At 43.4% G+C, this 72,089-nt stretch overlaps 1 protein-coding gene across 1 annotated transcript; it reads right to left on the reverse strand.

Moving 5' to 3' along the window:
- Positions 1 to 26,136: 26,136 nt before the first annotated feature.
- Positions 26,137 to 27,063, reverse strand: LOC122929422 (olfactory receptor 11L1-like). Its single transcript, XM_044282981.1, has one exon. The coding sequence runs from the start codon at positions 27,061 to 27,063 to the stop codon at positions 26,137 to 26,139; it is 927 nt and encodes a 308-aa protein (XP_044138916.1).
- Positions 27,064 to 72,089: the final 45,026 nt, after the last annotated feature.

Consider the following 72,089-nt stretch of genomic DNA (forward strand, 5'->3'; position numbering starts at 1 on the left):
CACCCCAGAAAAAAGTGACTGACAAACGGTCTGGGCAGCCTAAAAACAGTGAGCAATTGAGGATCAGCAGCTCAATGATCCACAGCTGCAGATCGATCAGTTAATCAAGTCCTTTGGAGGAGTTAATCTGCCTAATCTCGCCCTACTGTCGCAGCCGCAACCTCTCCCTACGCTAATCAGAGCAGAGTGACGGGCGGTGCTATGTGACTCCAGCTTAAATAGAGGCTGGGTCACATGGTGCTCTGGCCAATCACAGCCATGCCAATAGTAGGCATGGCTGTGATGGCCTCTTGGGGCAAGTAGTATGACGCTTGTTGATTGGCTGCTTTGCAGTCTTTCAAAAAGCGCCAAGAAAGCGTCACAAAAGCGCCAAGAAAGCGACGAACACCGAACCCGAACCCGGACTTTTACGAAAATGTCCGGGTTCGGGTCCGTGTCACGGACACCCCAAAATTCGGTACGAACCCGAACTATACAGTTCGAGTTCGCTCATCCCTAATTAAAAACACTTTTCTTTTATTGGTCGGATGAAATATGCTAATTTTTTGAGATAGGAAATTTGGGTTTTCTTGAGCTGTATGCCAAAATCATCAATATTAAAACAATAAAAGGCTTGAACTACTTCAGTTGGTGTGTAATAAATCTAAAATATATGAAAGTCTAATGTTTATCAGTACATTACAGAAAATAATGAACTTTATCACAATATGCTAATTTTTTTAGAAGGACCTGTATTTGCGATTGCGCTAATCAGCAGTGATTAGAATATTTTTTTGCACTACGGGCAACTTCACATTTTAGCAGGTCTAACTACAGATTACTGATTGGTGCACTAAGTATTTTTGTGAACTTGACATTGCTTCCTTCTCATTGGCCCACAAGCAAGAAGCAGAGAGGAATCATGTGTTCAGATGGAAAAAAATTGCAAGTGGCAGTGTGCGCCCCCCTTTCCCCCCCCCCCCCCATCATTGGTGGCAGCGGAGTTCCGATCGGAGTCCCAGTTTAATTGCTGGGGCTCCGATCGGTAACCATGGCAACCAGGAAGCTACTGCAGCCCTGGTTGCCATGGTTACTTAGCAATAGTACAACAGTAGAAGATTCATACTTTCCTGCTTGCTGCTGCGATGTCTGTGAACGGCCGGGAGCTCCTCCTACTGGTAAGTGACAGTTCTTTAGCAATGCGCCGCACAGACCTTTCACACTGTGCCACCAACGATTTCTAACATTAGAGGGAGAAAGAGGGGGCCCGATGGGGGGCGCACACTGTGCCACCAACGATATTCAAACTGGGGAGGGGGGGGGGGGGTCTGCCCCCTGCTGCCTGGCAGCCCTGATCTCTTACAGGGGAATATGATAGTACAATTAACCCCTTTAGGTGCCGCACCTGAAGGGGTTAATTGTGCTATCATATCCCCCTGTAAGAGATCGGGTGCTGCCAGGCAGCAGGGGGCAGTCTTGTACAAAGTTTGTAGTGTATTCTAACTAGAAGCGTCCCCATCACCATGGGAACACCTCTGTGTTAGAATATACTGTCGGATCTGAGTTTCACGAAGTAGCTCATATCCGACAGTATATTCTAACATAGAGGCGTTCCCATGGTGATGGGGACGCTTCAAGTTAAAATATACCATCGGATTGGAGAAAACTCCAATCCGATGGTATAAAAGAACTCCAGACTTTACATTGAAAGTCAATGGGGACGGATCCGTTTGAAATGGCACCATATTGTGTCAACATCAAACGGATCCGTCCCCATTGACTTGCATTGTAATTCAGGACGGATCCGTTTGGCTCCGCACGGCCAGGCGGACACCAAAACGACTTTTTTTTCATGTCCGTGGATCCTCCAAAAATCAAGGAAGACCCACGGACGAAAAAACGGTCACGGATCACGGACCCACGGACCCCGTTTTTGCCGGACCGTGAAAAAAAACTGTCGTGTGCATGAGGCCGAAGGAGGTGGAACGCTTCCAAAAACATATTTATACAATAAATTGGTTCTTTGGTAACCCATAAAACTAAGAATTACAGTAATTGAAATGGTGAAAGGTGAAACAGAAGGTTCTTATCAGTCCAGCTTCTACTTACTACTGTATATTTATTACTGAGACTCTTGTAAAGTACAGGGTGGGCCAGTTATATGGATACACCTTAATAAAATGGGAATGGTTGGTGATATTAACTTCCTGTTTGTGGCACATTAGTATATTTGAGGGGGGAAACTTTTCAAGATGGGTGGTGACCATGGCGGCCATTTTGAAGTCGGACATTTTGAATCCAACTTTTGTTTTTTCAATAGGAAGAGCGTCATGTGACACATCAAACTTATTGGGAATTTCACAAGAAAAACAATGGTGTGCTTGATTTATACAATGTGTTCAATGTGCTGCCCATTGTGTTGGATTGTCAATGCAACCCTCTTCTCCCACTCTTCACACACTGATAGCAACACCGCAGGAGAAATGCTAGCACAGGCTTCCAGTATCCGTTGTTTCAGGTGCTGCATATGCTGCGAAGATACGAGATGTGCAGCACCTGAAACTACGGATACTGGAAGCCTGTGCTAGCATTTCTCCTGCAGTGTTGCTATCAGTGTGTGAAGAGCGGGAGAAGAGGGTTGCATTGACAATCCAACACAATGGGCAGCACATTGAACATTTTCCCCCCTCACATATACTAATGTGCCACAAACAGGAAGTTAATATCACCAACCATTCCCATTTTATTAAGGTGTATCCATATAAATGGCCCACCATGTAAATTTGAGGTTTGGCCACTAGTGCTCCCAGGTTCATAACTAGAGATGACAAAAGTTTCGAAAAATTTGATTCTGCAGCTTCGTCAAACTTCAACAATAAATTCACTTCATTACAAATTATTTAGTCACGAATCACTATGTTTAAACCCCATTCAGCCTATCAATCAATGAGACCATTTTTAATGGCCTCTTATACAAAAGTGCATCTGTCTACTACTGGCCGTTAAAAGCAGTAATACTGTAGTGCAATATGGCCTTTTGGGTTAAAAATAAATTAATAAATCACTCACCTCATCCACTTGCTTTCAGGGCAGAATCAGTCCGCTCCTATCTTCATTGAAAAAGACCTGCCGAAGGACCTGTGCTCAGCGTGATGATGTCACAGCACACTCCTAGAGCGATCACGTGGTGACATCACCAAGTGATCATGCTGGGAGCGTGCGATGACGTCATCACGCTAAGTGCAGATCTTTTTTAATCAAGAGAGGAGTGGACTGCCTCTGCGCGAGCAAGTGGATGAGCTATATATTTTTTTAGTTCTTTCTAAGACAACTTTAGCCACCATTTTAGGAAAAATGATTTGTTACCACAATGGTTTGATCTCTTCTAAAAAATGTCAGAGTCTAGCAAGTATGAGCATGATTTTTTTGTTAGGGGAGTAAGTACTTTCTTTGGCAAAATTGCTGGTGGGGAAAGGGTCGAATCAGTTGACCCAACGGTTGGGCGATCTGGAGGATTTTGAATTTACGTTCACTGGTGATGGCTCATTGAGCCGAAATGCATCACATAACTAAGATAATGTGGCAATAAATTGCACAATGTATCATCTACAAGTGAGTGCCGGTCTTTTCTTCACACTGTTGGGGCAAAAGGATGGACCGTTTGTGTTGAGAAGGCATAAAGGATTGTAGATGTTTGTGTGACAAACTCTGGAGAGACAAGATGAGAAATTGTCAAGATGGTCTGGTCTGATTGAAGATGAGGAAAGGGAACATGTAACTCATGCTACTGGATGCCATAGGTATATAATGTTGTATTGTCCTATATGTTTGGTAGTGCTAAAAGACCAGGCAGCATGCTGAAGTTAGGGCTGGTTCAGTGATGTGGTCCATGTCTAACCCTGGCAGCCCCCTCAATATCCTAATTAGAGACAAGTGGATGAGGAAGACAGAATGTGGCTGCTGGTGCTGCCTATTGCAGAGGGGCAGCTTCGGGGAGGTATTTTGTTCTGCTGGGACAGTGTTTTGTGCTACAGTGCAGTATTTTGTACTGCTGGGGTAGTATCTTGTGCTGCACTATGGTATTGCTGACTCCATCTGCATCCATCTGCGTTTCAGGGTTATCTCCTCTCATAACTGCAGAGCAGAAAGAACTGGCATGAGAACAGTTTAAACTGGGAACCCAATGGATACTATTTGTCCCTGTAGAGATTGCCTAGAAGACATAAAGAGTCTTACAGGACAGGGCAATTATCCTGAGACAGCTGTCTGCAGGTGCGATATTGGGTTATGTATCAAGGTTATGTATCAAGGCCTGTTTGACAAGGTCAAGCACCGACTTATAGGATAGCAACTAAAGAAACAAATGGGATTCATTACGAATTTCACCAAAAATTGTCAGTGAAACAAATCCTAATATTTTTTATTTGTTTGTAATGAATGACGTAAAAATAGTGTCCACAGCCAATATATTGTGAATATCAGGGGGATAACCACAAGGGAGGATCACATGACACTGGGAGGAAATAGGGTGAAGGGCTTGCCCTGATTGGCTGACAGCTCATTCAGCCAATCAGGGACAGATTTCAGGAAGGTGCTTTGCTGAGAATGTCATACAACACGATTCATCTTCTGACCTGGAAGGGTGCTATGTGGCAGTATCTGACAAAAAAAAAAAATATTACATACACAAGCCTCTTATATAGTGTGATAGAGTAACTATACAGGTGTATAATTAGGTAGATTTTAGGAAGGTTGATGAGGGAAAGCATTAGGAAAGCTTTGAGGGAGTGAAGGACTGGTAACCAGTTGTGTGTAGTACAGATGCTGGCTGGCAGCTAGTTCTACTTTACAAAACTCCCTGCAAAAAAAAGAAACTAATTTTCTCTGTACATGAGTACAGTTTCTACACCTCATAGGCTTATTGATAACACCGCAACAGCAATCTGCTGTAAATGCTGACCAATTGCAATTTTTTTTTTCTTCTAAAAATAATTTCAGGTGAATTGTAGCAAATACATTTTACGGCAATCAATAACGTCAATAACGTCAATAACATCAATTATACCAGTGTTATTAAACGTGTTGCATATTACTACACAATAATGGGTAGTTATTGCAAAAAACATTTTACGACAATCAATAGCACCATTGTTAAAATAGTTTTATTAAACACATAGCATTGCAGCAAAAGCATTTTACTGAAATAAGTTAATTTTTATACCCATATTATTAAATGCATATTTCAGACATTTCAGCGCAAAGATTGCATTTTCATACCTGTGTTATTGAACACTAGCAATGAGCGGCAGGGGTTATATTCGAATTTGCAATATTTTGTAGAATATTCGTTGAATATTCGTTATATTCTACGATTATTTTACTCGAGAAATCAGCAAGGTAATGATCGTGAAATATGCAAATTTTCATAATGCAAATTTTTATTGCAAATTTTTCAACTTACAACTATTAGACAAAGAAGATTATAGCACTATATTAGCTATATTGCTCTATTTTCTTTATTTTTTCAAATATTCGCTATATTGCTATAACTTGGTTTTTTCGAATATTCACAATATTCTAAAACAAAAATATATAGCAATATAGCGAATATTTGAAAAAATGAATAGAGCAATTTAGCTAATATAGTGCTATAATCTTTTTTTTATAGTTATTGATTTATATGAATTTCAGATGAGAAAAAAATGACAACTATTAGAAAAAGAAGATTATAGCACTATATTAGCTGAAATTGCTCTATATTCTTTTTTCTTTCAAATATTCGCTATATTGCTATATATTCTTGTTTTAGAATATTACGAATATTTGAAAGAAAAAAGAATATAGAGCAATTTCAGCTAATATAGTGCTATAATCTTCTTTTTCTAATAGTTGTCATTTTTTTCTCATCTGAAATTCATATAAATCAATAACTATAAAAAAAAAGATTATAGCACTATATTAGCTAAATTGCTCTATTCATTTTTTCAAATATTCGCTATATTGCTATATATTCTTGTTTTAGAATATTACGAATATTAAAAAAAACCAAGTTATAGCAATATAGCGAATATTTGGAAAAAAACTAATATAGAGCGATTTAGCATTCGAAATTACGAATATATATCACTATATTCAAAATATTAGCGAATTTTCTAAGTACCTATATTCGCGATAAAAGTTTAAAATTCAAATATTCATGATCAACACTATTGAATGCATCACTGCATCAGACTGTGAAGTTCAGACATTTTACAACATAAACTGCATTGTTATAATATACTCCTGTTAGTGAACACATAGGGTGACATTTATCATGTATGTATTATGCATTTTGATTGCCTCCTTTGCTGGCTTGATTCATTTTTATATCACAATTTACACTGCAACCACTTTGAATAGAAGCGTGGGTCCTAAATGTCGCAGAAATGTCACAGAAAACTCAGCAATTGACATGTATTGTGACATTTTTTCACCAAAAACCAGATGTGTCTGGTTTGATAAATGTCCACCATAGTTCAAAAATAGTTTACCATAAAAAAAAATTACCCATGTTATTGAATGCATAGACATTTCACTTCAAAAATTGCATTGTTATACCCATGTTATTGAACCCAGAGTTCAACGACATTTTACCACAAGCATTTAATTATTACCAAAGTAAATTGTCAATACCAGTGTGTAGTGTGTTTGTAGAAGAGACATGATATTTAGTTATCCCTTTTTAAATTACAAAAAACAAACATTAGATAACCTAAATACCAAACCATTGACTTTTCTTTTATGAGCTTCATAATAAAATGTCTAGAAAACAGAAGAGTGGAAAATAAAAGACCCTAGCCTCACTATCCAAGATTCAGAATGTGGGTAGTAACATCAAAAGCAGCACCAACTACTAGTATTAGTATGACACAGTTCTCCCTGTATTCTCATAGTTGTCACATTATTTTGGGGAACTGCATAAGATTGTGGACTGGATGGCTCACTCCTCGTCACTCTCAGAGCAGGATCATATGGATATCATCTCTGAATCTTACATGGTGCCATGGAGCCAGGTATCACAGCAACCATGAGTGTTGTGATCAGGGAAGTGGTAGCAACAGTGGCACTCGGGGCAAATACAGAGCAGGGAATCGGGAGTGGGGCGAAGGAGTACAAAATCACATATAACATGATCTCAGGTGGATATAAAATGGAGGTGACATGTCTTGTGTCCCCTCGCCAATCAGATTTGTCAGCATCGCCCCAGGACATGAAGGAATGGGATGACATCATTCATCCCTAATTCTGCCGACTGACAAATAAAGTGGCGTCCTCAAAGAGCCTGAGCAAATGGCACGTGTTACTCTTACTGTAAAGAATCCTTCTCAAAGGGCCTGAGCAAATGGCACGTGTCACTCTTACTGTAAAGAATCCTTCTCAAAGGGCCTGAGCAAATGGCACGTGTCACTCTTACTGTAAAGAATCCTCTTCTATGTTTTTGCACAAACCTTCTTTCCTTTAGACACAGAGGATATTCCCTCGTCACAGTTCTGGTAATAAATAGATGATGGGAATGATCTCTGTATTGACCCCTGATACATTTATATATGGTTAAAAGATCTCCCCTCAGTTGTCTGTTTTCTAAACTGAATAACCCTAATTTTGATCATCTTTCGGACCCTACAGTCTCCCTATGCTCTCCCTATGTTCTCCTTACAATGTGTACAAACTTTCCCTACAATCTCCATGCACATTATCCTGTAGCCCATGTGTCAGTGTGTCATTATCCTGTACCCCAAGTGTCAGTGTCACTATCCTGTACCTCAAGTGTGTGTCATTATCCTGTATCCCAAGTGTCAGTGTCATTACCATGTACCCCAAGTTTCAGTGTGTCACTATCCTGTTCCCCAAGTGTCAGTGTCATCATTGTGTACACCAAGTGTCAGTGTCATTATCCTGTACACCAAGTGTCAGTGTCATTATCCTGTACACCAAGTGTCAGTGTCATTATCCTGTACACCAAGTGTCAGTGTCATTATCCTGTACACCAAGTGTCAGTGTCATTATCCTGTACACCAAGTGTCAGTGTCATTATCCTGTACACCAAGTGTCAGTGTCATTATCCTGTACACCAAGTGTCAGTGTCATTATCCTGTAACCCAAGTGTCAGTGTCATTATCCTGTTGTCACGGCTGAGGATGGGGGAAATCCTCAGCCGTGCGATGATGTAAGATGTCCGGTCGCTACTAGGCCAGGACCACAGAATTAGGGAGCAGGTCACCTCCTAATGCATCCCTAACGCTGACCCTGTCTCCTGTCTGCATGAGCCGACCTTGATGGTAGGAGGGCTCATACGCCGGAACCTCAAAGTCCCTACAAGCCCTCAAGTCGGCCCTGAACTAGAGACAGAGTAAGACAACCCACTCCTCCTAGACACGGAGGAGCAGGAGTCTCACTGGACAAGCAGCATGAAGAAAGGGGACATAAACATGACTATGGACATGACAGGTGAACCCAACAGTTCCTCACTAACCTGCCACAGCCTTGCTGACTGGAACCCGTGCTCAGGAAACGCTGTCCACAGAAACATAAAACAAACAGCACACACATACGAACACTCAGGAACCAGGACATCCATAGCTGCACAAAACCCAAAGACATAGGACACCAACAAAACATCAAGGAAAAGGATTTATGACCGGAAGGGTGGCCCTTACAAGAAGGACGGTTACAGGGTAACAGGAGGACGACTCAAGCAGCATGCCTGGAGTACCCCACCAGAGAACTGAACTGGACTGAGACTTTATAGCCCAGGTAACCACACCCACCAGTCAGACACACCCAGTGACTCACACACACACACTGGGAAGGGAGTTAACCCTTCCAACACCACAGGAAGGGGAAACACACCTTAAAGGAGAAGTGTCCAACAAACATCACACACTGTGGCTGTTGCCGCTGGCAACGACATGGGTGGCAACCGTGTCCTGGGAGTCAGCCCAAAGGCCGGGACACTGCCACCACCTGTACACATCACCAAATGTTGCCACGGACAACCACAGTGCAGGAAAGGTGTCAGTGCACACCACACCATAACAAAGTGCACACAGACAAACCAAACGTGCATCCACACGCACACAACTCCAAGGGAACCGCACACAAGGCTGTTGTCCGCGGCAACCGCACCTGAGGCCAACAACAACAAGCCTCAAGCTGCGGTTGAAACAACTACCCAAATCGCGGGCAACTGTATGCAGCTCCCAAGGAGTCACGACCATAACCGTGGCCGTGACACCTGTACCCCAAGTGTCAGTGTCATTATCCTGTACCCCGAGTGTCAGTGTCATTATCCTGTACCCCAAGTGTCAGTGTCATTATCCTGTACCCCGAGTGTCAGTGTCATTATCCTATACCCTAAGTGTCAGTGTCATTATCCTGTACCCCAAGTGTCAGTGTCACTATCCTGTACCCCGAGTGTCAGCGTCATTATCCTGTACCCCAAGTGTAAGTGTCATTATCCTGTAACCTAAGTATCAGCATAAAGAAAAATCACAAAGCAAGCTGGTTCATTGTGAAGTAGAGCAACAAGTCACAGGGAAATCAGGTAAGCAAGTGAACTCATTAAATTGAGCTGTGCAAACATAGGCACAAAATAAGGGGCTATGCACACAAATGCATTTTGTTTCCGCTTCTGTTCCGTTTTATTTGTGGATAGGATGCGGACCCATTCATTTCAATGGGTCTGCAACAAATGAGCATACTGTGTGCTGCCTGCATCCGTATGTCAGTTGCGTAACCCCGCAAAAAATATAGAACATGTCCTATTCTTGTTCATTTTGCGGACAAGTATGGGCATTGTTATAGTGGATCCACAAAAAAAAAAATATATATATATACAGTACAGACCAAAAGTTTGGACACACCTTCTCATTCAAAGAGTTTTCTTTATTTTCATGACTATGAAAATTGTAGATTCACACTGAAGGCATCAAAACTATGAATTAACACATTTGGAATTATATACATAACAAAAAAGTGTGAAACAACTGAAAATATGTCATATTCTAGGTTATTCAAAGTAGCCACCTTTTGCTTTGATTACTGCTTTGCACACTCTTGGCATTCTCTTGATGAGCTTCAAGAGGTAGTCACCTGAAATGGTTTTCACTTCACAGGTGGGCCCTGTCAGGTTTAATAAGTGGGATTTCTTGCCTTATAAATGGGGTTGGGACCATCAGTTGCATTGTGGAGAAGTCAGGTGGATACACAGCTGATAGTCCTACTGAATAGACTGTTAGAATTTGTATTATGGCAAGAAAAAAGCAGCTAAGTAAAGAAAAACAAGTGGCCATCAATACTTTAAGAAATAAAGGTCAGTCAGTCCGAAAAATTGGGAAAACTTTGAAAGTGTCCCCAAGTGCAGTCACAAAAACCATCAAGCGCTACTAAGAAACTGGCTCACATGCGGACCGCCCCAGGAAAGGAAGACCAAGAGTCACCTCTGCTGCGGAGGATAAGTTCATCCGAGTCACCAGCCTCAGAAATCGCAGGTTAACAGCAGCTCAGATTAGAGACCAGGTCAATGCCACACAGAGTTCTAGCAGCAGACACATCTCTAGAACAACTGTTAAGAGGAGACTTTGTGAATCAGACCTTCATGGTAGAATATCTGCTAGGAAACCACTGCTAAGGACAGGCAACAAGCAGAAGAGACTTGTTTGGGCTAAAGAACACAAGGAATGGACATTAGACCAGTGGAAATCTGTGCTTTGGTCTGATGAGTCCAAATTTGAGATCTTTGGTTCCAATCACCGTGTCTTTGTGCGACGCAGAAAAGGTGAACGGATGGACTCTACATGCCTGGTTCCCACCATTAAGCATGGAGGAGGAGGTGTGATGGTGTGGGGGTGCTTTGCTGGTGACACTGTCGGGATTTATTCAAAATTGAAAGCATACTGAACCAGCATGGCTACCACAACATCTTGCAGCGGCATGCTATTCCATCCGGTTTGCGTTTAGTTGGACCATCATTTATTTTTCAACAGGACAATGACCCCACACACACCTCCAGGCTGTGTAAGGGCTATTTGTCCATGAAGGAGAGTGATGGGGTGCTGCGCCAGATGACCTGGCCTCCACAGTCACCGGACCTGAACCCAATCGAGATGGTTTGGGGTAAGCTGGACCGCAGAGTGAAGGCAAAAGGGCCAACAAGTGCTAAGCATCTCTGGGAACTCCTTCAAGACTGTTGGAAGACCATATCAGGTGACTACCTCTTGAAGCTCATCAAGAGAATGCCACGAGTGTGCAAAGCAGTAATCAAAGCAAAAGGTGGCTACTTTGAAGAACCTAGAATATGACATATTTTCAGTTGTTTCACACTTTTTTGTTATGTATATAATTCCACATGTGTTAATTCATAGTTTTGATGCCTTCAGTGTGAATCTACAATTTTCATAGTCATGAAGATAAAGAAAACTCTTTGAATGAGAAGGTGTGTCCAAACTTTTGGTCTGTACTGTATATATATATACAATGCTTGTGGTTATGTGCATGAGTCTTAAATCAATGCATCTTGTATGGTAGCAAGAAAACACAGGTGCCTAATCACAAGTAAAGGGAAAGTCACAGAGGCATAGCTGTGCATGATCTCTGTACAGTTTAATACCTCATCTAATGTGCAGTATCTGGGCCCATCCACCAGTAGCAAGGTGATCTCAATAAGGATTGAGACCTAACTCTAATTCCATGCCGTTTGTAGGCTTCATGAGTGATCTCATTAACCCATGCCCCTTCATAGCCTGTTTTAATTAGGTGATGTGCATAGCTAACCATGCGTGTCCAGCTCATGGAAGGTTTGCTGGCACAGAGTGATGCAACAGATCATTTTCTTCTCACTAGAGATGTCCCGAACATAGCTTGTTCGCGTTCGCCGCGGCGGGCGAACATATGCGATGTTCGAGCCGCCCCTATTCGTCATCATTGTGAAAACTTTGACCCTGTACCTCACAGTCAGCAGACACATTCCAGCCAATCAGCAGCAGACCCTCCCTCCCAGACCCTCCCACCTCCTGTACAGCATCCATTTTAGATTCATTTGGAAGCTGCATTCTTAGTGAGAGGAGGGACAGTGTAGCTGCTGCTGCTTTAATAGGGAAATCAATAGCTAGGCAAGTGTATTCAGTGTCCACTGCAGTCCTGAAGGACTCATCTGATCTCTACTGTAAGGACAGCACCCAAAAAGCCCTTTTTTAGGGCTAGAACATCAGTCTGCCCTGCAAGTGCATAGTTTCACCAGTGCAACTCATATCTGGTGTCACATTCGATTCCATTTAATTAAAAACAACAATTTTGACTGAATAAATAGCAGTCAGTTGCACACGTGTTTGTGTGTCTAAGGCCCAGTGGCAGTGCATGATATCACTTCAGCGCCATTCATATCTGGTGTCACAGTGGCTTGCATGCATAGTACAACTAAACTAATCAAAAAAAAAATGACAGACAGAGGCAGGCCACCTTGCAGGGCCGTCGTGGTCGTGGTGCTGTGATTCCCTTTGGCCCTAAAATAATGCCCAGTGTTCAGAGGCCACGTACCCTGAACTCGAAAAGTTCTGAGGACATAGTTGGCTGGCTAACAGAGGACACCCAATCTTCTACAGCTTCCGCTCGGAACCTCGACGCACCATCCTCTTCCAGCTCAGCTTTGGGCACCTCTCAAGTTACCACTCACCCGCCTGCCACCACCACCAACACACTTGATCTGTCAAAGGAGTTATTTACACATCAGTTGGAAGAAATGAGTGATGTGCAACCATTATTGCAAGAGGATGTAGAGTTGGAAGCAGGGGGAAGTCGTCGCAAGGAGCTAGTGGCACAGTCAGACAGCATGTATCGGCACCCGTGGTCAGCCAGACAGCACGCCAATCAACGCATGCTGTTGCCACCACCAGAATGCCGTCATTGCAAAGCTCAGCAGTGTGGCATTTTTTTTCTGTGTCTGCCTCTGATAACAGCGATACTATTTGCAACCTGTGCCAAAAGAAAATGAGTCGTGGGAAGTCCAACACACACCTAGGTACAAATGCTTTGCGAAGGCACATGATCTCACATCACAAACACCTATGGGATCAACACATGAGTAAAAGCAGCACACAAACTCAAATCCATCATCCTCCTCCTGGTCCAGCATCTTCAGCCAAGTCAACCACTGCTGTCCTCCTTGCCCCCTCTCAACCACACGCCACTCCGCCTCTCATCTGCCCACAGTCAGGTGTCTGTCAAGGACATGTTTGAGCGTAAGAAGCCAATGTCACAAAGTCACCCCCTTGCCTTGTCTGACAGCTGGGTTGTCTGAACTCTTAGCCCGCCAACTTTTACCATACAAGCTGGTGGAGTCTGAGGACTTCAAAAAATTTGTAGCTATTGGGACACCGCAGTGGAAGGTACCCGGCTGAAATTTCTTTGCACAAAAGGCAAACCCCAACCTGTACTCTATTGTGCAAAAGGAAGTCATGGCATGTCTAGCACACAGTGTTGGGGCAAGGGTCCATCTGACCACTGATACCTGGTCTGCAAAGCATGGTCAGGGCAGGTATATCACCTACACTGCGCATTGGGTAAACATGCTCACGTCTACCAAGCATGGAATGCGTGGCTCTGCGGAGGAGTTGGTGACACCACCACGACTTGCAGGCAGGCCTGCTGCCACCTCCTCTACTCCTCCTACTCCATCCTCTTCCATAACCTCCTCTGCTGAGTCCTCTTCTGCTGCTGTGTTGTGCTCCACATCAACGGCACCCCCTCAGCTCCGCAGGGGCTATTCCACATCCCGGATACGACAGTGTCACACCGTCTTGGGGTTGACTTGCCTGAAAGCGGACTCATGTCCGTCCTGAACGCACAGGTTGATCAGTGGCTGACTCCGCACCAACTAGAGATCGGCAAAGTGGTGTGTGACAACGGAAGCAATTTGTTGGCGGCATTGAATTTGGGCAAGTTGACACATGTGCTGTGCATGGCACATGTGTGTAATCTGATCGTACAACACTTTGTGCATAAGTACCCAGGCTTACAGGATGTCCTCAAGCAGGCCAGGAAGGTGTGTGGCCATTTCAGGCGTTCCTACACGGCCATGGCGCACTTTTCAGACATTCAGCGCCGAAACAACATGCCAGTGAGGCGCTTGATTTGCGAGTGCCCGACACATTGGAATTCAATACTCCTAATGTTCGACCTCCTGCTCCAACAAGAAAAAGCCATCAACGAGTATTTGTATGACCGGGGTGCTAGGACAGCCTCTGCAGAGCTGGGTATTTTTTTGCCACGTTACTGGACGCTCATGCGCAATGCCTGTAGGCTCATGCGTCCTTTTGAGGAGGTGACAAACCTAGTCAGTCGCACCGAAGGCACCATCAGCGACATCATCCCATTTGTTTTCTTCCTGGAGCGTGCCCTGCAAAGAGTGCTGGATCAGGCCGTAGATGAGCGTGAAGAAGAAGAGGAAAAGTTGTGGTCACCATCACAACCAGAAACAGCCTTATCAGCATTGCTTGCTGGACCTGTGGCAACGCTGCAAGAGGAGTATGAGGAAGAGGAGTCAGAGGAAGAATGTGGCTTTGAGGAGGAGGAAGACTAACCACAGCAGGCATCCCAGGGTGCCCTTTGTCACCTATCTGGTACTCGTGGTGTTGTACGTGGCTGGGGGGAAGAACAGTCCTCGTGAGATCAGTGAGGACGAGGAACGGGACATGAGGAGCTCGGCATCCAACCTTGTGCAAATGGGGTCTTTCATGCTGTCGTGCCTGTTGAGGGACCCTGGTATAAAAAGGCTGAAGGAGAACGACCTGTACTGGGTGGCCACGCTACTAGACCCCATGTATAAGCAGAAAGTGCCTGAAATGTTACCGAATTACCGGAAGTCAGAAAGGATGCAGCAGTTCCAAAATAAATTAAAGGGAACCTGTCACTGGGATTTTGGGTATAGAGCTGAGGACATGGGTTGCTAGATGGCCGCTAGCACATCCGCAATACCCAGTCCATATAGCTCTGTGTGCTTTTATTGTGTAAAAAAAACCTATTTGATACATATGCAAATTAACATAAAAGAGTCATATGTTACTTGTGTGACCGGAGAAGAGTCATATTTTCAAGCTCTGACTCATCTCAGGTTAATTTGCATATGTATACCCTTGACTACTGGGTGTGCAGGCTTGACCTGTGGCCTGAGCTATCCTAATTTGCAATAGAACTTCTGGCCTGCCCCGCTTCAAGTGTCCTGTCAGAAAGGACCTTCAGCGCAGCAGGAGGTATTGTCACTGAGAAGAGACGTCGCCTAGGTTAAAAAATTCTAGATTACCTCACCTTTATTAAGATGAATGAGGAATGGATCCCGAAGGGACTGACAGTGGGCGATACATTCGACTAAAAAAGGCCTGGTGATGAGGTGATCTGCCTTGGGCTAAAAATGGTCCACATGCTGCTATATTTTATCTCTGAATGCTGCGTGACTTATCCGCCACCAACTAGGGTTCAAGCCGCAATGTTTTAGGGCACTTTCTGCCTGGGAAACATAAATTTTTCCGGCTGCTGCTACAGCAGCGGCTGCAACAATACCTAATTTTTCAGGCATGTGTACATGCCTAATTTTTCTGGCCTCTGGTGCTGCACTGTGGCTTCAAAAACCAAACAAAAAAAAAAGGCACATACATGTGTCAATTCCCCTTCATGATCGTTACCTTGTTGTGGTGAAGGGGCTTGCGTATCACAATGAAGCGACCACCTCTATGAGTGTTTTGGCAATGGCAATGTTGGCACACCCCAGATGAAAAGGTCGTTGCTTCATTGTGAACAGACCAAAAGTGATCGGCTGGATAATTTTGCATAGAAAAAAACATTAATTTTCTTTGTGATCATCTAAGGTGATCATTAAAGCCTACTAGGCCAACAATGGGCCCACACTGCAGAATCATTTTTTTGGGGGTCACTTAACTGTCACTGAACTACCTCAGCACGACCATAGGCTTTGAAAAAACCCAATCGCCTGCAATCTCCCAAACGTTCGCACAAGCACAGTCATCACTACACCAAGATTGACGCATAGAGGTATAAAATTTATGTCATGAGTGTGTCAACTATTTACAACTCTTTGCGGTTGTCTAAAATCTATTCCATACACGTTCCCTGACAGGGGACGTAACAGGGATTAAACTGATAAGAATAGTACTACTTAACACACTGCTCATATCTGGTGGCACATTCGATTGCACGCGCAGTGCCCCAAATTTGAAGTAGGAGGACCGACCAAGCATCTTTTTCCATCTCCCGATTCCTAAAATCGATGCCATATACACGTCCTCTGATAGGGGACGTAACAGGGATTAAACTGATAAGAATAGTACTACTTAACACACCTTATAATAATGCAAAGAGAGGCAATGCAGAGAGAGGAGTCTGAAGAACAGGAGTCAGAGGAGGAAGGTGGCTTTTAGGAGGTGGAAGACCAACCACAGCAGGCGTCCCAGAGGCCTTGTTGTCACCTTTTGGGGACCCTTGGTGTTGTACGTGGCTGGGTGGAGGAAGATACCTTCAATGATGTCAGTGAGGACAATGAACGGGACATGGCTAGCTTGGTATCCAACCTTGTGCAAATGGGGAGTTTGCGGTTGTGCAAATGGACTGTTTGTGGTTGTTTGCGGTGCGTTAAACGGGGAGTTTGGTCTGTCAGAGTTTGGTCTGTCACTGTGAAGTTGACAGATGAGTATATATTCAGATATATAGACATATTTGTCAATTCTAGCAATATAACCATTAGGAACTCAGATCTAATTTGTAATCGCAATGCGATTAATACAGGTTATATTAATAACATTTCAAATTCAACTTAGAGCTCGGTTCGTAATGGTTGTATTGCTAGAATATAATGAAGATTGAGAATATGGTGCTATATTCGTCAATTCTAGCAATACAACCATTAGGAACTCGGATCTAAGTTGTAATCGCATTGTGATTAATGCAGGTTATATTAATCGCATTGCGAATTCAACTTACCACACTCTGCGTCAACTACGTAATTTTCCATGGGAGTTTTGCCATGGACCCCCCTCCGGCATGCCACAGTCCAAGTGTTAGTCCCCTTGAAACAACTTTTCCATCACTATTGTGGCCAAAAAGAGTCCCTGTGGGGTTTAAAATTTGCCTGTGTATTAAAGTCTATAGCGGTTCGCCCGGTTCGCCCATTCGCGAACATTTGCGGAAATTCATGTTCGCCGTTCGCGAACGGAAAATTTTATGTTCGCGACATCTCTACTGCTCACCTTAAGAGGTGAAAATGGAAGCAGTCAGTTTGTATGGGTTCAGTGATCCTTGAAAATAGATGCCCACAAATAGCGTAGAAATAGGTTTAGATTTAGGTTCCCATCAGTATCGAGGTCACCTTGCTGTTGGTGGGTGGGCCCAAATACATTTTGATCAAAAATATATCTGTTAGAACATCTGATTGCATATTAGATGAGGTATTAGTTGGTATATAGATCATGCACATTTAGTTTGAGGAATGCTTGTGTGACTTTCTTCTTAATTAGAACTCTGTGAAACTCATCGAAAATACTAACATCAAGTGTAGGTAACAGCAGCTCTGCTCAATGATAGTCCAAACGAACCCCCAAAATTGCAACAGAATAGTCTGAGAAACAGAGGAGTGCAGGATACCATAAAACACTTTATGGTATGAAGGTGTTTTTGAAGGCATTCACCTCTTTCCTCAGATATTGCAAATGAGCAGTGCTGTATCTGAGGAAGGAGGTGGAACACTTCCAAAACCATCTTCATACAATAAATTGATTCTTTGGTAGCCCATAAAACTAAGAATTACATTAATTGAAATGGTGAAAGGAGAAACAGAAGGTTCTTATCAGTCCAGCTTCTACATATTTATTACTGAGACTCTTGTAAAGTAAATTTGAGGTTTGGCCAGTAGTGCTCCAGGATCATAACTAGAGATGACAAAAGTTTTGAAGAATTTGATTCTGTAGCTTCGTCAAACTTCAACAATAAATTCACTTCATTACAAATTAGGGTGGGTTCACATCTGCGTACTGGATTCCGTTATGGCTTTCCGATATAACATGGTTATAATGGAAAATAACGGAATCCATAAGATGGAAGTCGACACAGAAGCCTTTAGAGGCAGTCCGTTTTGACCCATTTTAATAGAAGTCTATGGGGAAGCATAATGGATCAGTCTGGGTCCCGTAATGCAAGACGGAAAACAAAGTCCTGTCAACAGGACTTTTTTCTCTGTTCTGAATAACGGAAACCAGACGGATCCGTTATGCTTCCCCATAGTCATCTATTAGGATGGAAAGCAAAACGGAATGCCTTTTAAAGGCTTCTGTTTTGCATTCTGTCATAATATAAGTCTATGGGCAGCTTCATGGATCCGTCTTTCCATCTTATTGATTTAGTTATTTTCCGTTATAACCATTTTATAACGGAAAGCCATAACGGAATCCAGAACCCAGATGTGAACCCACCCTTATTTAGTCTCGAATCACTATGTTAAAACCCCATTCAGCCTATAAATCAATGAGACCATTTTTAATGGCCTCTTAGACAGAAGTGCATCTGTCTACTACTGGCCGTTAAAAGAAGTAAAAAAAGTAACACTTTAGTGCAATATGGTCTTTTGGGTTGAAAAAATAAATTAATAAATCACTCACCTCATCCACTTGCTTTCAGGGCAGAAGCAGTCCGCTCCTATCTTGATTGAAAAAGACCTGCCGAAGGACCTGTGATCAGCGTGATGATGTCACAGCACACTCCCAGAACATCACCACGTAATCATGCTGGGAGCGTGCAATGACATCTTCACACTGAGAGCAGGTCTTTTTTAATCAAGAGAGGAGAGGACTGCCTCTGCGCGAGCAATTGGATGAGTTTTTTTTGTTTTTTTTTTCCGTTCTTTCTTAGACAACTTCAGCCGCCATTTTAGGAAAAATTATTTGTTATCACAACGGTTTTGATCTCTTCTAAAAAACTGGCTGGCAAGTATGAGCGTATTTTTTTGTTAGGGGAGTAAGTACTTTCTCCAGCAAAATTGCTGGTGGGGAAAGGGTTTAATCAGTTGACCCAACGGTTGGGCGATCTGGAGGATTTTGCATACATTTAAGTTCGCTGGTGATTGTAATATGTCTGAGGAAGGCTCTATGAGCCGAGTGATAGTCTTTTCTTCACACTGTTGGGGCAAAAGGATGGACAGTTTGTGTTGAGAAGGCATGAAGGATGATACAGTATATGTTTGTGTGACAAACTCTGGAGAGACAAGATGAGAAATTGTCAAGAGGGTCTGGTCTGATTGACGATAAGGAAAATGTAAATCATGCTACTGGATGCGATAGGTATATAATGTTCTATTGTCCTATATGTTTGGTAGTGCTGAAAGACCAGGCAGCATGCTGAAGTTAGAGCTGGTTCAGTGATGTGGTCCATGTCTTACCCTGTCAGACCCCTCAATATCTTAATTAGAGACAAGTGGATGAGGAAGACAGAATGTGGCTGCTGGTGCTGCCTATTTCAGAGGGGCAGCTTCGGGGAGGTATTTTGTTCTGCTGGGACAGTGTTTTGTGCTACAGTGCGGTATTTTGTACTGCTGAGGTAGTATCTTGTGCTGCACTATGGTATTGCTGACTCCATTTGCATCCATCTGAGTTTCAGGGTTATCGTTATAATATAGTCCTGTTAGTGAACACATAGGGTGACATGTATCATGTATGTATTATTATTTTATCATGTATGTATTATGCATTGTGATTGTCGATATTGCCTCCTTTGCTGGCTTGATTCACTTGATCACATTATACACTGTGACCACTTTGAAAAGTAGTGTGGGTCCTACATGTCACAGAAATGTCACAGAAAATGCAGCAATTGACATGTGGTGTAACATTTGTACACCAAAAACCAGACATAGTAACATAGTACATAACATAGTACATAAGGCCGAAAAAAGACATTTGTCCATCCAGTTCGGCCTGTTATCCTGCAAGTTGATCCAGAGGAAGGCAAAAAAAAACTGTGAGGTAGAAGTCAATTTTCCCCACTTTAGGGGAATAAAAAATTCCTTCCCGACTCCAATCAGAATAAATCCCTGGATCAGCGACCCCTCTCTAGTAGCTATAGCCTGTAATATTATTACGCTCCAGAAATACATCCAGGCCCCTCTTGAACTCCTTTATTGTACTCACCATCACCACCTCCTCAGGCAGAGAGTCCATAGTCTCACTGCTCTTACCGTAAAGAATCCTCTTCTATGTTTGTGTACAAACCTTCTTTCCTCCAGACGCAGAGGATGTCCCCTCGTCACAGTCACAGTCCTGGGGATAAATAGATGATGGGAGTGATCTCTGTACTGACCCCTGATATATTTATACATAGTATTAGATCTCCCCTCAGTCGTCTTTTTTCTAAAGTGAATAACCCTAATGTTGATAATCTTTCAGGGTACTGTAGTTGCGCCATTCCAGTTATTACTTTAGTTGCCCTCCTCTGGACCTTCTCCAGCTCTGCTATGTCTGCCTTGTTTTCAGGAGCCCAGAACTGTACACAGTACTCCATGTGTGGTCTGACTAGTGATTTGTAAAGTAGTAGGACTATGTTCTTATTACGGGCATCTATGCCCCTTCTGATGCAACCCATTATCTTATTGGCCTTGGCAGCAGCTGCCTGACACTGGTTTTTGCAGCTTAGTTTGCTGTTTATTAAAATTCCTAGATCCTTTTCCATGTCAGTGTTACCGAGTGTTTTACCATTTAGTATGTACGGGTGACTTGCATTATTCCTTCCCATGTGCATAATCTTACATTTGTCAGTGTTAAACCTCATCTGCCACTTATCTGCCCAAGCCTCCAATCTATCCAGATCCCTCTGTAGTAGTATACTGTCCTCTGTAGTATATATACAGTATACTGTCCCCTGTAGTATATATACAGTATACTGTCCTCTGTAGTGTATATACAGTATAGTGTCCTCTGTAGTATATATACAGTATACTGTCCTCTGTAGTATATATATACAGTATACTGTCCTCTTCAGTGTAAATTACTTTACACAGTTTAGTGTCATCTGCGAAAATTTATATTTTACTGTGCAAGCCTTCTACAAGATCATTAAAGGGGTTGTCCCACTTTGCTTTTTCAATCTTCCCAGCAGTAGATGTCCTGATAACTTCCTGGTTTGGCTCCGGCAGTTGAGTGAAGGCCACGCCTCCTCATGACTCACCCTCAGAGCTCAGTCCTTGCTGCTCGTTCATGTGGATGAGTCATCAGTCTGGCAGCCTGCAGAGTATGTAAAGCCCATCCCCCTGCTGGGGAATCACTCAGTGACCACTGACCAATGCTAGTGAACTAATGTAGTAACTTGTGGCTGTCCTGCATTCTAATACACTTACACATAAAACCTGTGTTACAAACCCATTCTGTGCAGCAAAAACAATAAATCACTACAGCCCAAATGCATGTTAGCTAGTAGCCATATGATCTGTGCTAGATATAGATAGATATATTCACTGACTTATTACCCAGCTTTCCCGATGTCTGATATTATCACTGACTTATTACCCAGCTTTCCCGGTATCAGATATTATCACTGACTTCTGACTTATTACCCAGCTTTCCCTGTGTACAATATTATTACAGACTTATTACCCAGCTTTCCCGGTGTACAATATTATCACTGACTTATTACCCAGCTTTCCCGGTGTACAATATTATCACTGACTTATTACCCAGCTTTCCCGGTGTACAATATTATCACTGACTTATTACCCAGCTTTCCTGGTGAACAATATTATCACTGACTTATTACCCAGCTTTCCCGGTGTACAATATTATTACAGACTTATTACCCAGCTTTCCCGGTATCAGATATTATCACTGACTTATTACCCAGCTTTCCCGGTGTACAATATTATTACAGACTTATTACCCAGCTTTCCCGGTGTACAATATTATCACTGACTTATTACCCAGCTTTCCTGGTATCAGATATTATCACTGACTTATTACCCAGCTTTCCCGGTATCAGATATTATCACTGACTTATTACCCAGCTTTGCCGGTGTACAATAATATTGTACACCGGGAAAGCTGGGTAATAAGTCAGTGAAAATATTGTACACCGGGAAAGCTGGGTAATAAGTCAGTGATAATATCTGATACCAGGAAAGCTGAGTAATAAGTCAGTGATAATATCTGATACCGGGAAAGCTGGGTAATAAGTCAGTGATAATATCTGATACCGGGAAAGCTGGGTAATAAGTGAGTGATAATATTGTACACCGGGAAAGCTGGGTAATAAGTCAGTGATAATATTGTATACCGGGAAAGCTGGGTAATAAGTCTGTAATAATATTGTACACCGGGAAAGCTGGGTAATAAGTCTGTAATAATATTGTACACCGGGAAAGCTGGGTAATAAGTCAGAAGTCAGTGATAATATCTGATACCGGGAAAGCTGGGTAATAAGTCAGTGATAATATCTGATACCAGGAAAGCTGGGTAATAAGTCTTATAGACTTATTACCCAGCTTTCCCGGTGTCTGATATTATCACTGACCTATTACCCAGCTTATATGGGGGGGGGGGGCATCTGTGGATGGCACTTATGGGGTGGGGGCATCTGTGGATGGCACTTATGGGGTGGGGGCATCTGTGGATTGCACTTGAGGGGTGGGGGCATCTGTGGATTGCACTTATGGGGTGGGGGCATCTGTGGATGGCACTTATGGGGTGGGGGCATCTGTGGATGGCACTTATGGGGTGGGGGCATCTGTGGATGGCACTTATGTGGTGGGGGCATCTGTGGATGGCACTTATGGGGTGGGGGCATCTGTGGAAGGCACTTATGGGTTGGGGGCATCTGTGGATTGCACTTATGGGGTGGGGGCATCTGTGGATGGCACTTATGGGGTGGGGGCATCTGTGGATTGCACTTATGGGGTGGGGGCATCTGTGGATGGAACTTATGGGGTGGGGGCATCTGTGGATGGCACTTATGGGGTGGGGGCATCTGTGGATGGCACTTATGGGGTGGGGGCATCTGTGGATTGCTGCCTGGACTCCTTCTGGGCGCCGGAGCACACGGCGTCCTCGGTTGCTATGACGCCGTGCGCTCCCTCCTGCTGCCGGAAAACAGTAATACACTGCTATGATCTATAAGATGTATCACTGTATTCCGGCGGCAGGAGGGAGTGCACGGCGTCATAGCAACCGAGGACGCCGTGTGCTCCGGCGCCCAGAAGGAGTCAGCCCGGGACTAATAGGGCCCAGGGGAGCATATCAATCACTAACCTCTGCCACCGTGGTTTTCCAGGGCCCTCCTTCCTCCTCTAGCATCTGCAGGACATCAGCGTGGCAGGCAGACCGTCTCTCTCCCCGGCACTATCTCCAGCATGCAGGACACGGCTGTTTTACAAGCTGGGGAGGCATGCGTGCGCGTTCTCGAGCGGCCGGCTGGGGAGAAGGTAGGACATTGTGCGCAGGTGCGGCACATACAAGCCCCGCAAGTATCTGGCCGTAACCAGGGGATACAGGTAGACAACAGAGGCGCAGATGAAGGCATTTTTCAGGAGAACCGTGCAAGTTAGGAAATAGAAGTTATTTAGAAGATTATTCAAGGACACTTGGGGAAACTGATTAACAGCAATTAATGAAATGGGACAACCCCTTTAATAAATATATTAAAGATAATAGGGCCCAATACTGACCCCTGAGGTACTCCACTAGTGACAGTGACCCAATCTGAGTATTTACCATTAATAACCACATATCTGGTTTGATGAATGTCTGCCATAATTTAAAAACTGTTTACAATAAAAAAGCATTATTTTACCCATGTTATTGAACGCATAGACATTTCACTGTGAAAATTGCATTTTTATGTCTGTGTTATTGAATGCATTACTGCATGAGACAATGTAGTTCAAAGACATTTCACTTCAAAAATTGCATTGTTATACCCATGTTATTGAGTTCAAAGACATTTTACGATAAGCATTTTATTATTACTGAAGTAAATTGTCAATAACAGTGTGTAGTGTGTTTGTAGAAGAGAACGGATATTTAATTATCCCTTTTTAAATTACAGAACCCTTGACTTATGAGCTTCATAATAAAATGTCTGGAAAACAGAAGAGTGGGAAATGGAAGACCCCAGCCTCATCATCCAAGATTCAGAATATGGGTAGCAGAAGCAGCACCAACCACTAGTATTAGGACAACATAGTTCTCCCTGTCTTCTTATAGTTGTCACATTATTTTGGGTAACTGCATAAGATTGTGGACTGAATGGCTCACTCCTCGTCTCTCTCAGAGCAGGTTCATGTGGATATAATCTCTGAGTCTTACATGGTGCCTTGGAGCCAGGCATCACAGCAACCATGATGGTTGTGATCAGGGAAGTGGTAGCAACAGTGGCACTCGGGGAAAATACAGAGCAGGGAATCAGGAGTGGGGCCAAGGAGTCCACAATGACATATAACATGAGCTCAGGTGGATATAAAATGGAGGTGTCATGTCTTGTGCCCCATTCGCCAATCAAATTTGTCAGCATCACCCCCAGAACACGAAGGGATGGGATGACATCATTCATCCCGTAGTTCTGCCGTCTGACAAATAAAGTGGCCTCCTCAAAGAGGCTGAGCAAATAGCACATGCCACTCTTACTGTAAAGAATTCTCCCCAAAGGGCCTGAGCAAATGGCACATGCCACTCTTACTGTTAATAATCCTCTTATATGTTTATACACAAACCTTCTTTCCTCTAGACCTAGAAGATATTCCCTCGTCACAGTCACAGTTATTAGATCTCCCTTAGTTGTCTTTTTTCTAAACTGAATAACCCTAATTTTGATCATCTTTTGGACCCTACAGTCTCCCTATACTCTCCCTATGCTCTCCTTACAGTGTGTACAAACTTTCCCTACGATCTCCATGCACTGTCCCTGCACTATCCATTTTTTTTTATTAAAAGTTTTGTAAAACACTGTTCCTAGCACCTGTCATGTCTCTCCCTATGCACAGATAACTGTAAAATGGTGGAGATCGAAATTGATGAGGCTTTTATAGGCTGTGACATCACAGGAGATGGCCATCTGCTGATTGGCTGTCTGCATGCCATTATGAGTCATATTGAAATTTGGATCACATTCAATTTGTTTAGCTTCCATTCACTCATCTTTATTCACTTCTACTACTACTACTAGCATCCCTAAACGGCTGCACACAATTCTATTGCCTTGTCTATTGCCAATTCTATTTTTCACAGTCGTGAAACTGGATAAACTGAACAAATTCACAAGAAGAAACTGAAGCAAATCTAAGAGAAAATCATCTGAACTCAGATATTACTCGGTTACTAAGTCCTTTCTCTCTCTCTCTCTCTTTTTTGTTTATGATAAATTGAAGGGGGTTGTAGAGTAATGGACAATGATGACCTATTCTCAGGAATGATCATCATTATCAGATTGTCGGGATCCCGAATGCCTGCACCTTTGCCAATCAGCTGTTACAGGGTACTGCAATGCTCATAGTATATATAGTACAAAGGCTATTCTTGGTATTGCCACTCAGCCCCATTCACTTCAGGGGCTGAGCTCTAACTAGGCCAATTGACTGATGTACGGTGATGTCACATGGCCTAGCAGGAGGTCACACCACTCATGGAGCACTGGCCTTTTCTAATAGCTGATCAGTGGGGATCCCGAGTATTGGACAACTACCTATCTGATATTGATGACCATTTCTGAGGATACTGTAGGTCATCAATATTAATTACTGGATAACCCCTTTAAGGAAATGGGAAGAAAAGAAGGAGGCATTTGTTAGAATAGCACTAAATCTGCATATCATGGAAGAAAGATCTGGACCATAGAGGTAGATTTGTGTGTGGTATGTGAGACCAGTAAGGGTCCAAAGTTGCACCCATGAGGAATGCCAAGTGAAAATGGTTGAGGAGTAGAGTAATGTCATGCTTTCATTTCAGCCAACAGTTGTGAGGAAATCCACCAGAATGTGCTACATGTGATATCCATGACATCAGTGGCTGTCTTCCATTATTGTATTTCTATCTTCTAATAGTGCTGCAGTGATTGTTGACCTACACCTTGCCTGTACATTAAACATTGTCACTAGCTGAGAAATGGTTGGATATTTTTCTTAAAAAATACAATTCTAGAAAACTGCCTTTGGATTTCTTGGTTCCTGAAACAATAAATCAGTGGATTTAACAATGGTGTCCCCAACGTGTACAGAAGAGATAGTGTCTTAATGTTTTCAGAGTGGCCGCCTGAAGGAAATAAATATATGCTAAGAAGTGAGCCATAGTAGGTACCTACAACGAGTAGGTGGGAGCTGCAAGTTGAGAAGGTCTTCTTTCTTCCTGTAGATGATGGTATCCCAATAATTGTCCAGAAAATGGATACATAGCTACCTAAGACAGTCAGGAAAGGCAATAGGACTATGACAATGGCAAAGAAAAATGTTTCTAGGACAACAGGTGATACATCTGAGCAAGAAAGCTGAAGCATGGAAATGAAGTCACAATAGAAGTGGTCGATGGTCATGCTACCACAAAAATCCAACTGACAAATTAATAAGACAGTTATCAGGACAAATAGAAAGCCAAGTAACCATGACCATATTGCCAGATGGAGGCACAACTTACTGTTCACTACTATGGTGTAATGTAATGGGACACAGATGGCTACAAATCGGTCAAAAGACATGACAGTAAGCAGATAGCATTCAGTAGCAGTGCATGAAGCAAACATATAGAACTGGATAAGACAAGCAGAAAATGACATGGTGCTGCCACCTTCTAATGTGATGTGCATCATGTTGGGGACAATATTCGAGGAGAACAGGAAATCACAAACTGACAGGTGGCTCAAGAAGAAGTACATGGGGGACTGTGAAAGGTGACTGGAGGACACTAAGGTGACAATTAGAAGGTTTCCACTTACAGTCATGGCATAAATGCTAAGTATGAATATAAAGAAAAGTGTCTTGTAGTTGTCAATGTTCTGGAATCCTGTGAGGAAGAAATATGTGACCATCGTAGAGTTCGTTTGCAACATAATCTGTCAGTAGCAAAAGACATTTGGAATGAGTTAGCCCAGCACTCTTCATCTATCAACAGTTTTATTCGATATATAACCAAGACTTTCGGTGGCATGCGTGAGTAGAGGGAATATGATGTGTCTCCTGATGTTGCTTTTGTTAGGGTGTGAGAACCTCACTCCAATTTACATTAATTCGGGTGCTCATGAGAGGAAAAGTTTCGTAGTTTAGGAATATCCCCATCACTCTAATTTAATTATTTGCAATAACTTTTAATAATAAAGGAAACCTATTTACAATAAGTGGTTTTCCATACAGTGCAGTTATATCCAGGAGAAGAAAATTGATATTAGCCACATAACATACCCCAAACGTTTTGGTCTATCAGGAGTCCTTTTTCAATGGGATCTAGAAATAATATATTTGGTAAATGGTTTTAGACTGAATACACAATGTACAGAATAGGTAGGATTAAGAAGAAGAGGGGAAAAGGGGTGGCCTTCTCATGTCTGGACCTCTTTCCTTCCTAACGATCGGGGAATGTTATGTGGCTAATATAAATTTTCTTATCTTGGATATAACTACACTGTATGGAAAACCACTTATTGTAAATATGTTTCCTTTATTATTAAAAGTAATTGCAAAGAATTAACGTGAAGTGACATTGATATTTCTCAACTCCTGATGTTGCTTGGCATCACACCATACATCACAGGATCAGTGTTATATCGGCATTACATCTCCATCACAGCCCCAGTACTTCTTTTAAGAATAATATTAGTTGAACTACTACTCTCCACTCCTTCCTTTGTGTGCAAGGAGAGGAGAGCAGCTACCTCTAATGGGATGTCCTCTCACTCCTTGCCTGAGCATAGGTTCCTGGTTACTAGTTCAACCAGTGAAGATGTACTATTCTGATTGTCTGCCCATGTACCGACTTCTGCCTGTTAACCAACTATTGTACTCTGCTGCCTGCCCTGATCTTAGCCTGTTTACCATACTGACTCTGTGCTTGGATGGTTTCACAAAATTCCACAAACTCTTCTAGACTTTAACCACAATGTTAACAGCCCACCTCCTTCTATGAGCATACATTGACAAATGCTTTCATATTGGGGATCAAAATGCCCCCTTTACAATAATACAAGGTGATACAATACCACAGTAGGGCTTGGGGCTGTTTTGGGGGCTTTTTTTTTGCCCTTTCAATTCTCTTGCCAAGAGAGAAGAGAATCTTTTAGAAATTCTCAACACCTGATGGCAAAAGAAGTGGACATAGATGTGACTTTAAACTATCCGTAACTTCCCCTCCCTACTGTAATGTTGAATATTTTTGCACTTTGTTGATAAATACATAAGTATTAAGGGAGTAATACCTTTATCCTACCTGAAAAAGGAGCCTTTGTGCTCTGAAAGCTTGCAATATGTTATTTTTGGTTAGCCTATAAAGGTATCACTCCCTTAATACTTATGTATTTATTAACACTAAATTATTCAACATCACATTGTATTTTTTGGCTAACACGATACTATGCAATTCTTACCACACACCCTCCCTACTGTGTCATATCTTATTCCTAAAACTGGTGTCTTCACACGTTGTTAAGGTACTTTAGGCAGTATAGACCTCTACATCTTGTTGTAACTGCTTCCTCTGCACTTCCTATAGCAATTATTTTGGAGATGGGACTAACCTCACCTCAACTGAACTTCTATCCACAAAACAGCAAAGGGAAATGTTATCCTATTAGCTAATGTTTCTGCAAATGTGGAGAGACTAAGGTTATGAGATGTTCCTTCACCTTTCACAGGCCCATAGTTGCTACACCTTTAATTACAGCAAAACAATATAAAAAATATTGACATCAATAGGTGTCAGAGACCCTGATGAAAACATGGGGTCAATCACTTGAGTTGACCCAGTTGATTTTTAAAAATCACTATTTAGCTTTTCAAGTGTGAGCCGAGTGCTGTAGTCCATTCAATACACTGTACAAGCTCAGGAACCCTGTTTTTATGAGCTCCCAACTCTCCTCTCCTTCCCTTACTTGACTGACAGCTCTCTCCTATACCATGTATAGTAAGAAACCAGCAAACCAACTGCAAGAGGGGGAAGCCTGAGCTCATAGGTATTGTGGCTCCTCAGCTCGTACAGTGTACTGTGTGGACTACAGCAATCGGCTTGCACTGGAAAAGCTCAATAATGATTTTAATAAAGAAATGGGTCAGCTCAAGTTCATTACTCAACATTTTTATCCAAGTCTCTGTCACCAGTTGGTGTCCTCAGTTTGGGAAGCATAAAACTGGTGAAAAGTTCTCTTTATCTAGCCTTACATTCGTACAGAATCAACCAGAGTTAATGACAAAAATATCACACATTTTTTCACTTTGATATTCAGAAATTAAAAGGGTTGTCTGAGTTCAGAGCTGAACCTGGACATACCCCCTTCTTCACCCAGGCGGCACCTCTGATATGAGCATTAGAGCATTTCATGCTCTGATGCTCTCCCTTGGCCTGCACTGGATGACATCGGGCAAGGGCTGTTTGCTTATATTTTTACACTACTAGGTGCAGACTTCCGCCTAGCAGCGTTGCCGATGATGAAACCGGCACTAATGGGAAGTCTTTATCGCTGCCCTTGGCTGTTTTACTGGCTAGGGCAGCGCTAAAGTTCACCCATTAGTGTCGGTGACATCACTGGGCTTACTGCTAGGTGGAAGCCTGTGCCTAGGAGAGACCCGGTACTTTTACATTCTTATTAAATTCTTATGTTATATTAATATTTATTTTAGATTCTGATTTATTTTACATTTTTATTTTCTACCTATTTTATAACTACATGAATAAATAGCAATCATGTAACCAGATTATTTCATTTTCTGACTCTTATCTCTGTAATCTCTTATTTCATTAAAAAGGGAAAGAGAAAATAAACCACTCACTGTTTCTGGAAGGTGCAGCTTGGTTCAGTGATATACAGGAGCCGTGTAACTGATCATAGAAAACCTGGATTTATATATTCTGTATTAGGCACAGACTGAGCGCTAATTATCTTCACAATTCCCTGCTGCTCCAGTTATAGATTGCTGCCAATTGCCAAATAGACTTGTGGTGCCGAGGACTTTAATGTTTAAGGTTAACTTTATTACAGTAAAGAAAAGTAAATTTATAAAAAGTCATAAATACAAAGAGGTAAACTCTTTGGACATGAAGTTACGGACTTCTGGACTAAGGCCTATTTCACATCAATGATTATCTCCGTTGTTCTTCTCCATTATAGGAGCAGAACAAAATAAAAAATGGAACATAACGGACGCAAACTGAGCCGATCAGCCCCCATTGACCAGTTGTGTAACTGGAACTGACTGGGCCCCACTGCAAATTTGTGAATGCCCCCCACCTCCAGCAACTTCTTTGCAATCCCCTCCTTTTGTGCATCCCTCAATATGTGGTAATCAAGATCTCTCTCTCAGACCAGGCCCGGCACCCACTCTGTCCGTTCCCTACACGTATATACTGTATGCCATGTCACTGTATATGATGTCATTGTATAATACTATTGAGGGGGCCCTGACAATAAAATATTTTAGTCTTTCTCCTGGGTGGATCCCTTTTGACTTCCGGCCCCGTAGCAGCCGCTTCCACTGTAGCTACGCCCCTGCCATTAACTTTAATAGGATCCATTCAGGAGAAGACTTTCTGCTATTTTTAACAGATTCTGTGATGGAGGCCTCAAACTGAGCCTCCAAAGCAGATGTGAACTTAGCTTAAGCTAGGGTACAAGAGCAGCCTGGCCCACCAACTCACATATTTTCTATACCTACAGGTGGAGCTGAACTGACTTTTTTCCTTTCCATTTAAAGGGGTTTTCTGGGACTACCAATCACTCTGGTTTGTTTCTGTCCTGTATGTAGCACTTCCTGTTCTCATATCCAACCAAACCCATGATGCACTTCTCCTATCTCTGTCACAGCTCCTGCACCACCCCTAACAACACTCTACTAGTTTATAGCTCCTCCCACCATCCTAGTTACATAGACACTCCCCTATCACTGCCCCACCCATGGACATAACATCACAGGAAATAAGAAAGGGCAACATGGTCTCCCAGAGTGAGAAATAGGAGCCATAAATGTAAAAAAAAACACAATACAAAATTATAGCTACCTTCACAAAATGTTATTTTACAGAATGTTTTAAGCAAACAGGAAAATCCCTTTAAGTACTCCAACACTGTGATCATGTATGAACGTGGCATCTGAGGGGTACAATGATGTGGGGGTAGCGCAATCACCTCTTCCTATGATTGCACCCACTACCTACAAAGAAATGTGAATTATTACAAAATAATTTGCTACAAACAAGATTTTTTGGGGTAAAATTCAGCTAAGCAGCCGAATCAAAATTTACTAAACTTTGCTCATCTCGAATTCTGAGCATTGTACTGGGTGGATGGATAGATAGGCCATCAGAAGACAGGTTCACCACTGGAAACCATTAGTGAGGGTTTGGATAAATATATTTAACCATGTTATTACCCTGATCTACCTATTAGTCCATGAAGACTGTGAATAAAGATGAGAGAACCAGTTGGTAACAAATTCTTTATGGACTTTGCAATTTTTCTGATGATTAACCTGAAACTTTTCAGGTCTGTTTCGGACGAATCCAGTAAAACAATGTGTAGCACCATTTTGCAGTGGGGAAAAGCACTAAGGAGGAAGAAGAAGGATGCTCACATGACCCTGAGAGGAAGTGGGGGGGAGGGCTTTCCGTGATTGGCTCTCAGGCTGACAGAGAGCCATGGATGAGCCAATCAGAGCAGCAAAAGGCAGGATGTGAAGATGTATATCTTTAAGTTAAATCGCTGCAAGTAAATATATATACAAAGGTGTTGAAATCTATAATTCTGTTTGAGTTTATATAGACATGTATAGGGCTACTGTATAACTTATCGGTTAGTTCATAAAGTGTCCACAAGACAGTATTGATATCATTATGTCTGAGGAGTTTTAGGTTCCTGTTCATTCCATCATAAGTGGGATTTAAACGCATGGGGAATTATAGGAGAGGTAGAGACACCAGAGACAGTTGCTGTAAGCAGTTAAAAAAAACGTGTTTATGGAGAGATTTATTATCTTGTTAGGAATGATGATTTGTTTACAGAACTTCGACAGAGATGCCTGATATGACGGATGGCTGGTAGGTGTGTAAGTGCAGCTTGTAGGTGATGAAGTTTGGACTGTACGGGAAGCATAGGGTAAATGACAGTGGATCGTGGAAAGACTGGTAGCTGGAGCAGCTATTATGTGTAAGGACAGTGCATGTCTTTCGCGGCCCACTGGGTCAATATTTTTTGTGGCATAGGAGAGGCAGCACCGCAGCATCATGGCCAGCTCCTTTTGACACCCCCATTATATAATTGGACTAGCTCCCACAGGAGGCACTTATCTGCCTCCTCTGTCTTCATTAATACACTCCCATCCCCAACAGTGGCAGGCCACAATGTCGCTCATACTCCCCCTCTTTCCTATGACATGTGTCAAGTCAGGCGTTGCCATGGAGTGCTGGAGCTAATCAGACCTAGCAAGAGTAGCCACACAGATGACCTCTTGCTAAAGTACATTAAGCAGCAAACATCTCGCTGGCTGTCACCCCAACAACCTCAACTGGGCAAGGTGGTCAGCGACTATAGCTGCCCTGAACCTGGGAGAAATAATACATGCTCCTTGCATGGACTTGTGCACTGGCTTCAGCAAGGTGCTGGCAATGTCCAGGAGTCTTTCCCTCTTTTCAGCTATTCTCAAGTGGTGAGGAACGCTGTCCTGGACTTGCAGTGTCAGAATGGTCTGCAGCTACACCACTTAAACTGTGACGTTATAACTCACTGGAATTCTACATTGCTCGGGCTTGAGGATCTGTACAAACAACGGAAAGCCATGAATGATTTTGTCATGCACCAGACCTCCTCCACAGGGGGCATGTGTTGTTTCTAGGTTGGGCAGGGGCAGCTCATACTGTTCATGCTGCAGTTGTCCCTCATCCCCTTCATATGTATTTTTGAAAAGATGCTGAGGCTCATGCAACAGCTGGAGATGGAGAAGATAGAAGAACAGCTAACACATCTTGCTGTCCACCCTGTAGCTGTTTGGGACCCACAATGAGGAACTCCCTTGGAGGAGAAGAAGGAAGTGCTGCTGTGACGCCCCACTAGGGGGGCATTACCACTCTTTTTACCCCTCCACTATACTTTATGGTGTATCCTGCATCATTATGTGTAATCATGCTCAACTGTTGAGTTGAGATATAATTGCCTGGTTCACCAGCGGATGGCGGAAAACAATGGCAGAGTTAGTTTCCTGGAGAGGAACCTCCTAGTTTCATTCCAGCCCTCTCTAGAGAGTAGGAATCTAATTAGAGTAGTTCAGTTCCAGCCTACCCCCCCCCCCCCCCGTAGGGAGAGATTGTGTGTCCAGCTCATCCCCGCTGGGGAGTGAAGCAGGCCCTGTCCTGTCTGGACAGGCCTTGCCTGTAAGTACTAAATGGTTGTATGTCCCCTCCTGGGCTTGCATTGCCTGGAAGAAACCAAGCTACGAAAGCTTGAAGTCAGGAAGTAGTATTCCCTGAAATGAAGATAGGTAAAGATAAAGATACAGAGCAAGACAGAAACAGAGTCAGACTACAGAAAGCTAAGTTGCAGCATACAACAGAAAGCCAAAGGAAAAGTTCATATTTAATCCAGCCAGCATAGCAGAGCTAAGAGAGTTCAGAGCTGAGAGTGTTTCGACTGCCAAAAGTTAAGCCAAAGTCTGCTGAGGACCAAGATAAAGCATTAAGATTGTCTTTGATGCAAGTTTATTTAAGTAAAGTTACTGTTCTACGTTATACAAACTCTGGACTTCATTTATGCTAATTCCTTTACCATCCAAGTTCAACAACCCCTTTTTTGCACTACTTTGGACTGCCACATCCAAGGATATCCAGGTAGGAGCACCGTGACACGTACATACAACATCTACAGAGAGATTGTAGGCCACTTTACACCACTCTGGCAATCCTACACCTGGGTACCAACACTACCATCTACAAAGGGGAATCCATGTCCTCGTTGCTTAACTGCAACTGGCGTCACGATTACTTGATCTATAAGAGGGACATATTTTGAAGAAACCTCCTAAGGGGCAAGGGATACCACAGGTCCGTAGTGTGTCTGTTGCACTGCCACTGGAGGAGGAAGAGAAGTCAGAGTTGGAGGAGCAAAAGGATGATGATCATGACGGTGACAACGGCCACAACACCCAATCTTTTCAATGGGGGGAAGAGTTGGAAAGAACTTAAAAAGCATTGGAAAGAGCTCCTCTGGCACGCTGGCTAGAATGACAACATGTATGCTCACTTGCTTACACTATAACAAGTGTATTGTTGACATCAAGCAGTCTAATCATTACTGGATAGCCATGGTTTTAGACCGTCACTATCAAAGCAAAATGGAGGAATGTTTTCCTGCCACAGAAAGTCACCTCCCTCCCATCGCCACCAGCAGAAGTCACAGCATCAGCAGCAGCAGCCTTTTCAGTCTCCTCAAAATGATCCAGCAGTTTTCCCACATAACTCTCCAGGCTGAGGCCAGTCAGCAAGCCAACAGCTTCCAACTAGGGATGAGCGAACTCGAACTGTATAGTTCGGGTTCGTACCGAATTTTGGGGTGTCCGTGACACGGACCCGAACCCGGACATTTTCGTAAAAGTCCGGGTTCGGTGTTCGTCGCTTTCTTGGCGCTTTTTGAAAGGCTGGAAAGCAGCCAATCAACAAGCGTCATACTACTTGCCCCAAGAGGCCGTCACAGCCATGCCTACTATTGGCATGGCTGTGATTGGCCAGAGCACCATGTGACCCAGCCTCTATTTAAGCTGGAGTCCCATAGCGCCGCCCGTCACTCTGCTCTGATCAGCATAGGGAGAGGTTGCAGCCGCGACGTTAGGGCGAGATTAGGCAGTGATTAACTCCTCCAAAGGACTTCATTCAGAGATCGATCTGCAGCTGTGGATCATTGAACTGCTGCTATTGAATTGCTCACTGTTTTTAGGCTGTCCAGAGCGTTTTTCAGTCACTTTTTTCTGGGGTGATCGGCAGCCATTTTGTGTCTTGTGGTGTGCCAGCACAAGCTGCCACCAAGTGCATTTAACCCTCAATGGTGTGGTTGTTTTTTGGCTAAATCCTACATCAGGGTGAAGCTGTCACACCGAGTGCATTTAACTAGCAATAGTCTGGTTATTTTTTGGCCATATACTACATCAGGGGCAAGCTGCGCCTGTCACCAAGTGCATTTAACCCTCAATGGTGTGGTTGTTTTTTGGCTAAATCCTACATCAGGGTGAAGCTGTCACACCAAGTGCATTTAACCAGCAATAGTCTGGTTATTTTTTGGCCATATACTACATCAGGGGCAAGCTGCGCCTGTCACCAAATGCATTTAACACTCAATGGTGTGGTTGTTTTTTGGCTAAATCCTACATCAGGGTGAAGCTGTCACACCAAGTGCATTTAACCAGCAATAGTCTGGTTATTTTTTGGCCATATACTACATCAGGGGCAAGCTGCGCCTGTCACCAAGTGCATTTAACCCTCAATGGTGTGGTTGTTTTTTGGCTAAATCCTACATCAGGGTGAAGCTGTCACACCAAGTGCATTTAACCAGCAATAGTCTGGTTATTTTTTGGCCATATACTACATCAGGGGCAAGCTGCGCCTGTCACCAAGTGCATTTAACCCTCAGTAGTGTGGTTGGTCAAGCTGTCACACCAAGTGCATTTAACCATCAATAGTGTGGTTATTTTTTGGCCATATCCCAGTCTAATTCTGTCAGTAAACGTATACCTGTCACCCAGCGCCTAAATACTAGGCCTCAAATTTATATCCAGATAAATCTGTCGTTACTGCTGTACTGTTGTGGCTGGGCAAGTTATTTAGTGTCCGTCAAAGCACATTTTTTGTTCTGGGTTGAAATACAATTCCCAATTTAGCAATTTCCTAATTTAGTGGTTTCTGCTGTATCAGAGCTACTTTAAATTCATCCCTAAAAAGGTATATCAGATTCAAGGTGCAGATAGGGTCATTCTGAATAACTTCACACACACGCTACTGTGCATATCCCAGTCTAATTCTGTCAGTAAACCTATACCTGTCACCCAGCACCTAAATACTAGGCCTCAAATTTATAGTCAGCTAAATCTGTGGTTACTGCTGTGCCTGTATTAGAGTAATACGGTACCTAAATAGATAGCCAGATAGTGTTAGGTGTCTGTAAAAAAAGGCCTGAATTTAAATTCAATACATTGGGCCAAATAATATTTTTGTTGTTGTGGTGAACGATAACAATGAGGAAAACATCTAGTAAGGGACGCGGACGTGGACATGGTCGTGGTGGTGTTAGTGGACCCTCTGGTGCTGGGAGTGGACGTGGCCGTTCTGCCACATCCACACGTCCTAGTGTACCAACTACCTCAGGTCCCAGTAGCCGCCAGAATTTACAGCGATATATGGTGGGGCCCAATGCCGTTCTAAGGATGGTAAGGCCTGAGCAGGTACAGGCATTAGTCAATTGGGTGGCCGACAGTGGATCCAGCACGTTCACATTATCTCCCACCCAGTCTTCTGCAGAAAGCGCACAGATGGCGCCTGAAAACCAAGCCCATCAGTCTGTCACATCACCCCCATGCATACCAGGGAAACTGTCTCAGCCTCAAGTTATGCAGCAGTCTCTTATGCTGTTTGAAGACTCCGCTGGCAGGGTTTCCCAAGGGCATCCACCCAGCCCTTCCCCAGCGGTGAAAGACATAGAATGCACTGACGCACAACCACTTATGTTTCCTGATGATGAGGACATGGGAATACCACCTCAGCATGTCTCTGATGATGACGAAACACAGGTGCCAACTGCTGCGTCTTTCTGCAGTGTGCAGACTGAACAGGAGGTCAGGGATCAAGACTGGGTGGAAGACGATGCAGGGGACGATGAGGTCCTAGACCCCACATGGAATGAAGGTCGTGCCACTGACTTTCACAGTTCGGAGGAAGAGGCAGTGGTGAGACCGAGCCAACAGCGTAGCAAAAGAGGGAGCAGTGGGCAAAAGCAGAACACCCGCCGCCAAGAGACTCTGCCTGCTACTGACCGCCGCCATCTTGGACCGAGCACCCCAAAGGCAGCTTCAAGGAGTTCCCTGGCATGGCACTTCTTCAAACAATGTGCTGACGACAAGACCCGAGTGGTTTGCACGCTGTGCCATCAGAGCCTGAAGCGAGGCATTAACGTTCTGAACCTTAGCACAACCTGCATGACCAGGCACCTGCATGCAAAGCATGAACTGCAGTGGAGTAAACACCTTAAAACCAAGGAAGTCACTCAGGCTCCCCCTGCTACCTCTTCTGCTGCTGCCGCCTCGGCCTCTTCCTCCGCCTCTGGAGGAACGTTGGCACCTGCCGCCCAGCAAACAGGGGATGTACCACCAACACCACCACCACCTCCGTCACCAAGCATCTCAACCATGTCACACGGCAGCGTTCAGCTCTCCATCTCACAAACATTTGAGAGAAAGCGTAAATTCCCACCTAGCCACCCTCGATCCCTGGCCCTGAATGCCAGCATTTCTAAACTACTGGCCTATGAAATGCTGTCATTCAGGCTGGTGGACACAGACAGCTTCAAACAGCTCATGTCGCTTGCTGTCCCACAGTATGTTGTTCCCAGCCGCCACTACTTCTCCAAGAGAGCTGTGCCTTCCCTGCACAACCAAGTATCCAATAAAATCAAGTGTGCACTGCGCAACGCCATCTGTGGCAAGGTCCACCTAACCACAGATACGTGGACCAGTAAGCACGGCCAGGGACGCTATATCTCCCTAACTGCACACTGGGTAAATGTAGTGGCAGCTGGGCCCCAGGCGGAGAGCTGTTTGGCGCACGTCCTTCCGCCGCCAAGGATCGCAGGGGAACATTCTTTGCCTCCTGTTGCCACCTCCTCCTACTCAGCTTCCTCCTCCTCTTCTTCCACCTGCTCATCCAGTCAGCCACACACCTTCACCACCAACTTCAGCACAGCCCGGGGTAAACGTCAGCAGGCCATTCTGAAACTCATATGTTTGGGGGACAGGCCCCACACCGCACAGGAGTTGTGGCGGGGTATAGAACAATAGACCGACGAGTGGTTGCTGCCGGTGAGCCTCAAGCCCGGCCTGGTGGTGTGCGATAATGGGCGAAATCTCGTTGCAGCTCTGGGACTAGCCGGTTTGACGCACATCCCTTGCTTGGCGCATGTGCTGAATTTGGTGGTGCAGAAGTTCATTCACAACTACCCCGACATGTCAGAGCTGCTGCATAAAGTGCGGGCCGTCTGTTCGCGCTTCCGGCGTTCACATCCTGCCGCTGCTCGCCTTTCTGCGCTACAGCGTAACTTCGGCCTTCCCGCTCACCGCCTCATATGCGACGTGCCCACCAGGTGGAACTCCACCTTGCACATGCTGGACAGACTGTGCGAGCAGCAGCAGGCCATAGTGGAATTTCAGCTGCAGCACGCACGGGTCAGTCGCACTGCGGAACAGCACCACTTCACCACCAATGACTGGGCCTCCATGCGAGACCTGTGTGCCCTGTTGCGCTGTTTCGAGTACTCCACCAACATGGCCAGTGGCGATGACGCCGTTATCAGCGTTACAATACCACTTCTATGTCTCCTTGAGAAAACACTTAGGGCGATGATAGAAGAGGAGGTGGCCCAGGAGGAGGAGGAGGAGGAGGAGGAGGAGGAAGAGGGGTCATTTTTAGCACTTTCAGGCCAGTCTCTTCGAAGTGACTCAGAGGGAGGTTTATTTCAACAGCAGAGGCCAGGTACAAATGTGGCCAGCCAGGGCCCACTACTGGAGGACGAGGAGGACGAGGATGAGGAGGAGATGAAGCATGGTCACAGCGGGGTGGCACCCAACGCAGCTCGGGCCCATCATTGGTGCGTGGCTGGGGGGAAAGGCAGGACGATGACGATACGCCTCCCACAGAGGACAGCTTGTCCTTACCCCTGGGCAGCCTGGCACACATGAGCGACTACATGCTGCAGTGCCTGCGCAACGACAGCAGAGTTGCCCACATTTTAACGTGTGCGGACTACTGGGTTGCCACCCTGCTGGATCCACGGTACAAAGACAATGTGCCCACCTTACTTCCTGCACTGGAGCGTGATAAGAAGATGCGCGAGTACAAGCGCACGTTGGTAGACGCGCTACTGAGAGCATTCCCAAATGTGACAGGGGAACAAGTGGAAGCCCAAGGCCAAGGCAGAGGAGGAGCAAGAGGTCGCCAAGGCAGCTGTGTCACGGCCAGCTCCTCTGAGGGCAGGGTTAGCATGGCAGAGATGTGGAAAAGTTTTGTCAACACGCCACAGCTAACTGCACCACCACCTGATACGCAACGTGTTAGCAGGAGGCAACATTTCACTAACATGGTGGAACAGTACGTGTGCACACCCCTCCACGTACTGACTGATGGTTCGGCCCCATTCAACTTCTGGGTCTCTAATTTGTCTACGTGGCCAGAGCTAGCCTTTTATGCCTTGGAGGTGCTGGCCTGCCCGGCGGACAGCGTTTTGTCTGAACGTGTACTCAGCACGGCAGGGGGCGTCATTACAGACAAACGCAGCCGCCTGTCTACAGCCAATGTGGACAAGCTGACGTTCATAAAAATGAACCAGGCATGGATCCCACAGGACCTGTCCATCCCTTGTGCAGATTAGACATTAACTACCTCCCCTTAACCATATATTATTGGACTCCAGGGCACTTCCTCATTCAATCCTATTTTTATTTTCATTTTGCCATTATATTGCGAGGCTACCCAAAGTTGAATGAACCTCTCCTCTGTCTGGGTGCCGGGGCCTAAATATATGCCAATGGACTGTTCCAATGTTGGGTGACGTGAAGCCTGATTCTCTGCTATGACATGCAGACTGATTCTCTGCCGACATGAAGCCAGATTGTCTGTTATGGGACCTCTCTCCTCTGCCTGGGTGCTGGGCCTAAATTTATGAAAATGGACTGTTACAGTGGTGGGTGACGTGAAGCCTGATTCTCTGCTATGACATAAAGACTGATTCTCTGCTGACATGAAGCCAGATTCTGTGTTACGGAACCTCTCTTCTCTGCCTGGGTGCTGGGCCTAAATTTATGAAAATGGATTGTTGCAGTGGTGGCTGACGTGAAGCCTGATTCTCTGCTATGACATGAAGACTGATTCTCTGGTGACATGAAGCCAGATTCTGTGTTACGGAACCTCTCTCCTCTGCCTGGGTGCTGGGCCTAAATTTATGACAATGGACTGTTACAGTGGTGGGTGACGTAAAGCCTGATTCTCTGCTATGACATGCAGACTGATTCTCTGCTGACATGAAGCCAGATTTTCTGTTAAGGGACCTCTCTCCTCTGCCTGTGTGCTGGGCCTAAATATATGACAATGGACTGTTGCAGTGGTGGCTGACGTGAAGCCTGATTCTCTGCTATGATATGAAGACTGATTCTCTGCTGACATGAAGCCAGATTGTCTGTTACGGGACCTCTCTCCTCTGCCTGGGTGCCAGGGCCTAAATTTATGACAATGGACTGTTACAGTGGTGGGTGACGTGAAGCCTGATTCTCTGCTATGACATGAAGACTGATTCTCTGGTGACATGAAGCCAGATTCTGTGTTACGGAACCTCTCTCCTCTGCCTGTGTGCTGGGCCTAAATTTATGAAAATGGACTGTTGCAGTGGTAGCTGACGTGAAGCCTGATTCTCTGCTATGACATGAAGACTGATTCTCTGGTGACATGAAGCCAGATTCTGTGTTACGGAACCTCTCTCCTCTGCCTGGGTGCTGGGCCTAAATTTATGACAATGGACTGTTACAGTGGTGGGTGACGTGAAGCCTGATTCTCTGCTATGACATGCAGACTGATTCTCTGCTGACATGAAGCCAGATTCTCTGTTAAGGGACCTCTCTCCTCTGCCTTGGTGCTGGGCCTAAATATATGACAATGGACTGTTGCAGTGGTGGATGAAGTGAAGCCTGATTCTCTGCTATGATATGAAGACTGATTCTCTGCTGACATGAAGCCAGATTGTCTGTTACGGGACCTCTCTCCTCTGCCTGGGTGCCAGGGCCTAAATTTATGACAATGGATTGTTACAGTGGTGGGTGACGTGAAGCCTGATTCTCTGCTATGACATGCAGACTGATTCTCTGCTGACATGAAGCCAGATTGTCTGTTACGGGACCTCTCTCCTCTGCCTGGGTGCTGGGCCTAAATTTATGAAAATGGACTGTTACAGTGGTGGGTGACGTGAAGCCTGATTCTCTGCTATGACATGAAGACTGATTCTCTGCTGACATGAAGCCAGATTGTCTGTTACGGGACCTCTCTCCTCTGCCTGGGTGGCAGGGCCTAAATTTATGACAATGTACTGTTACAGTGGTGGGTGACGTGAAGCCTGATTCTCTGCTATGACATGCAGACTGATTCTCTGCTGACATGAAGCCAGATTGTCTGTTACGGGACCTCTCTCCTCTGCCTGTGTGCTGGGCCTAAATTTATGAAAATGGACTGTTGCAGTGGTGGCTGACGTGAAGCCTGATTCTCTGCTATGATATGAAGACTGATTCTCTGCTGACATGAAGCCAGATTGTCTGTTATGGGACCTCTCTCCTCTGCCTGGGTGCTGGGCCTAAATTTATGAAAATGGACTGTTACAGTGGTGGGTGACGTGAAACCTGATTCTCTGCTATGACATGAAGACTGAATCTCTTGTGACATGAAGCCAGATTCTGTGTTACGGAACCTCTCTCCTCTGCCTGTGTGCTGGGCCTAAATTTATGAAAATGGACTGTTCCAGTGGTGGGTGACGTGAAGCCTGATTCTCTGCTATGACATGAAGACTGATTCTCTGGTGACATGAAGCCAGATTCTGTGTTACGGAACCTCTCTTCTCTGCCTGGGTGCTGGGCCTAAATTTATGACAATGGACTGTTACAGTGGTGGGTGACGTGAAGCCTGATTCTCTGCTATGACATGCAGACTGATTCTCTGCTGACATGAAGCCAGATTCTCTGTTAAGGGACCTCTCTCCTCTGCCAGGGTGCTGGGCCTAAATATATGACAATAGACTGTTGCAGTGGTGGATGACGTGAAGCCTGATTCTCTGCTATGATATGAAGACTGATTCTCTGCTGACATGAAGCCAGATTGTCTGTTACGGGACCTCTCTCCTCTGCCTGGGTGCCAGGGCCTAAATTTACGATAATGGACTGTTACAGTGGTGGGTGACGTGAAGCCTGATTCTCTGCTATGACATTAAGACTGATTCTCTGGTGACATGAAGCCAGATTCTGTGTTACGGAACCTCTCTCCTCTGCCTGGGTGCTGGGCCTAAATTTATGAAAATGGACTGTTGCAGTGGTGTCTGACGTGAAGCCTTATTCTCTGCTATGACATGAAGACTGATTCTCTGGTGACATGAAGCCAGATTCTGTGTTACGGAACCTCTCTCCTTTGCCTGGGTGCTGGGCCTAAATTTATGAAAATGGACTGTTGCAGTGGTGGCTGACGTGAAGCCTGATTCTCTGCTATAAAATGAAGACTGATTCTCTGGTGACATGAAGCCAGATTCTGTGTTACGGAACCTCTCTCCTCTGCCTGGGTGCTGGGCCTAAATTTATGAAAATGGACTGTTGCAGTGGTGGCTGACGTGAAGCCTGATTCTCTGCTATAACATGAAGACTGATTCTCTGGTGACATGAAGCCAGATTCTGTGTTACGGAACCTCTCTCCTCTGCCTGGGTGCTGGGCCTAAATTTATGACAATGGACTGTTACAGTGGTGGGTGACGTGAAGCCTGATTCTCTGCTATGACATGCAGACTGATTCTCTGCTGACATGAAGCCAGATTCTCTGTTAAGGTACCTCTCTCCTCTGCCTGGGTGCCAGGGCCTAAATATATGACAATGGACTGTTGCAGTGGTGGATGACGTGAAGCCTGATTCTCTGCTATGATATGAAGACTGATTCTCTGCTGACATGAAGCCAGATTGTCTGTTACGGGACCTCTCTCCTCTGCCTGGGTGCCAGGGCCTAAATTTATGACAATGGACTGTTACAGTGGTGGGTGACGTGAAGCCTGATTCTCTGCTATGACATGCAGACTGATTCTCTGCTGACATGAAGCCAGATTCTCTGTTAAGGGACCTCTCTCCTCTGCCTGGGTGCTGGGCCTAAATATATGACAATGGACTGTTGCAGTGGTGGCTGACGTGAAGCCTGATACTCTGCTATGATATGAAGACTGATTCTCTGCTGACATGAAGCCAGATTGTCTGTTATAGGACCTCTCTCCTCTGCCTGGGTGCTGGGCCTAAATTTATGAAAATGGACTGTTACAGTGGTGGGTGACGTGAAGCCTGATTCTCTGCTATGACATGAAGACTGATTCTCTGCTGACATGAAGCCAGATTGTCTGTTACTGGACCTCTCTCCTCTGCCTGGGTGCCAGGGCCTAAATTTATGACAATGGACTGTTACAGTGGTGGGTGACGTGAAGCCTGATTCTCTGCTATGACATGCAGACTGATTCTCTGGTGACATGAAGCCAGATTCTCTGTTAAGGGACCTCTCTCCTCTGCCTGTGTGCTGGGCCTAAATTTATGAAAATGGACTGTTACAGTGGTGGGTGACGTGAAGCCTGATTCTCTGCTATGACATGCAGACTGATTCTCTGCTGACATGAAGCCAGATTGTCTGTTACGGGACCTCTCTCCTCTGCCTGGGTGCCAGGGCCTAAATTTATGACAATGGACTGTTACAGTGGTGGGTTACGTGAAGCCTGATACTCTGCTATGACATGCAGACTGATTCTCTGCTGACATGAAGCCAGATTCTCTGTTAAGGGACCTCTCTCCTCTGCCTGGGTGCTGGGCCTAAATATATGACAATGGACTGTTGCAGTGGTGGCTGACGTGAAGCCTGATTCTCTGCTATGATATGAAGACTGATTCTCTGCTGACATGAAGCCAGATTGTCTGTTACGGGACCTCTCTCCTCTGCCTGGGTGCTGGGCCTAAATTTATGAAAATGGACTGTTACAGTGGTGGGTGACGTGAAGCCTGATTCTCTGCTATGACATGAAGACTGATTCTCTGGTGACATGAAGCCAGATTCTGTGTTACGGAACCTCTCTCCTCTGCCTGTGTGCTGGGCCTAAATTTATGAAAATGGACTGTTCCAGTGTTGGGTGACGTGAAGCCTGATTCTCTGCTATGGGACCTCTCTCCAATTGATTTTGGTTAATTTTTATTTATTTAATTTTTATTTTAATTCATTTCCCTATCCACATTTGTTTGCAGGGGATTTACCTACATGTTGCTGCCTTTTGCAGCCCTCTAGCCCTTTCCTGGGCTGTTTTACAGCCTTTTTAGTGCCGAAAAGTTCGGGTCCCCATTGACTTCAATGGGGTTCGGGTTCGGGATGAAGTTCGGATCGGGTTCGGATCCCGAACCCGAATATTTTCGGGAAGTTCGGCCGAACTTCTCGAACCCGAACATCCAAGTGTCCGCTCAACTCTACTCAGCAGAGGTCTTCCATCATGAATTGTAGAAGCAACTTGTCAATGAACAATACAGGAGTGTGCACAGTCATCATGGCTTCGTAATACAGAATAGAAGACCAATGTATATCAAACCTTGTGCATTGAATAATAGTGATGAGCGGCATAGCAATATTCAAATTTGAGATATTTCGCAAATTTTTTGGGCGAATATTCGCCATAAATTTGCAAATGAGAGAATTTGTGATTTCCAGTCATTATTTACTTGATTGCGAAAATCAGCAATGTAATATATTTGTGATAAAAATTTGTGATTAGAATATTTGCAATCCATACTAAGGGGTAGGCAACTTTCCTATTGGTTGCTAGGGATGTTGCTAAGTTCCAATATTCACAATAAATTTGCGATTAGAATATTCGCGATCAACACTATTCGCAAATACGAATATATAGCACTATATTTAAAATATTTGTGAATTATCGAAGTGGCGATATTCGCGATTAAAATTTGCGATTAGAATATTTGCGCTCAACACTATTGAACAATCCATTGTATCACTGCTTGTCAAAAACCCAATCATAACAGAATGAACAAGATGAAAATCTGGACCACCATTCTGTAAAAGTTCTGTAGAGACATGTTGTAGAAGTGTCTGAAGGAACAACTTAAAACTTCCAAGAAACTCACTGGTCACTGCAGAAAGAATACATACTGGCCACATATTTGGAGACGGTTCAAGACCACAACAAACAAAAGGAATAACATCCACATACTGGAATCAGTATGACATACTGTAGGCAATAGTGTGACTGAGGAACCCTGGAGGATAAGGTGCAATTCTCGCTGTGGGAACTGATGCCCTTATTCTTTGCAGAGTGGAGAGGGTGTCAGCAGTAAGTTATTGTTGACGTCATTGTATTTTTTTCAGAAGAACAACCCAACAGATCCTGTCTTTTGAGCAAACACCTTCACACGGTCAGGATTTGGTCGGTAATTGATCAGTATTGGTAAGGCCAAAAAAAACAGGAGTAGGTCCAAAACATGATGACATGTGAAGAAAGTATTTGCATGTCTTCTGTGTTTTGGATCCTCTTCTGCTTTTGGCTTTCAAATCATGAGCAAATCCTGATGCAAAATACTGACCAGGGATAGAGGCCTTATGGATACTATAAAGACAGGATCCATTGTGGTTTCCCTTTGTCATATCTTCTGAAGGATCAGGAGAATAGCAAAATAAACTGCAATGTCAAAAAGGCCAAACAATAGTGGCCCCATCACAGAGTGGGGAAGGTGGCAACAGCATTATGAGTTATCATTGTGGCCCAGTCACAGAGTGGGAATGGTGGCAACAGCATTGGCAATAACAGCACAAGATGGTGGCAGTGGGAGAAGATGACAGCAGAGGCAGCAGGTGTGTGGCATGAAGCAGGTGGCAGCATCAGAATAATACAGCATGTGACCAGGAGTAATGGGCTATTTTTCACCATTTATTGGTGTGGCTACCGGAACAATCTAATCTGATGCATCAGGCACTGCAGTGTGCAAATCCTGGCTGATCCACGCCTGACTCATCATTAAAAAGGTGATTCTCTCAACATTTTGTGTTGAAAGGTGAGTTCTCTTTGGGGGTAACTACGTCCCCTCGTCGCACTAATCACCCGCTCTGATGACTCACTACTGGCCGGACAAGAAAGATTGTCCAAGGCTAACCTGGCCAGTTGCGCCCACAAATCAAGTTTGACTGCCCAGTAGTCCAGGGGATCTTGGATGTAGACCAAGTATGCCACCACCTGCTGGTTCAGGTTATGTTACATGTCCTGCTGCTGCTGGATGGTTTCTTCAGTAGGTGGGTGAAGAAAAGTGCTCATTAGAGACCAGGACCAGTAGATGATGGGAAGGAAACATAGCTTTCTTCTGCTGAGGTGATGTAGCCTTGGCTGCTGGAAAAGGGCCGCTAGGAGATGCCTCAGACTGTACCACAACATTAGCACAACCTTATGGTGACACTTCATGTGATGATGCAGGGCCGTCACCCGGGCCACGCTTCACCTTCTGAACACAAATGCTACATACAGCCACACTAATGTCCTCTGGGGAGTTGACAAAAAATTTCCACACCAACGAGTATGGAATTTTACCACCACTGCATGCTGACTGTCTGCCACTGCCTCTATGAATTTGTGCCCTGCTAGTTGTTTCCTGACCAGTAGGCTCCTAAGTAGAAGACGGTCTACCCCGGGCACAGCACGTTTAGCTTTAGCCCAGACACTGCTTCCACCCTGCTGGCTACAGTCATGCTTACACCCTGCTGGCTGAGCTGCACATTGCCACCCTGCTACTGTCTCACAGGAAAGCTACTATCCTCTCCCCCTGATTATGATGATGAAGCCACCTCTTCACCTGGCTCCCACGTGCAATTGGCTACATCATCATCCACTACCATCTGCATGTCACTGATGTCACCCTCACCAGTCTCATAGCCATGTCCTGACCACTTGCAACACCTAATCCCACGCAGTGCCTACAGGAGGAAGCAGCGGATCTCTCCTCCAAATCTGGGCTGGGCAGTAGCTGCTGACTGTCCTGAATAAGCTTGTCCTTACTGTAAAGCTGAGCAGAGCCAGCAGCATACAATACCTCCGGAGCAGAAGTAGAAGAAAAAAAAAAAGAAGCTGACCATGCCAACTAAGCAGGCGTCAGGGGAACCCACCGACTCCTGGCTGTGGGTGTCTGATGTCAATTGAGATGATGTTGAAGACCAAGTCAGCCATTCAAGGACAGCTGGCTTGCTGGTCAACACACGACCGCTGGATAACACTGGCATCTCTGGCCTTTTGCTGCAACATCTGCTACCCCCCTCCTACTTCTGCTGCTACTTCTACCAGCTCCAGAAACATTTTTACTTCTGCATGTTCACTTGAAAGGACTAGGCACCTATCTGTCGGACATATTGTACAGTAACATTAACTGTAAGTGTAAAATAGCACTAGTATTAGACTGCTTTTTCACCCCAATTTCAGAATCAAGGCACTATAGAATTACTTAAAGGGATTCTGTCACCTCCCCTAAGGCAAAAAACGATTTAAAACCAGCCATGCAGCACAGCTTACCTGGATTAGGCTGTGCTGTTCAATCTTGAAATCCGTCCAGCAGTTAGTTCAAAAAACGAGTTTGATCAATGAGGAAATGCGTCCTGAAGGTGCCCAGAGGGGCGTTTTTTTCTTCTGAGAGAGCCCAGTCCCGCCCCTTTTTCAGTGCCCAGCCCGCCTTCCTTTTACTTCCTAACTGCCGCCTCCAGCCTGCCACAGCCTCCCCTTCCTCTCCTCCCCCTCCCTCTTGCCGAACGAAGTCTCGCACAGGCGCAGTACCCACTGAGGGCTGCGCCTGTGCGATCATCAGGAGACTGAGGGCGGCAGCTTCATCTTCGTCACTGGGCATGCGCCGAGCCCAGTGACGTCCGATGCTCGCTCTTCCCTCAGCAGGGAAGAGCGAGCATCGGACGTCACTGGGCTCGGCGCATGCCCAGTGACGAAGATGAAGCTGCCGCCCTCAGTCTCCTGATGATCGCACAGGCGCAGCCCTCAGTGGGTACTGCGCCTGTGCGAGACTTCGTTCGGCAAGAGGGAGGGGGAGGAGAGGAAGGGGAGGCTGTGGCAGGCTGGAGGCGGCAGTTAGGAAGTAAAAGGAAGGCGGGCTGGGCACTGAAAAAGGGGCGGGACTGGGCTCTCTCAGAAGAAAAAAACGCCCCTCTGGGCACCTTCAGGACGCATTTCCTCATTGATCAAACTCGTTTTTTGAACTAACTGCTGGACGGATTTCAAGATTGAACAGCACAGCCTAATCCAGGTAAGCTGTGCTGCATGGCTGGTTTTAAATCGTTTTTTGCCTTAGGGGAGGTGACAGAATCCCTTTAAATATTAAAACAATGTGGACACCCCAATAGCAGTAGTATTAGACAGATTTCTTGCACCTGTTAGAGAATCAAAGCGTTATAGAATTTATTATCGATAAAACATTGTGTACACCCCAATAGCAGTAGTATTAGACCGCTTGTTCACCCCAATTAGTGAATCAAGGTGTAATAGAATTGCTTATCTATTAAACAGGGGGGACAATGTTCAATTAGTCCCTTTATTCTCCCTATGCTGTCCCTTTACTGTGTAAAAACTCTCCCTACACTGTCTCTGAACTCTTCCTATCTAATAGTTTACAATTTAAAGGCTTTCTTAATCACTATCCCTATTGATTGTTACATCTCTCACTATACTCAGTTCACAGTGAAATGGCAGAGAGGAGGGATGAGGGTTTTATAGGGCTGTGACATCACAGAGACTGGCTAGCTGGTGATTGGCTGTCTGCGTGGCATTAAAGGTGATCTCACGTTTCCGGGCTTCTTACTTTCACTTTGTAACATTTTAGGAAAAAATTGATTCGTTACCACGAGGCTCCAGGAGATTCGGGTTCGGTGCAAATCAAAATTTTCCTCAACTTAAGATCGAATTCCACTTCATCAGCTTCAATTCAGTCAACACTAGTATTATCCATAATTATATGGTCACCCATCTGGGTGTGTTATAGTCTGGGTAAGGGATCTATGTAGTTGAAATGAGAGGATGTGAATTTGCATATCATTTCCCACTTGGTGGGGCTACTGATTATTATTAGTGATGGACGAACATCTGCCAGGACGGTTTGCGAACGTGATCGCGCAAACACGATCAAATGTTGGCGAACCGCAAGTTCGCAGCGAGTCCCATTCATTTTAATGGGAGGCAAACCTGAAAAACCTTCAGCTCATATTTGCAGCCAAGAAATACTTACTAGAAGTGCACAAATAGTCCCACAACATGGACAGTGACACCAGATGTATTATTCAAATTTGAGATCTCCATTTATTATTTTTTTCAATGCAAAATATTGGCAATATAATTTTCGCGTACGCGCATGCGCAAATGCACTATACAGTACCCAAATGCACTATACAGTACCCAAATGCACTATAAAGAAAGTATATTGGTATATAACACTCTGCTTCAATCAGTTTTTTTGTGGGACGACTGGTATATCACACCAGTAGAAATTATTTGTTCCAATAACGCTTGTCCCTCTATATACCTGCGGTATCGCAGCAGAACCGCACACAACTGCCGCACAATACAAATGCACTATAATATACTTTCTAACATAGAAAGTATATTATAACATTGTACAAGGAAGGCAATCCATTAGAATATACATAAAGATAAAACATAACCTTTAATAATGTTACTATGAGGGTCCATTCACACGTCCGTAAGTGTTTTGCAGATCCACAAAACACGGACACTGGCAATGTGCATTCCGCAATTTGTGGGCCGCACATCGCCTGCACTATAATAGAAAATGCCTAATCTTGTATGTAATTGCGGACAAGAATAGGACATGTTCTATTTTTTGGCGTAAACGGAAGCACGGATGCGGAAGCGCGGATCTGCAAATGCGGATGCGGATCCGCAAATGAGGATGCGGACAGCACATTCCAGCCCCATTAAAAATGAATGGGTCTGCACCCGTTCCGCAAAATTGCGGAATGGACGCGGACCCATTTTGCGGACGTGTGAATGGAAAAGATATCCCTCAAAATGAAAATAAATTAAATTATTAAAGTTAAGCAAAAAGCATAGATGTGGTCGGCAATAACAAGTGTTCGGCGGCACTAAATCAGGTGCTCGGCGGCACCAAATCAGAAACCATATGTCCTACCACAATCCGGGGGGTTCCAGTGCACATCCATGAATCCCGGAGCGAAAGCAAAAACCATCTATCCCTGGGCTAGATGATGATGTGGTTTTGAAGGACAGGGTGGGCAAAGAACTGTCTCTGATATTGCCCTACAGGGGGAGCTATTCTGGCCCTGATAGCCTAACCACAGACCACCCACCCTGATAAGAGCGACCCCATCTGGAACCTTACCCTATATAAAAATGTCCCTAGTAAGCCCCTAGCCCCTAAGCCCCTGACTTCCAGGTGATCACTATATAGATCTATGTGTTTTTGACTCATTATAAAAGTATATTATAGGTATATTGCACCCCTCTGTGTATCACACATATAGATAGCACACCTATACTAGTGCTTAAAAGGACTTTTGTGGGCCTACTAGCTAGCGTTTGGTGTCCCTAACAGTCTGTCCCTGCTCCACACAGCAACCTCTCCCTACACTGGCAAAACACTGAATGTAAAATGGCGGCCAGATCGGGTTTATTTATAAGGTAGGGGGTATGTCCATGTGCTAAAATGTCTCAATTAGCTGTCCTGTACCACCCGATGGATGTGTCATGGGTCAAAGTTATCTCCATATGTTCGCATGTTCACCGAATCACGAACACTCAAAGTTCGCTGCAAAACAACTGTCGGGCGAGCCGCAAGTCCATCTCTAATTATTATTATGACTAGAGTTGAGTGAATTGAAGTGCATCAAATTGAATTTTTTCCGAATTTTAGGAAAAATTGGATTTTCCACGAATCCGAATTTCCTCTCGCTTTGTCGTATCAATTTTTTTTGTAAAATGGCTGCTGCACATGTTACAAAGTTAAAGTAAGAAGCCCGAGAATATGTTATGAACCATAATGCCATGCAGCCAGCCAATCAGCAGATTGCCATCCCCTGTGATGTCACAGCCTTATAAAAGCCTCATCCTGCCCGATCTCCGCTATTTTACTGTGATCTGTGCATAGGGATAGATGGGACAAGTGCTAGGGACAGTGTTTCACAAAACTTTCAATTGTGAAATATTGGATAGGGAAAGTGCAGGGACAGTGTAGGGAGATCATAGGGAGAGTTTAGAGACACTCTAGGGAGAGGGTAGGGAGACTGCATAGACAGTGCAGGGACAGTGTAGGGAGATCATAGGGAGAGTTTAGAGACACTCTAGGGAGAGGGTAGGGAGACTGCATAGACAGTGCAGGGACAGTGTAGGGAGATCATAGGGAGAGTTTAGAGACACTCTAGGGAGAGGGTAGAGAGACTGCATAGACAGTGCAGGGACAGTGTAGGGAGATCATAGGGAGAGTTTAGAGACACTCTAGGGAGAGGGTAGGGAAACTGCATAGACAGTGCAGGGACAGTGTAGGGAGATCATAAGGAGAGTTTAGAGACACTCTAGGGAGAGGGTAGAGAGACTGCATAGACAGTGCAGGGACAGTGTAGGGAGATCATAGGGAGAGTTTAGAGACACTCTAGGGAGAGGGTAGAGAGACTGCATAGACAGTGCAGGGACAGTGTAGGGAGATCATAGGGAGAGTTTAGAGACACTCTAGGGAGAGGGTAGAGAGACTGCATAAACAGTGCAGGGACAGTGCAGGCTCTGTGTAATCGCTATGTGCATCATGTTCATCTGCTGCGCCATTCATTCTTGATCTGTTCTGTTATCTCACCGTCTGCATCTTGGATAACTGCTGACACATTTGCAGTTAATCTGTTAGCTTCTACATGAAAAATGGATGTAGTAGAATGTAATGCACATGGCGATAAACTCTCCCTGCAGCCTTCACACTGAGATTGGGCTGTGTGATGAATATGATTAGGCAAAGTGGCCTGGGTATAGCTGATTTATCATGATTTGTTACAAACTAATTCACATCTAATCAAATTTCTTGCCGAAGTTCGGTGAATCGACGGCGTCAAACTTTTCAAAACTTCGCTAATCTCTAGTTATGACAATATAAATGCCCCTTTAGGTGTGTTTTCTAATTTGCTTAATATATTCTTTATGTCATCGCTATGTGCGCTAGGAAGCGTCTGCCTTCACTGTGGTAATTGTGTGCGTCACTGGTGTGCACTGCGAGGACACCTGGGAGTTAAAGTTCGTATGCGCGGCTCTGTATGGGCCTGTCTGCTGGCTCTCTCCCTACTGGTGTGCAGCACTCCATGCGATGACACGACGATCATCACCCTGGGCATCGCGCCGTATGATCCAGAACACCTACGGTGTTTGCCGCCCTTCTACCTATTTAAAGATCATCTTTACATTGTTATATTATGTTGATACCTTTTGGGGAGTATTGCTCTCCCCATTTAGGTAATTTGATATACCAAGGTATATTAGGCCCCCTGGGTTAGATTGTATTATTATTACATTATTAGTCAGATTTGATTTTACTTGTGATTCCAGCTTTTTGGGGGCATGGTGTGATGAGTAGGGTCTTGCACTCAGTACAGCTTTTTTGGGGGGATATTATTCTATTATCTAATTTTTTGTCCAATATATCATGTATTTTTAATTGTGACTACTGTATTTTTCAATAAAATCAGACTTTTAAATATATCTTATAGGCATAAGCCCCTTATTTCCTTCAGGAGTTTGTTATAGGTTGTAGATCAATTTTAACAGCTGGACAACCCTTTAACTCAAATGTGTTATCCCATTGTGATATCCTGTAACACAAGCCATTGAAAACCAACTAAAGGTGTTGATTTTGCACAAATAGTAAAGTGTGTTTACTCTACTACATCTGTACAATGCACTATAGTTCCTGTTATAGCTCACTTGTGAGATTATTAAATGGTTAAAAAAGTAAAAAAAAAAAAAAAAAAAGAACATTCATTAAATTAAAAATTCCAATAAAAGAATGTGTTTTTTTTATAAAAAAAATATTTTCAATGAAAAAATTGCAAAAGCTAAATCCCCCACCCACATGTTTAATATCTTAATATCTTCACACCCATAACAACCAGCAACAATACAAATATCATGTACATTATCCTGTACAGTGAATGCTGTAAAAACAACAAAAAGCTAGATTTGCTGCTTCTTGCTTAGTCATCATCAAAACAATGTAATCAAAAGCAACCAAAAAGTGTTGTGTCTCAAAAATGATACCAACGGCAAGAGTCATACTGCAAAAATCAAGCCCTCAGGCAGCTCCGTAGAAAGTAAAATAATAAAGTTATGGATTTTGGGATATGACGATGAAAAGAGATCTTCTTCTTTTAAAAATAAGGTTTTTATTGTGCTAAGTGGTAAAAAGTAAAAAAAAAAATAATATTTGGTATCTCTGCAATTGTAGTGATTCAGAGAATAAAGTTATTGTGTTATCTGTGTCAAAGAAATGAGCTCCACAAAATTTATAACAAAAACTCAGTGGCAGTATTGCTGTTTATTTCCAATCTCCCGCACAGAAAGAGATAATAAAAGATAACCAGTAAGTTACATGTAACCCAAAATGGCACCATTAATAACTACAACTTGTACCATAAAAAAAGCCCTCATACAGCTACATAGACGGCAAAATAAAATAGTTATAGCTCTTGGAAAATGACAAAAAAAACAAAAAACACTTGGTCAGCTATGTATGTCAGTGTCACTCAGACATCATTTACTTTTGCTGTCATTACATTCAAGAGCTTGGGTGGGAAGGGGGAAAAATTCATAAAAAAATAAAATAAAAGAGATAACATGTTTTCCTAAAAATCCTAGGAGACAAGAGGTGGTTATATACCAATTTCCAGGGCAACTGAAAACAATCTAGTTCGGGCTGAAAAATTTGGCGAAACTGAACCAAAGCTCGACAGGTCCGCTCATGTGTATTACAGACACCTGTTGAAAATGATAAAATATGTTCTCATAAAGACATGGAACCTATGAAAACACAAGTCACATCTTAGGCCCCTTTCACACGGGAGAGATTTTCGCGCGGGTGCAATGCGTGAGGTGAATCCGGATCCATTCATTTCTATGGGGCTGTGCACATGAGCATTGGTTTTCACGCATCACTTGTGCGTTGCATGAAAATTGCGGCATGTTCTATATTCTGCATTTTCCACGCAACGCAGGCCCCATAGAAGTGAATGGGGCTGTGTGAAAATCGCATAGCATCCGCAAGCAAGTGCAGAAGCGGTACGATTTTCACGCACGGTTGCTAGGAGATGTTCGGGATGGAGACCTGATCATTATTATTTTCCCTTATAACGTGGTTATAAGGGAAAAAATTAGCATTCTTAATACAGAATGCATAGTACAATAGGGCTGGAGGGGTTAAAAAAAATTCAAAATAATTTAACTCACCTTAATCCACTTGTTCGCGCAGCCCGCCTTCTCTTCTGTCTTCATCTTTGCTGTGCACAGGAAAAGGACCTTTGATGATGTCACTGCGCTCATCACATGGTCCATCACATGATCCATCACCATGGTGATGGATCATGTGATGGACCATGTGATGAGCACAGTGAAGTAATCAAAGGTCCTATTCCTCCAAGAAGAAGACAGAAGAGAAGCCAGGCTGCGCGAGCAAGTGGATTAAGGTGAATTTATTTATATTTTTTTTAACCACTCCAGCGCTATTGTACTAAGCATTCTGTATTAACATTGCTATTATTTTCCCTTATCACCATATTATAAGGGAAAATAATACAGTCTACACACCGATCCCAAACCCGAACTTCTGTGAAGAACATGCCGATTTTTCTCATGCCGATTTTTCTCACAATGCCGATTTTTCTCACAATTACAATGTTTTGCATTACAATGTTTTTCACTCGCGCGGAAAAATCGTGCATGTTCCCGCAACGCACCTGCATCTTTTTCCGCAACGCCTGTGTGAAATCAACCTTAGTTAAGTGTCCCCTTTATCGTGAGAGAGAGAAGTGGGGGATGGGAAGGTTAGTTGGTAAAAGCTTTTTTTTTTTTTTCTTACATGTTCTTGAAGGTATTTTTGTTTAAAATGTTTTAATAATCAGACATTGTTTTCTTAATTTTAGATTTTGCCCAGTAATTCATACAACATAAATATCAGATTATCTTTATTGGGTGTGGATCACGATGATTACATTGGTAGAGTTGAGCAGACACCTGGATGATAGGGTTCGCTGGGTTCGGCAGAACTTTGACTAAAATTTTTAGATCGAGACCCGAACTTGACCCTGAACCCAAACACCATTGAAGTCAATGGGGACCCGAGGGATCATGGGTGGGTAGGGGTGTACTTCCTCTTTCGCTCCAGTGTTTGGGAGATAGACAGCTGAATGCTTCCATGGGACATTGTGGAGATGCTTGGTGACCGAAGTGGTGGCGTTGCTGGCATATCCTCTGTCGGCGGGGTGGCAGGTGCCTCTGTCACTCCAGAGGGGGATGAAGAGGCCAAGACTGCAGCAGAAGAGGAAGCAGGAGGAGCCAGAGACCTTTCTTGGTTTTTGAGGTGTCTACTCCACTGCAGCTTGTGCTTTGCACTTAGATGCCTGGTCTTGCAGGTTGTGCTCAGGTTTAAAACGTTTATGCCTCGCTTCAGGCTCTGATTGCACAGCGTGCAAACCACTTATGTCTTGTCGTCAGCACATTGTCTGAAGAACGGCCACGCCAGGGAACTCCTTGGAGCTGGCTTTGGTGTGCTCGGTCCCTTGGTGCGGTGGGCACTAGCAGGCGTACTGTCTAGTTGACAGCCGCTCCGCTTTTGCACCCTGCTCCCTCTTTTGCTGTGCTGGTGGCTCTGTGCGACCACCGCCTCTTCCTCCGTACTACACAGGTTACTCGCATGAACTTGATTCCATGTGGGGTCAAGGACCTTATTGTCTTCCACATCATCTTCCACCCAGTATTCACCCCTGCCCTCCTTGTCGGTCTGCACACTGCAGAAATCCACAGCAGTTGGCACCTTTGTTTCGTCATCATCCGAGACATGCTGTGATGGTTCTCCCATGTACTCATCCTGAAACATAAGTGGTTGGGCATCTGTGCACTCAATCTCTTCCACTTCTGGGGCAGGGCTATGTGGTTGACCCTTTGAAACCCTGCTAGCAGAGTCATCAAAAAGCAGAAGAGACTGGACTGTTTGGCTGATTTGCAAGGGGGTGAGGTGAAAGACAGATGGCCATGGGCTGCAGGTGCCAACTCTGATCTTTCAGCAGGGGACCGGGTGGGAGACAATGTGAAGGAACCAGAGGCACTGTCAGCCACCCAATCTACTATCGCCTGTACTTGTTCTGGCCTCACCATTCGTAGAGCCGCATTAGGCCCGACCAAATACCGCTGCAGGTTCTGTCGCCTACTCGCACCTGAGGAAGGTGTTTCACTTGTGCGTGTAGCTAGCACAGATCGACCACATCCTCTCTCTGCAACAGGAGCTCCACCAACACCAGCAGCACCACGACTAGTGCCACATCCCTTATTTGATGCTCTCATCATTCTTTGCGTTCACCCACTAAACTAACAGATGGTTTATGTCAGGCGACAATGTAACCGCCAATAGTCAACAATTAAGTTCACTGACAGTAAGGCTGTGCCGGTGTCATAAAGATAAAAAATTTCTTGAGGTCGCACAACAGTGTGACAGGCAAATTTAATACAATTACTTCACGGTCACAACATTTTTTAATTTGTCAAACAAAAATATAACAGCAGTATATAACGGTTGTATTGGACTGTCAAAAATGCAACACAGGTTGCAAAGGTACTTTTTGGAAAAAAAATATGATTTGTCCCCCCAGAATCTAACAGATGGATTTACTGAATTGATTACACTCACATATGCAGCACAGGAGTAGTTTACAGAAAAAAATGTAAATATGTCACCCCCTGTGGCCCTGAACTCACAGACAGATTCCCAATATTATTTTCCCTTCCCCTCTCACATATGCAGGTGCACTTAAAAAATGGGTATATGTTGCCCACTGAACTAAAAGAACAGGGTTAAATTATTGTCCCTGGCACATATGCAGAGGTGGTTCCACCAAACTTGCAAAAAATGGCTGCCGACGCCCACCTAACAAACATACGGATAAAACTTATTTTTCTGTGTCACTAGGCTCAGGGCAGAGTACAAAAATTTAGCATTGCACCCACAAAAAAAAAAATCGCTGTAGATAACAGAGTTAACAACAAGTTCTGATATCAGACAGATACTTTCCTATTCTCTTCCTCACAGCAGCAGCATCCTATCCCTACACTATTAAGAGCAGAATGACGTGCAGCGCTACGTGACTCCAGCTTATATAGAGGCTGGGTCACATGCTGCACTGGCCAATCACAGCCATGCCATTAGTAGGCATGGCTGTGATGGCTTCTAAGGGCACAGAGTTAAAGGGCTTCTGTCACCCCACTAAACTTGCTGGTAGCAGCCGCATCCTCCGATCCTAAAGACGCCCCCTCCGCATTGTGATTGACAGGGCCAGGGAACGGAATCCTTCTCTGCTGGCCCTGCCTGTTTGCATTCAAAATCTGGCGCCTGCGCCGCGGCCGTACCTGTCTTCAATCGGCACAGGCGCACTGAGAAGCGGCTGCTCGCTCGCCCGCTCCATCCTCAATGCGCCTGCGCCGGGTGTAGATGTGACGTCATCGGCGCAGGCGCATTGAGGATGGAGCCGCCGAGCCTCTCAGTGCGCCTGCGCCGATTGAAGACAGGTACGGCCGCAAACAGGCAGGGCCAGCAGAGAACAATTCCGTTCCCTGGCCCTGTCAATCACAATGCGGAGGGGGCGTCTTTAGGATCGGAGGATGGTGCCCTTTAGGTAGGGCCCCTTCTCACGCTGCCAGGGCAGTATAAATACCCCACAAGTAACCCCATTTTGGGAAGACGACACCCCAAGGTATTCCGTGAGGGGCATGGCGAGTTCATGTGCCAAAAAAAATAAAAATCTTCTATGAACTCACCATGCCCCTCATGGGAAATGTGTTTTGTGGTGTATTTTTACATATACCTATACTGTGTGTGAGAAATATCTCTCACCCAGCATGGGTATATGTAAAAATACACCACAAAACACATTGGCCTACTTCTTCTGAGTACGGCGATACTACACGTGTGACACTTTTTTGCAGCCTAGGTGCTTAAAGGGGCCGAAAGTCCAACGAGTACATTTAGGCTTTACAGGGTTGCTCACAATTTAGCCCAGCCCAAAATGCCAGAACAGTAAACACAACCCACAAATGACCCCATTTCGGAAAGTAGACACCCCAAGGTATTCACTGAGGGGCATAGTGAGTCCATGGGATATTTTTTTATTTTTTTTGCCAGAAGTAAGCAGAAATGGAAACTTTATTATTTGTTTTTTTCTTTAGAAAGTGTCATTTTCCGCTAACGTGTGAATTTTTTTAAAATCATACATGTTCTCACCATGCCCCTCCGTAAATACTTTGGGGTGTCTTCTTTCTAAAATGGGGTGATTTGGGGGGTATTTATACTATCCTGGCATTCTATTACCTCAAGAAGCATGACAGGTGCTCAGAAAGTCAGAGCTGCTTCAAAATGCGGAAATTCACATTTTTGTACCATAGTTTGAAAACGCTATAACTTTTGCGCAAACCAATAAATATACACTTATTGGATTTTTTTTTAATCAAAGACATGTAGCACAATACATTCTGACACAAACTTGAACAATTTTGAACAATTTTACCAGAAAAAGTTAAAAATACACTTTTTTGAGAAAATTGCTATATTTTTGGATTAATATCAGAAAAACAAAAAATCTCAGCAGCAATAAAATACCACCAAAAGAAAGCTGTATTTGTGAGAAGAAAAGGAGGTAAAATTCATTTGGGTGTCAAGTTGCATGACCGAGCAATAAACCGTTAAAATTGTGAAGTGCCGATTTGTAAAAAAGGGCCTGATCACTAGGGGGGTATAAACCTGTGGTCCTTAAGTGGTTAAAGTTCGGTACGAACCCAAACTTTACAGTTTGGTTTAGCTTAACCCTATATGTGATAATTTTATGTTTTTTTAATTTAAAATTTTACTAATACAATTAAAAGTTTTTTTAGACTTTTTAGATTTTTATTTTTTGCATTGCCGACCTCAGAGAGCTAAAACTTTTTTTTTTTCCATTGACTGGTTGAGGGATTGTTTTTCAACTTGTAGAAAATACAAATTTTTCTGTAAAAAACATTTAAAAAAACAAGCCCTCATACTGCTATGTGAATGCATAAGCAAAAAAAAATTATTGTTATAGCTCTTTATACGTGAGGAATTGAAAAAATTGCCCAATCCTTAAATGGTTAAGGTTATTCCTACAGTAGGGTTGTTGTGGGCATCAAAATTTTGATACCCAATCAATACTTTCCATGTTTTCAATACTTGGCTGCGCTGTTGCGCAGTCTAGTATAACAGAACATGTTCCCTCAGTAGCACAGGGGAGAAGGAAGAAGTCTTTCCCTCCCCCTGTGCCGCGCTGCCAATAAAGAGAGAGGGGCGGAGGAGGGGCGGGCGCACTGTGCCACCAATGATAAGAGGATCTTTTATGGGTCAGGATTCCGGAGTTTGCTAAGTAGCAGGCTACATAGAGCGCCCAGGGATCTCCTTGCAGTTACTATTATTCCTGGGTGTCGCTCAGCTCAACCATTGCGCCCCGTTACTGTCTCCTGCTCCGTATGCTAATTACTACTATTGGAGCAATGGGGAGGAGATATCAGCTTCTCTCCTGGGCGTTCCTTCTCCTTGGCTGTAGAGCTGTCCAATCGCAGCGCAGAACATCACAGCCAGGGAGAAGGAACGCCCAGGAGAAAAGCTGATGTCTCCTACCCATTACTCCAATAGTAGTAATTAGCATACGGAGCTGGATACAGTAACTGGGCCACAGCGGGATCCCTGGGCGCTGCTCTATGTAGCCTGCTACTTAACAAAGTCCGGACCTATGAAAGGTTGTCTTTAACTTTTAATACAGGAGGCAGGTGCCGGCAGCAGAATCACATAGCCGACACCCTGCCTCTGACAGGGAGCTGTGATCAGCGACAGTTAACCCCTCAGGTGTGGCTCATAAGGGGTTAACTTCTGCTGATCTGTTGCAGGCACCCACCTCCTGTATTAAAGCACAGTGTGCCCGCCTCCCTCAACCCCCCCAGTATTAAAAACTTTGGTGGCAGTGGCCACAGGGTCCCCTTCCCTTCTTATTGGTGACAGTGGCCACAGGGTCCCCTCACCCCTCTTCATTGGTGGTGCAGTGGCAGTTCCGATCGGAGCCCCAGCAGTGTAATCCTGGGGCTCCGATCAGTTACCATGGCAGCCAGGACGCTACTGAAGCCCTGGCTGCCATAGTCATATTCCTGCTGCTGTGTGTACTATGCACAGGGCAGCAGGGAGCGTGTGAAGTCTATCAGGGTGAATAGGACAAGGGATTAAAAGATCCCAGGTTCTAGCCACTAAGGGGGGAAATAGTTATTAAATAAAAAGTTTTAAAAAAATCACCAAAATAAAGTATAAATCACCCCCTTTCCCAATTTTACATATAAAATATATAAACAATAAATAAACATATTACATATGGCCACGTCCGAAAAGTCCAAACTATTAAAATTATTTAAAAAATCTATGCAGTGAGCACAGTAACAGAAAAATTATTAAATAAAAACTGCGCAATTTGCCATTTTTTTAAATGCGGAATGCACATGGCTTTTTTGGCGTTTTATTTTTTTTACGTGGTATCGAATGGTATCGAGTATCGCAATACTTTTTTATGCTATCGAAATCGAATAAAAAATTTGGTATCGCAACAACTCTAGCCTACAGTATCTACAGTGAAAAAACTGTGTTGTATAGAGAAAACTTATGAGATATTTCCTGCACAGCTTTCCTAATGTCTTTATTTCTCAGACTGTATATGATGGGATTTATGAAAGGAGTAAATACAGTATAAAGAAGAGAAAGGATTTTACTTGTGGAGAGCGTTAGGACTTTTGTTGGGACAACATAAACAATAAATATTGTCCAGTAGAAGATGGAGACCACAATGAGGTGGGAGCTGCAGGTGGAGAAGGCTTTTTGTCTACCAGTACTGGATGGGATCCTTAAGACTGCTAAAATGATATTAGTATAAGACACTACAATGATTGTGGTTGGGATGAAGATGGTTGTAATACTTAGTAAATACATTTCAAGGTAAACAAGATAAGTGTCAGAACAGGCAAGGTCTAATAAGGGAAGAAGATCACAGAATAAATGGTCAATGATGTTTGGGCCACAAAAATTTAGCTTTTGAATTGTTATGATGTAAAGCAAAACACTAGAAAACCCAAGCAACCAACAGAAGATGGTCAAAATCACACAATGTCCACTGGTCATGATAGAAGTATAACGGAGAGGATTACATATGGCCACATATCTGTCATAAGACATCACTGTAAGAAGAAGACATTCAAATGTTTCTGTACCAGCAAAGAAATAAAACTGAGTAATATAGTCAATAAAAGTAATGGTTGCCCCATTATTCAGTAGGATGTAGAGCAGGTTGGGAACAATATCTGTGGTCAATAAGATGTCACTAATGGACAATTGTGAGATGAAGAAGTACATTGGAGTGTGGAGGTTCTTGCTGATGGACACCAGGATGATGATCAGGAGGTTCCCACATATTGTCCCACAGTAAACCACCAGGAGAAGACAGAATAGGAAAATTCTTAAACCTTGGCTGACTTGAAAACCTAAGAGGAAAAACTCAATTACTGCAGTCAGATTGTTCTCCTGTGTAAAAAATAAATAAATATATGTTAGATAAATTGCTTTTATCTAAATTTATATATTTTATATTTTTTTAGTAATAAAAAAGAAATGTATGACACAAAATAAATGTGTAATTACTAATTACACATTTATTTTGTGCCATACATTTTTTACAATTACTAAAAACAAATATAAAATATGTAAAAGTCAACTATCTGTGCCAGGATTTGAACTCACAACCTTCTACATTAGAGACAAGAACCTTAACCACTACTCTATACAGTTACATGTCAACCTGCAGTGAAATATAAAATGATACTTGCATACGAATACTTACTATATTACAAACTACTATGAGGTTTTCCTGACACAGTTTATCATTCAGCTTTATAGAAACATAGAAATATAGAATGTGTTGGAAGATAAGAACCACTTGGCCCATCTAGTCTGCCAAAGCTGAATGGTTAAGGTCTTGCCTCTAATGTAGAAGGTTGTGAGTTCACATCCCGACACACATTTTTCAGAAATAGAGGCTAAACGAGATTTAAACACACTGACTCGAGCATCGCGATCGAGCATAAGCGTTATTCGGCCGAGAATTGCGATGCTCGAGTGGAACACCAGTTCGGCCGAGCATGGTCGCTTAACGCTAGTAGGTAATAAACTATCTTCCATTTCACCCCATGCTGGAAACATATCATCCATATTTCTAAGCCATTATTTCACATGTATTATAAACCCAAATGAAAGCACAAAATTATCCTCAGTTTTGTAGAAGTCTCTTACAGCTGCAAGGAAAACTCGTCACCGTATTGGAAATAGTTCCTCTTCAGAACAAAATGCCTTCTGTCTGATATATGTTTGTATACAGACTTTTAGAATTCAAATTACAGAAGTGTCTCATTCCCTTACTTTTAGATTTTTGGAATTTGAGTACCCATATTTTTGTGTAGTAATTAATCCAAATAGATTGCAAAAGATTGTAATCTATCCCCTCTCTCAGGCTTCAAGACCGTTGCACCATAGGAAGCAAATAAAGTATCGGCACTATAAGGACTTTACATGTAAGAGTTTATAAATCAGGCACATTATAAGTTCATATTTCTATTGATTCAATCAAAACCCCAACAAGATCAGCTTTTAAATATATTAGCAGACAGACCCGGCTTCTCACGGGTATATTTAATCAATTTAATTTCATTTTTGTGTGTGTCGTTAAAAGATATCAACACTATCCACTATAACAGTGGCATCTACAGCACCCCGTCCCCTTAACAGTGACCTCCACAGTCCCCCACCCTTTAACACTATGTCCCTCACAGTGCACCTCTTTCTTAATATGTGACCTCCACAGCAACCCACCCTCTTATTTGACCTTCACAGCTGCCCGCTCCTTTCACAGTGACTTCCACACGGCCCCTCCTGTCCCCCTAACAAAGACCTCCAAAGCAGGGCATTATTGTTAGAGATGAACGAATCAAAGTTGATGAAGTGGAATTCGATCCAAATTTCAGGAAAAACGTGATTCACACCGAATCCAAGATTCCTCACGCTTCGTGGTAACAAATCCAATTTTTTTCCTACATGAGGACATGGAACAAGGAACTCTGGGAAGGCAGGAGCACCTATAATGCCATGCATGCAGCCAATCAGCAACCAGCCAGCCCTGTGATTTCACAGCCCTACAAATAGCATCAGCCATTTGGATTCTGCCATTTTCTATTGTACTTAGTGCAGGGACAAACGTCTGCAGGCGCTAGGGACAGTGCTAGGAAAACTTAATTGTGCTAGAAAAACTATTTACCAGTGCAGGGAAAGATCATTCAAGCTGTATGGAAAGGATAGGGAGGAATTATTCCACAGCATTTATGTAGAACAGGGTTCAGTAGGGGAGGTTACAGCCTGGGTAATAGGAACAATCCTATTACACCTTGCTGCACTGACTGGGGATCCAAATTGCCATTTTATAGCTCTGTAATTCCAGCAAACCGTTCTTGTTATTGGGGTGCAATATTTCTACGTCTTATTTGCCCTTGTGCAGTGCAGTTATATGTTCTAAAGGGCTTATTAGTGGTGAAGTGCGAAAATTACAGCCCTTTTTGTCATGTATTAGTGGCAAAACTAAAATATATTTGCCGTTCAGCGGTGCAGTTATATGTTCTAAAGCCCTTTTTGTTGTGTAAATAAGTGAAGTGTGCAGTGATTCTAAGAGCGATGCCTGTCATCTGCATGTCATACGGACTCACAGTATTATTTCACGACCACAGCAGACTCCCTATGTGTGTTACTGCAAGGCATAGTGTTCTACACCACTATAAAGGCTCTCTGCAGCAGTTTTTAATGCAATTTGCCACAAATAAATTCGGATCAAACCAAATGTTTATTATAAATTTGAATTTTGAAATTTTAAAAAATTTGCTCATCTCTAATTATTGTCTTTAAATTGCAATAGATAAAATCCCACATAATTAGTATACACGTAAGGTCATGTGAGTTACATCGGCCTCTACAATAAGATTTTCTAAGCGTCGCAATCAAAATCATATTAACTCACATATAAGCGTCTTATACGAAGAATGTCCTTCGTAGCCTATAGAAACCAATCAGAGCTCATATTATTGACCTGTAGCAAAATAGAAGCTGAGCTGGAATTGATTGCTATATGCAACCTGATTTGGGATGAGCGAATCCATGGAAGTTCGGGTTCGCCAGGTTCGGCCGAACTTTAGGTCAAAGTTTGTGTTTGGGACCTGAACTTGACCCCGAACCCGGAACCCATTAAAGTAAATGGGGACCCGAACTTCACTTTTTCATATTTTCCATTATAACCTGGTTATAAAGGAAAATAAAAGCATTCTTAAGACAGAATGCTAAATAAAATGTACATTGAGGGGTTAAAAATAATTAAGACAACTCACCTCAACCACTTGACCGCGCAGCCAGTATCCTCTTCTTTCTTCTTTCTGCAGGACCTGCAAAAGGACCTGCAATGACATCACTGCACTCACCACTTGGTGAGTGCAGTGACGTCATTAGCAGGTCCTGCTGAATGAAGATAGAAGCTTGGTGTGGTAAGCTCGGTGACGTCATCGCAAGTCCTTTTGCAGGTCCTGCAGAAAGAGGAAATAAGAAGATGCTGGCTGCGTGATTGAGTGGATGAGGTGAGTTTTTTAAAATTATTTTTAACCCCTCAATCAACCTTTTATTTAGCATTCTGTCTTAAGGATTCTATTATTTTCCGTTATAACCATGTTATAATGGGAAATAATGAAATCACGAAAACCCGAATTTCAGTGGAAAAGTCCGCAAAGTTCGGTACGAACCCTAACTTTGCAGTTCGGGTTCGCTCAAACTAAACCTGATAACTATTCAGGCTAACTACCACAACAGACAACAGACATTGGCTCATGTAGTTTAGCGGTTAGGTTACTGAAAGTATTTTTGGCAAATAATTGGAAAGTGCGGGGTGAAAATATCCACTCAAAACATAGTTCATGATGTACAGTAGATGGCTGTGCAAAATTTTGTGATTGTACAGTAAATGCAATGGTGATGATTCCTTTAGCGGACATACATACATACACACATACATGTATACATACATACACACACACATATATATATATATATACATAAACACATACATGTATACATACATACACATATATACATACATACATATATACAGACATACACACATATATATGTATACATACACACATACATACATATATACATATATACACACATACATACACTCACTTTATATATTAGATTTGCTAAATCTCCAACTTGCACTGTTTTCTAAGCATACTATATTTCAAAAATAGTCAATTTTTTTTTTTTTTCAAGTTACAATTAGAGATGAGCAAATTTTTTACAAATTTGATTCGGCCGGTTTGCTGATTTTTTTGAAAAAACTTGCTTCAATACAAATTTATTTACTCATGAATCGAGTAAAAAAAAAAAAAAACCATATATATCCTGGCTACAGAGAGCCTTTACAGTGGTGTAGAACACTGTGCCTTGCAGTAACACACATAGGGAGTCTGCTGTGGTAGTGAAATAATACTGTGAGTCAGTATGACAGGCAGATGACAGATGTCGCTCTTAGAATCACTGCACACTTCACTTATTTGGGCAGTCACGGGGCCAAAACTGACCGAATAACTCAAGTATGAACTCAGCCTTACAGGTCGATGTTAGCGTCAAGAAGAAGCGCACTCCTTTTACACCATCATCAGCTGATTCCACATAGATGTCTACAGAACCTGTTCTATTAAACACTTATACAAGTAGAGCCCCCCGACAGAGTGGAGAGGGTGTCAGCAGTAAGCTTGTGTTGACGTCACTGATTATTTTGCCCTTCCACTGATCCTCAGAACAATAACACCCAAAAAAACGGATCCTGTCTGTTGAGCATCTGCCTTCACTCGTTCAGCATTTGGTCAGTAATCCATCAGTATTGCTAGAGGTAGACATTGCTGCAGGACCAATGGCATGAAAACGTGGAGGCGGAAGCAGCATCACCTGGCCAAGTTGCTGGTGTGGCTGGGCAGAAACCACATTTACCCAGTGGACCGTAAAGGACATATATTGTCCTTGACCATAGTTACAGTTACCGACCAATTTTCCCTCAAAACGCTGTATCACAAAAAAAACTTCACCAATGAATGCCTAATCGATGTAAATCGGTTCATACATAAGAAAGTCTACAATCACCCATCAAATTTCCTGTATTTTTGTTCCTATTAATACACCCCCAAAAAATAAATATAACAATCACAATTCAATGCAGAACAACGAATACGTACGTATCTATTCTATTAATACACCCTGTAAATGGCTGTAGTACAATGGAATTTCACCGCTGAACGGCAAATATATATTTTTGGCCACTAATACACACCAAAAAGGGCTGTAATTTTCTCACTTCACCACACAACAGCAAATAAGCCCTTTTTATTTTTCCCCACTAATACACACCAAAACATTTAACTGCACCACTGAACGGCAAAGATATTTTTCTTTTGCCAATAATACAGGACAAAAAGGGCTTTAGAACAAATATCTGCACCGCAAACGACAAATATATATTTTTTTGCCACTAATATACAACAAAAAATGCTTTAGAACATATAACTACAGTGCAAATGGCAAATATATTTTTCTTTTGCCATTAGTACACCACAAAAAGGGCTTTAGTACATATAACTGCACTGCTGAACGGCAAATATATTTCTCTTTCGCCACTATTGCACGCCAAGAATGGCTTTAATACATATATCTGCACAGCAAACGGCAAATACAATGCCTGTCCAAAAAGAAAGGTGCCACCAAAAAAAGTCACACACTCTAATATTTCGTTGGACCGCCTTTAGCTTTGATTATGGCACACATTCGCTGTAGCATTGTTTTGATAAGCTTCTGCAATGTCACAAGATTTATTTCCATCCAGTGTTGCATTAATTTTCACCAAGATCTTTGATTGATGATGGTGGAGTCTGACCGCTGGGCAAAGCCTTCTCCCGCACATCCCAAAGATTCTCAATGGGGTTAAGGTCTGGACTCTGTGGTGGCCAATCCATGTGTGAAAATGATGTCTCATGCTCCCTGAACTGCTCTTTCACAATTTGAGCCCGATGAATCCTGGCATTGTCATCTTGGAATATGTCTGTGCCATCAGGACAGAAAAAATCCATTGATGGAATAACCTGGTCATTAAGTATGTTCAGGTAGTCAGCTGACCTCATTCTTGGAGCACATACTGTTGCTGAACATAGACCTGACCAACTGCAGCAACCCCAGATCATAGCACTGCCCCCACAAGCTTGTAAAGTAGGCACTAGGCATGATGGGTGCATCACTTCATCTGCCTCTCTTCTTACCCTGATGCGCCCATCACTCTGGAACAGAGTAAATCTGGACTCATCAGACCACATGACCTTCTTCCATTGCTCCAGAGTCCAATCTTTATGCTCCCTAGCAAATTGAAGCCTTTTTTTTTTCTGGTTTGCCTCACTGAGTAGTGGTTTTCTTACGGCTACACAGCTGTTAGTCCCAATCCCTGAGTTCCCTTCGCATTGTGCATGTGGAAATGCTCTTACTTTCACTATTAGCCCTTAGTTCTACTGTTGTTTTTCTTCGATTTGATTTCACCACACGTTTAAGTGATCGCCGATCGCGATCATTTAGGATTTTTTCCCCACCACATTTCTTACTCGAATGCGATGGGTCCCCACTATCTTTCCAGACTAGCATCTTTTACACGACCATGAGCTGTGTCTTTCGACATGGTTGTTTAAGGAATGAGAAGCAACTCATTGCACCAGTTGGGGTTAAATAACTTGTTGCCAGGTGAAAGATAATCGCCCATGCAGTAATTATCCAATAGTAGGCTCATAACTATTTGCTTAGTTAAATCCAGGTGGCAACTTTTTTTTTGGACAGGCAGTGTGTATTTTTCTTTTGCCACTATTACACAACAAAAATGGCTTTAGAACATATAACTGCACCGCTGAACGGCAAATAGGCCCTTATTTTTTTCCACTTATACATGCCACAGAAGGCTTTAGAACATTTAACTGCAAAGCTGAACGACAAATATATTTTTCTTTTGCCACTAATACACGACAAAAAGGTCTTTAGAATATATAACTGCACCACTGAACAGAAAATATATTTTACTTTAGTCACTAATGCACGGCAAGAAGGGCTGTAATTTTTGACTTTCCCACTAATACAAGCCAAAAAATAATTTAGAACATATAACTGCACCGCACAAGGGCAAATAAGACGTAGACATATTTCATTGTAATAACCCCTGTTAATGGCTGTATCACACAGCACTTGCACCCCAATAACAAGAATAGTTTGCTGGAATTACAGAGCTGTATAATGGCAATTTGTATCCGCAGTCAGTGCAGCAAGGTGTAATAGGATTGTTCCTATTACCCAGGCTGTAACCTGATCCAACTGAACCCTGTTCAATGTAAAAGCTGTGGAATGATTCCTCCCTATTCTTTCCCTACAGCTTAAATAATTTTTACCTGCACTTGTAACTAGTTTTTTTTAGCACAATGAAGTCTTACCTAGCACTGTCCCTAGCATCTGCTGATGTCTCTCCCTGCACTAAGTACACTTGAAAATGGCAGAATCAAAGAATCCAAGATGTCTGAGGCTATTTATAGGGCTATGACATCACAGGGCTGGCTGGCTGCTGATTGGTTGCATGCATGGCATTATGGGTGATCTCACCTTCCCAGATTTCCTTGCTCCATGTCCTCAAACATGCAGCAGACATTTTAGGGAAAAATGTGATTCGTTACTACAAAGCGTGAGGAAATTCGTATTCGGTGAGAACCAAATTTTTCCTGAAATTCAGATCGAATTCCACTTTGTCAACTTCAATTCGCTTATCTCTAGTTACAATGTAGGTTTTTCCATAATTCAGTATTATATGTTAATAAAGTCTGATACGTTATAAATATATAGGCTTTCCAGATTCTTTGTAACAGGTCACATCAAATGCAATATATATAGTTATAGGCAATTATATTCTTATATGTTTCTTACAAATAATAGAAAATTAGCCTGGAGAGCATTCAACATGAGGTGTGCATTGAAAGTCAGAGATCACACTGTTTCCTAATAGATTAAAGTGAGTAAAAGAGAAAAAAATAACCATTTTTTATTTCTGTATTTTGGCATAAATGAACTTCAGAGACTTGTGAGAATAATCTTTTAGATTTCTTTCTTACAGGTTTTTTTTTTTCAAGGGTTTACCTCACCGTACTACCATTGGATATTTGTTTGGTCTCAGCATTCATTTTTATGGTTCCTTTTCTTGGCTTATCTTCAGTTTTGTTCCTAAGACGAGTTCTAGAGGAGAATAAAGTCAATGTTAGACAGCGGTGTCCTCACATTCCACAGCCTACAGGCACATTCACTGTATATGAGCTACAATGCCTTTTTATGCTTAAAATGAAGGCGAGGAGCCAGATAGAAGAACTCCTGGGAGATGTCTCTGCTGCTGCCTAATGAGTCTCCAGTGGTCTGCTTACTGGAGAAATCTAAAAATAATCAATTGCAAATTTAGTTTAATTCTTTAATTAATAAAAACACACAAACTGAACTTTACTTACTCATGACATCATTTTGGAGATGAAAAATTTAAAACTTATAGTAAAAATGATAATGTTGTGTAAAGAAATTGACTTGTATAATATATATAGACAGTTAATAATCACAGTAATGATGTAGAACATCATTCTGTGTTGGGCTATGAATGAGGGTAGATGGGTCTGATGCAGAAATAAGCGAACCAGCCAAGATTTGTTTTGTTTGCAACGAGAAAATATTAGCAATGCTAATTTAGCATTCTTTTCTGTTTTGTAAAAAAAGATAGTTTGAATATCTTTCCCAGATAGCAAAAAGTAAGCAAATGACCTTGCCAGAGAAGAAAAGAGGGGGCATCCTACAGTGGGGAAAATAAGTATTTGATACACTGGCGATTTTGCAAGTTTTCCCCCCAACAAAGAATGAAGAGGTCTGTAATTTCTATCATAGGTACACTTCAAATGTGAGAGAGAATAAAAAAATAAAAAAAAACTGAAAATCACATTATATGATTTTGAAATTATTAATTAGCATTTTATTGCATGAAATAAGTATTTGATACAATAGAAAAACAGAACTTAATATTTGGTACAGAAACATTTGTTTGCAATTACAGAGGTCAGATGTTTCCTGTAGTTCTTGACCAAGTTTGCACACACTGCAGCAAGGATTTTGGCCCACTCCTGCATACAGATCTTCTCCAGATCTTTCAGGTTTTGGGGCAGTCACTGGTCTACACTGAGTTTCAGCTCACCCCAAAGATTTTCGATTGGGATTAGGTCTGTAGACTGGCTAGGCCACTCCAGGACCTTGAAATGCTTCTTACGGAGCTAATCCTTAGTTGCCCTGGCTGTGTGTTTTGGGTCATTGTCATGCTGGAAGACCCAGCCTCAACCCATCTTCAGAGCTCTTACTGAAGGAAGGAGGTTGTTGGCCAAAATTACGTGATATATGGCTCCATCCATCCTCTCTTTAATAGTCGTCCTGTCCCCTTTGCAGAAAAACACCCCCAAAGTATGATGTTTCCACCCACATGCTTCACAGTTGGGACAGTGTTCTTGGGGTTGTACTTATTCTTCTTCTTCTTCTCCAAACACAGCAAGTGGAGTTGATACCAACAAGTTCTATTTTGTTCTCATCTGACAGAATGATCATCTCCGATGCCTCCTCTGGATCATAGAGATGGTCATTGGAAAACTTTAAATAGGCCTGGACCTTGTGTGCCCTGCAAGATTTTAATCCATGACTAGGGGTGAGCGAACCCGAACTGTAAAGTTCGGGTTCATACCGAACATTATAATTTTTGGACCCTGACCCAAACCCGAACTTTTCAGGAAAAGTTTTGGTTCAGTGTTCGGCGAGTTAATGGTGCTTTTTGAAAGGCTGCAGAGCAGCCAATCAACTAACGTTTAACTTGTGTGCCCTTAGAAGCCATCACAGCCATGCCTACTAATGGCATGGCTGTGATTGGCCAGGGCAGCATGTGACCCAGCCTCTATATAAGCTGGACTCATGTAGCGCTGCTCGTCACTCTGCTGTTATTAGTGTAGGGAGAGGATGCTGCTGCTGTGAGGGAGAGACGAGGAAATAATCTTTCATTGGAAGTGCTTTTTAACTCAGCAATCTACATAGATTTAGTTGTGTGGGTGCAGTGCATAATCTTTTTACCCTGCCCTGAGCCCAGTGACACAGAAAAATAACTTTTATTCGTATGTTAGTTAGGTGGGCGGCGGCGGCCATTTTATGCAAGCTCAGTGCATCAGCACAGCATATGTGCTTTTGTGCCATCAAATTCAAGCTTGAAATACTGCAATAATAATCTGGTTAAAAAAAAAACACCCATTTTTGTCAAAATATTTAATTTGCAGCCTTTGCTGCATCTGTC

Source organism: Bufo gargarizans, chromosome 2 (genome assembly GCF_014858855.1).
Source record: "Bufo gargarizans isolate SCDJY-AF-19 chromosome 2, ASM1485885v1, whole genome shotgun sequence".
Lineage (NCBI taxonomy): Eukaryota > Metazoa > Chordata > Amphibia > Anura > Bufonidae > Bufo > Bufo gargarizans.

Bases quoted from the DNA above. Each gene is read 5' to 3' on its own strand.
- LOC122929422 (XM_044282981.1), bottom strand. From the start codon at position 27,063: ATGGTCACATATTTCTTCCTCACAGGATTCCAGAACATTGACAACTAC.